The sequence below is a fragment of the Delphinapterus leucas genome, chromosome 20, assembly GCF_059928025.1.
Source record: "Delphinapterus leucas isolate spDelLeu-1000000601 "Yukka" chromosome 20, BTC_Dleu_Yukka2, whole genome shotgun sequence".
NCBI classification, from domain to species: Eukaryota; Metazoa; Chordata; class Mammalia; order Artiodactyla; family Monodontidae; genus Delphinapterus; species Delphinapterus leucas.
Genome location: NC_143148.1, coordinates 58,294,298 through 58,364,013, shown reverse-complemented (window position 1 = coordinate 58,364,013; position 69,716 = coordinate 58,294,298). Strand labels below are relative to the sequence as shown.

The 69,716-nt window shown below is 51.4% G+C and overlaps 3 protein-coding genes across 8 annotated transcripts; 1 reads left to right on the top strand and 2 right to left on the bottom strand.

Moving 5' to 3' along the window:
• Nucleotides 1–18,708: 18,708 nt before the first annotated feature.
• FOXL1 (forkhead box L1) lies at nucleotides 18,709–20,232 on the bottom strand. The gene has a single exon (XM_022582976.3). The coding sequence runs from the start codon at nucleotides 19,744–19,746 to the stop codon at nucleotides 18,709–18,711; it is 1,038 nt and encodes a 345-aa protein (XP_022438684.1). The 5' UTR covers nucleotides 19,747–20,232.
• Nucleotides 20,233–27,833: 7,601 nt separating this feature from the next.
• FOXC2 (forkhead box C2) lies at nucleotides 27,834–31,523 on the bottom strand. Its single transcript, XM_022582821.3, has one exon. It carries the CDS (start codon nucleotides 30,636–30,638, stop codon nucleotides 29,130–29,132), a length of 1,509 nt encoding a protein of 502 aa, XP_022438529.1. The 5' UTR covers nucleotides 30,639–31,523; the 3' UTR covers nucleotides 27,834–29,129.
• Nucleotides 31,524–37,417: 5,894 nt separating this feature from the next.
• MTHFSD (methenyltetrahydrofolate synthetase domain containing) lies at nucleotides 37,418–60,679 on the top strand. Of its 6 annotated transcripts, none has more exons than XM_022582983.3 (8): nucleotides 37,418–37,537; nucleotides 40,773–40,862; nucleotides 41,411–41,524; nucleotides 43,710–43,823; nucleotides 46,541–46,631; nucleotides 49,695–49,807; nucleotides 50,019–50,144; nucleotides 55,902–60,679. In XM_022582983.3, exons 2-8 carry the CDS (start codon nucleotides 40,800–40,802, stop codon nucleotides 56,376–56,378), a joined length of 1,098 nt encoding a protein of 365 aa, XP_022438691.2. In that variant the 5' UTR covers nucleotides 37,418–37,537; nucleotides 40,773–40,799; the 3' UTR covers nucleotides 56,379–60,679. The 6 variants fall into 6 exon arrangements, with proteins under 6 accessions (XP_022438691.2, XP_022438687.2, XP_022438688.2 ...); XM_022582979.3 differs by lacking the exon at nucleotides 41,411–41,524 and adding an exon at nucleotides 41,557–41,670 and having other exon boundaries at nucleotides 37,426–37,537; nucleotides 40,759–40,862; XM_022582980.3 differs by having other exon boundaries at nucleotides 37,432–37,537; nucleotides 40,759–40,862; nucleotides 41,450–41,524.
• Nucleotides 60,680–69,716: the final 9,037 nt, after the last annotated feature.

Sequence of the window (69,716 nt, the reverse complement as noted above, 5' to 3'; positions counted from 1 at the left end):
CCCAACGCAGCCAAAAATAAATTAATTAAATATATATATATCAAGACTGGAAACTACCTAAGAGACCACCTTGTGATGCAAACTCAAAGGTCTACAAGGGCCAGGAAGATAATAAGGGTCACTGACATGGGCCAGGTGTAAGGCAACAGACACTAGGCTGCTGAGATTGCTACCAAGGATAAGATCTGTGAGATACAGTGTGTTTTAAAATATGTTTCTTTGAACCAAAGAAAACGGCCAAGCTCTCATGCCCCCAGCCATCGGCTGCAAGTCTGAGGCCTCTGTATGCAATCCTTCACTCCCCAGTCGGGAGCTCAGGGCCCCAGAGACACCCCTGGCACAGCTGAGTTGGTGGAAAGAGAGTGAGCTTCTTTCAAACACTGTGAAACAGGCAGCAGGCTGCGGTGCAGGGGCCCGGGCTGGGAAGTTAAAAGGTCCTGTTTCCATCCGAAAGAACTAAGACTCCTGGAGGAGGTCGCTTAACCTTGCTTAGTGCCTCCATTTCTTTATCAAATGGATGGTTCTTGAGTATCACCTGCTTGGCTATAGAAACTCCATCTTACATCTTTGCCATTCCACCGGGGTGCCCAGCTCATTGTAGGTGCTCAGCAAACATTGCTTGGTCAAATTAATCAATCAGTCAATCAGTCATTCTGGACCATATCAAAGGGACGTGATGAGAAAAAGAGGTAAATATGAAAATACTCGGTAAGGTTATCAAAATGCAAGGTGCTAGCTGGAAGTCTATCACAGGAAGCCAGCTGTTAGCAACAGTGGTGCTGAGGACGCTTGGATTTAGATACCTGGTCTAGGACTAGAACTTCTCCCTCTGAAGCAATTCAGGTTGGCCATCGCAAAGCGATTAGACCAGTCCCTAATCTGTTTGCAGACATCCTGTTTGTCCAATATGTGCTTTTAAATGTAATTTTACCAGATGTATTTCATTAGGACTCTTTTGGTTGAAAGTGACAAAAACACAACACACTCTGGCTTAAGTAAATTGGCTTAAGAGTTTTTCGGTTCCTCTAATCAAATATCTGGGGCAGAGGGAGCCTCAGGGACTCAAAGGCTGTTCTCCCCTTCCACCCCCGACATTTTCTCTTGTTTATTCCAAGAAAAAAGAAGCCACCAAACTGACATTCTCCTCCTTGATATAGTCGAATGGTGTGGGAGAGAACTGAAAAGGGGGAAACCTTCTCACTGGGTGACTTCCGGGTCAGCTCCATCCACCCACCAAAGGTGGGAACCACATCTGCAGGCACCTCCAGGCTCCCATCTTTCTCAGAGAAAGAGCACGTGCTTCTCCGCTCCAGTGAGGAAAAACCCCTGTGGTAGACTCTGATTGGCCCAACAGGAGTCACATGTCCGAAGCTGGGCCCAATCACTGTGGCCCAGAGGTGGAGTCTGATGCAGACGTAACTACTGGAGCAATCCTGGGCCGCCAGCCCCAATTATTTCTGGTCCTTCAGACAAGGATTTGTGGGGGTTTTTTTAGCCTCTACCCAACCACCTGCTTTTCTTCCTGTTATAGTTCCAGAAGGACGGTGAGTGAATGGGGGCATCAAGAAGAGAGGGTAAAGACTGTTGAAGAAGGGGGAGAGGAGAAGAGAGAAGAAACGGTGTCTGGAGGGGTGCGAAATAGACGATTAAATTATGCGTAATAATTATCGTTTACAAGGCATCACTTTCCTCATCTCTTTGTTCCTCCACCAGAACCCTGGGAGGTGAGGCCGGGGTTCGGGGCAGGGATTGCGTCCCACTACACGGGGGAGACAGCCTGCAGGGAGGTGAAGTGGCTGCCTGCATTTACTGGTTAGATCACGAAGAAGGGAAGGAAAAGGACCCAGAGTTTCTCGCTGCGTCCCCCAGATCTCCCTCTGCTCCTGCACTGCTTGCCAAACGTCAGCCAGCACCGGGAGTGTGAGGCTTTACCAAAGCACAGAGCACTGTTCCACGATGTCATTAACGTTTTCCTTTAAGTCGACCCTCGCCTTTTACTGTAAAAGTAAACTTTGAAGTATGGCTGACGATGGACAGTCCGTATCTCTTGATGTGTAGATTGTAAACAAATCAGGTACAAGAAAAGCAAAGTAATGCTGTTCAGCGCTAGCTAGATATTGTTACCTGGCCACGGCTCCACCCCCAGGCCTTCATCTGCCTTCCTTACGTGAGAAGATTGGCAGGTGTTAGAGGGAAGAAAGACCACGGCCCCACCGACTGAGACGCTCCTTGATGCCATCAAATGGCGCGGAGGAGAATGGAAAGGGGGAAAGCTTTCTCACTGGGTGACTCATGACGTGTTAACACTCAAAATCAAATTTGGAAAAGCATGCTTATTATGGTTGTGTGTTCATTTTCAGGATATCTCTGCTTTCTCCTGCGCCCTTATTCCTTCCGGGTCTTAGTACATAATGGAACAGGGTCCTGCCACTACAGCATTTGATGTCTTGTAACTGTGGCACCGAATAAGTAAAACAAAAGTGTACATGTGTGTGTGTGTTTGTGTGTGTTTGTGTGTGTGTGTGTGTGTGTGAGAGAGAGAGAGAGAGAGAGAGAGAGAGAGAGAGAGAGATGGGGGGAGTAATATTCAGAGAATGGAGTTAAATATAGGGCCAAAGGGGATATTTCAAGGTACAAAAAAGGAAATATTAAGCCTATCAAAATGTAAAATACTGTTCTACTGGAATTGACTCTGAAGTTTTTCAAAAACATAAACTTTAAGAAATTGCATTTTTAGGGGAAGAGAAACTTGTTAAATACAAGAATGTAACCAGAAAAATCCAAAATGTGGGAAATGCCACATGATAAATGACCTATTTCTTCAACAAATAAACTGCCAACAGAAAAAAAGAAGAGAGAAACCAAAGGACTAAAAGCCACCAAATGCATTGTATGGCTTCATTTAGATCCTGATTCAAAGAACCCAATTTTTATAACTTATGAGAAAATAGGGGGAAATTAATCAGGATTTTTATGACATTTAGGAATTTATTGCCAATTTGTGATCAGGGTATTGTGGACTTTTAAATTAAGAGTCTTTCCTTATGTTCTAGAGATATGGACAGAACTGTAGAAGAATGAAATGATAGAAAATCCAGGATTCATCTCAAAGTCAAGGTTGATACTGAGTTGATAAGGGCTGAAGCTTGGTGAGTAATACATGAGGACATTCTCTATTCTTGTATATGTTTTAAAGGTTCCATTATAAAAAGTTTAAAATAAATCAGGCTTTATAAACATGTAAGTAAGTCCCTCCTAAGTTATATTCTCCTAAAATGTGTGGAGCCCAGTCCTCAAAAACATCTTCCAGGCTGCCCTTCTCTGGGCTGATAGAATCAAGGTGCTAAAGTAAAAGGATCCATCATTCTTGTCCCTCACCCAGCCAATGGCATGACTCCTGGACACAGAGGCGGTGGGACCCTGGTCCTGGCTTTAGGGGAGGGGGTCCTGACCAGTCTTCAAAGGAGGCAGGTTTTGCCCATTTCACAGCCCACTGAGAATTCACAGTTCTCTAATTGTGAACCAAACATGAACCTTTTTTCAGCTAGGGAGCTCATTTATGCTTGGCAAACGGCAACATCTCATTTCAAAGCCAGGAAGGGAGGACTTTAAAAGATTTAAAACCCAACTCCAAAAGCTCCTTGGACATCAAATAGCTTTTTTGAAACAAGGTTTTGATGAGTTAAGAGCAAATGAATCAGAAACATATGGATTAAATTCCCCTTAAAATCCACATGGGTTTAAAAAATGAAGGGGAATGGAGCTTGGCAAATATCTTTTTCAGTTTTATCAAACCCCAAGCATTTTGAAAACAGTGTGAGATGGTTGGCAAATCCAAAATGCAGCTGAATTCATCCAATGCTAACAGCACATCTTGGGAAAGGATCTGCTGAACAAGTTGGGGACGCCACGCCAGGGTGGCTGTTAGCTTCTCCTCCATCCAACGAGGACAGACCTCCCCTCCACACACCGGAAGGCTGTGAGCTGAAGCTCCGGCTAACGGTGCCATAAAGGGGTTCTGGTCTTTGTAGCCGCCGTTCTTCTTGATAACTGCCTTAAAGGAAATTAAGGGAAATTGCAAAAGACAGCATTTGCATTCTGTTCAGGTCCCCACCCCCAATCAGAGACTCCCTCCAAACCCACCCTGTAGCCATCTATGGGGAACCCAAAGGGCGCTCAGCAAAAGAAAGTAATGTAGTCACAGCTCTGTGTCCGAGATGGGGCCCCTCCCTCAGGCTCTGGACAGAAACCAAGCACGTGTTCTTTAAGTCCCTCTAGAGCGAGGCCTGTGGTCAGGCATGTACTCAGGGGTCCCCCTCTGCACTCAAATGTGGACACCCCAAGCGGGTGACAATGGAGCAGCCCTCAGCCAGCCCTGGAGGCACCTCCTTTTTGTTACAGGTGAGGAAACTGAGTGCTGAGGGCACAGGGCCCCCTGGGGTCACGTGTCAGGATACACAGCAGCAATGCAGGGGGGTGGGCGCCAAGCATCCCGATTCCCAGGCCACACACAGGCCGCATCTCAGATCACGTGTTGCACAACCAGAAAGCATTCTAGAGCACGACTAATGATGAGAATCCTTGTGGATGGAGTCCTGAGAGGGGTGCAAAAATGCATCGGTGGCCCCCATGTTCCTAGAATAAGCACCAGTTCTCGGCATGCACGTCAGTGCTATCTACGGGGTGGCGCCTAATCCATCACATTTACGGAGGACCCGCTAAAGAGGTGGATGGGAAGAGCGGTGCGAGAATGGACTCAGGGCCGGCCTGCATCCCACGTAGAGCCGTGCAATGCTGAGTTAGCTACCGAACCCCTCCGTGGCCCAGCTGGCTCGTCTATAAAACGAGGGTGCTCATAGCTCGCATCTGAGCGTGTGGTTGGAGGGACTGCATGAGTGTCTACACGAAGGCTGTCAGCGTTGGTCTAGCCCAGGGGACGCGTGCAGTCAGTGCCCACTGTTGTGGTTGTTACACTGAGCCAGTCCCTGCAGAAAAATGACCTCACCCCGCTCCATCCTCACCACCGCCCTGATGTCATTATCCCATTTGAGGGATGAGAAATCTGAGGCTCCAAGAGCCTGAATAACTTGCTAACAAGGAGCAAAGCCAGATTTCCAGTCCGGATAGGCCTGGTTCCCAGGCCATCTGGAACCCAGAAGGCGCCTCTCCTCCAAGATGCACGGGCTGGATGTTCAGCCTTAGCTCGGCCCCTCGGCCAGCTCTGAGCAGTGGACAAGCTGCGTGACCAGTCACCACTGGCCTGTCTGAATCCAAAGCCTCCCACTCCTGTTAGCCAAGGAGAGGCCGCCCCCGCCCTGACCTCCAGCGCAGAGGCCAAGCCCTGCTCTGTGTCCTCCCAGCTGGGTAACCGTGAGCAAGTTCGTTTACTGAGCCTCAATCTCCTCATCTGTAAAATGGGCCTGTTGTTGGTACTTACATCACGAGGCTGGAAAAAATAAATGACAGAGGCCTCTGCTGCTCTCGCTTGGCAGAGTTCCCAGCACTTGCTAGCTGCCCGACAATTACGGAGGCTCCGGACTGTGTCGTCACCCACCCTCCAGCCTCCACCTCCACCTCCAGAAGGACAAGATGTCTCCATAACAGAGTCCTTCAAAGGCAGTTTCCCTTCTACAACCCAGCATCATGCCTCCCAGAACCTGTCTGGTGTCAAGGCACAGAAACACAAAGAAATGCCGGGGCTGCGGTTGTCTGCGTGTCTCCACTGACGTTTTGGGGTTGGCCTTCATGGTCGTTTCGCTCGTGAACGTGCAGACGGCTGCATCTCATCACCTTCAAGATCCAGTACCGAACGAATCGCTACAATTCTAAGATGCCACCAAAGACGGGATCCTACAGGTGGCCCAGCGTGATGGGTAATGTGCTCAACCGTGGTTTTCCCATCTACAAAATGGAGCCACTAACACCTGCTTCGATGGGACAGTACCAGGAACACAGGAAGTGCTCAATAAGTGGTCTTCCCACCATGGGAGACTCTATTCCAATCCCCAGTCCAGTTTCACGCCAAGAGCCAAGAAAACCGTAAATCAAACCATAACCCATAGGCGCAGGGGCTGTGTCCATCCCCTGCGCTTTCTTAAGATGAAAAAAAGGCTTGCTTCGCTATGTCAGGATCACAGACCTCTTACGCTTTTAAAACCCAAAGAGGAGACTCAGGGCCTTTGAAGCCAACGTAAATACAACTGTTTAACAGCTTATTTTAACTATCCAATGGGAACCCAGTTGCTTAAATGGATTCACGTTGCCAGCAATCTCTTTTTGCGACATGGTATTTGTTAGAAATCAGGATTTTACTTAACTAAATGTCCTGCGGTCGCTCCGCTTTGTTTCTTAACAGGGCTGTCTTTATGTGAGTTTTCTTTGGCTTCCCAATAGAAGAGTAACAGATTCCTTTTGAAGTTTTTTATTGATGAATGAGCCGCTATAAATAACCCTCCGTGGCAGCCGCCCGATCTCTGAAGTTTACTCTGGAATAATAGTAGCAGAGGGAATGAAGGGCAGTTCACGGCAGCGTGTCATGAAATACTTTAATGGGCTTCATACTGTTTAACTTAATCTTTACAGATGTAAAAACAGAAATACAATTATTTTAACAACTATTATTACATATTGCTTTGCTAATGAAAACAAAGTCCTGGGAAGCACTCGGAGACACCGAAGGGATCCTCAGGAAGCTGTGCTGGGTGCTGGCGGGGATCCCCGCAATCTGGGGACAGACGGGGAGTCAGTGATGGAGATTCTTGATCCCCCCAAAGTCTCTTTGTGCCTTCCCCCTTGGCCACACGCAGCCACGCACACGCAAATACACACACGCACGTCCTAATCGTGTGGTCGTACAGAGTGCAGCTTCTTGGAGCTGATTTCAGGCTCGGCTCTACGGTATGAATTATGGGGCCCGTGGAGAATTTCTGTTGCTGGGAAAGACAACCGCTTGCTCTTAATGGAGCTCGAAGGGCTCTTCCTGTTTCTCACAGTCCCCAGCTGCCACTCCACCTCCTTGATCCTAGCCCTCCCCGCCCCCAGCCACACAACTCCAACTTCCAAGGAGCATCCTCTCGCCAGAGGGGACTGGGATACGCCTCACTCGCCAACCCATAAATCCAGAGGTCACGCCTGCAGCTTGAACGTTCTCCCTGCCCCTCTGGGAAGTCGCGGAGATTAAATATGGAACCCCTGGGTCTGGTGCACAGTGCTGTAAAGACCGCCCCCCTCTTTGATTCTTCGGGGAGGTCTTTGCCTACAGAGGCGCGTCCAGAGTCGAGACAGGCATTTTTCTCATGAGCTGCAGCCTAAGCCCCCCTGCCCTCCAGACTGGGAGCCGGGCGCCCCCATGGGACCCTCCACTATGTAACTCTGTGCCCTGGGGAATTCACTTCCCCTCCCTGCTCCTCGGTGGGGTCCTCGCCAGGAAAACCAGGAGATTGCCTGAATTCTGAACCCTTTGGGAAATGACAGGATTGGGCCGAGAGAAGTCAAAAAGATTTATTTTGAAAGCTCAGCTGGAGACTGTGGGTTGTATCCGTGGTGAGCAACAGACTTGCCCGCTACTCAGTGGCCCCTCTGGACTCTTGAAGCCTCCACCCCATAGTTGGGGTGGGGAGTGGGCAGACCCTTGAGAACAAAATAGAGGGCAGCTCACTCCCATGGGGACAAAGCCAGGCTGGGGCCCCGGATGCCTGCCTAGCTCTACGCATGTTTACCCGTCTGATAAGCCCCACCACCCGCCCGTCCTGGGCTGAGTGAGTAGAGGAGTAGAGAACAGTCTGTATGGAAAGAAGCATCGGGAGCCGGACAAGTGCCTTCACATTATTGTCCTACAAATATTCACTGTCTGTTACACACCAAGCGCTGGGTCACAGCAAGCTGAGGGACGCCCACTCTGGCAGGAGAGTCAGGCGTGGAAAAGGTGCAGTTCCGTTGACAGACATTTTTTGGACGCCTGCTAAGTAGCAGGCACTGGGCTGGACAGATAGGAAAAAAGGGGCAAAACAGAAAATGATGTAACCTTTGCCCTCATGGAGCACGTCGCATCGTGGGGAGGGACAGATGCGAAACTCATCACTGGGCAAATAATGACCTAATTGCAGTTGGGATAAGTAATCTGAAGAGCTGCAGAATTCTGTAAAAGTGTGTGAAAGGGCAACCAAAGAGAATCTGAAGCTGTGCCGTCCAGCGGGGCTGCGGCTAAGTACGTACGCATCGCTCTTGAGTTCCAGAAATGCGGCTCATCTCAATTAAGATGTGCCATTAGCGCAGGATACACACCGGATTTCCAAGACTTGGTGCCAAAAAGATGTAAAGCATGTCGATAATTTTTTATATTAAGTTCACACCGAAATGATAATGTCTTAGAGAGGTGGGGTTAAATAAAATAGATTCCCTAAAATGAACTTTACCTGTTTCCATTTTTCTTTTTTAAGGTGGCTACTAAAATTGTTAAGTTATTCTTTTTTTGGCTCACTGGCCTAGAAGATCCAAATATACATCCCTGATCAAGAAGCATTCTATGGCCCTTTAGCTTGAAAATCCCAGAGAGATGGGAAGGAGATGGAAATGTGTCTACGCCACTAGCTCTGTCCTTTGGGTGTGGAGATCTCACAAAGGGAATAGACAGGGTTTCTCAAACCTCAGGGCTATAGAGTCGGATAATCCTCCGTTGTGAGGGGCTGTTCTGTGCTTTGTAGGCTGTCCAGCAGCACCCCTCAACACCCTAGATGCCATTAGCACCCCTCCCCTGGTTATGACCACCCAGACTGTCTCCAGACATTGCCAACTGCCCCAGGGGGTAAGATTGCCCCCAGTTGAGAACCAGCCTACTAGACCAATGCTGGACCAGATGAGGTCAATAGTTATTCCACATTAGAATCACCAGGTGGTCATGCAACCCACCCAGGCCAGACACCCTAGCATCTCTGGGAGTGGAGTCTGGGAAGCACATTTTGTTAAGCTCCCTGAATGGTTCTGATGTGCAGACCTGACTGAGAACCTCATACAGGATGCTGCTTGACAGGCGGCGTTTTCCCTGCCTGCGTCCTTCACTTTAAGAGGTGAGGAGGTGTTTGCCCTGTAGGCCCACTACTTTCACACCCGGTCAGCTGATGCTGAAGGGCAGCTACGAGCTCTAAAGACAGGTATGCTCGGGTCTGTTACTTTGCCAAGGATTCGCTTTGCGGCCTGGGGAGCGCACTAGTAAAATGCCACTGGTGAACTGGACACAGTAATCCCCAGCTCCCAGGTTCATTTCAAAATGAAAGAGATTGTGCACGTAAAGCCCTCAGGACAGAGCTTGACAGCTGCTTCAGAGCCGGAGAGCCTGAATCCAAACCCAGCTCTGCCGTGTATGGGTTACGAGACCTTGGGAAGTGACTAAGCCCTCTAAACCTGCTACCTCACCTGTTAAGGAGGGAAAACTACCGTCCCTAACTCGCAGGGCCTGGGGAAAAGTGAGTGAGTAATCGTACGTGCCAAGTATTATCCTTAGACCGGCCCCCAGCAGAGACTGAGCACTCAGCAAATACTAAAATGATGACTAGCCCCTCATAGGTCTTAGCACTTTTTGGGTAGCTTAAGTTTTTACTGCAAACTCTCGTTCAGTTACACAGAAAGAATTTGCAAGTAGCTCACAGGATCTTTGCAAAGTGGATTCCAAGCTGAGCTCCCAGGAGTGCATCCCTGCCAGTACTGCAGGGCTGGCCACCACGGAAGCGACCACCTCCAGTAGGATCCAAGGGCTTCAAATCCTGGGCGGCTCCCATGGCTCCAGGTCCCAGGACCACTCCCGTGGTCCGCAGCATCAAAGCAGGTACACTATGCCCTCCTCCCTACCCACCTGGCCCCCAAGGTCACACCTGTATGTCTGGTGGTGGGCCCCATCCTAGCACACAGAGACGAGTGGGGGTCCTTTCTTTTCTTCTTATATTTGAAAGACCGGCTTGAAAGAATGGGAATCTCTCGGGAAATGGAGAGTGCTGAAAAGATTTTGAGTAACCATAAATGTCAACAGCACATCGGCTGGTGCCTGTCAATTTGCTTTGCTAGTTTTCCCCACCTGAATATAAGCCCCTCGAGGACAGGACCAGGGTCTGGTCCACTTGTATGTGGCTAAGGTGTGTCGCACACCTGGCACTTAATGACTATCTGGTGGATGGAGAGTGACAAGCTGTTCTGATGACAGAGGCTCTTGGAACAAGTTCCTGATCATGGGAAAGCAAACTCTTTTACTCCTTTGTGCATATCCTTAAATGCATGTGCTTCCTTTACCCCAGGCTGAACGTGGGTGGAGATTTGTGAAACGCTAGCTTGTGCAGCGAAGATGTTGTGAAAGAGAGCCGGAGCTTTAGGAACAAATGGTCTGAATGTTTGACTCGGGTTCTCCCTGACTGTGTGTTATGCACTCACCCAGACTTGATGCCTCCTCCAACACGTTGGGAGACTCAAGGCAGCCTCACAGGGTTGCTGAAATGATCCAAAGCGGTGATGTGCTCAGTACCTTCTCCCCAGACGGTGTGCGAGGAGGCAGGGAGGCCGTGAGCCCTGATGAATGTCAGCAGCTGGGCTGCCTCATTCAACCCGAAACCCACTTCTCTGTTTCTTCTTGCCCAGAGGTTTTTCTGAATAATCCAGGCACTTGACCTTAAGCCTTCCCTTACTGATACCAAAACCACTGCTTCCCGACGCCAGCTGTACACTAGGATTATTGCGGGGGGTGGGGGAGGTCATCCTAAAACACCATCTGGGGCCGTGACCCGGCCGTCAGCATTTTTTTAAAGACCCCCTGGGGATTCCGGTGCTTAGCGCAGGTAGAGATCCACTCGTCCAAACAGACAGCAAAAGTCGAGTTCTCACTCAGCTCTACCCGTAACTGCTGGAAGCATGAAAACCAATAAAAGAATGGATCTTAGGTGCTGGCGTGGCTCCCCCGTGATGGGGAGGGAGGGGACAGCAAGGGTGCAGACTGGGTCTGTGGACCAGTGGTCATGTGGTGGAAGTCCCTGTCCCCATCCTTGGTCCCGACCTCATGGCAGGGGGTCAGAAAGAACCTCAGTGCTGGCCACGTGCTCCAGGACTAACTCTGAGCCTGACTAGCCAGGTGCCTTAGGACAAGACACCTGTCTCTCTGAGAGAGTGTGTGTGTGTGTACGTGTCTGTGCCCTTGTGTGTGTAAACAGAGATCATGGTGATGCCATAGGTGGTTAAATTTAAATGAGAAAAGGGCTATAAAATTTTTTGCACAAAATAAGTCTCTTTCACCTCCCTGTGCATTTCTTTGCACCTTCCCATGAATCTATAATTATTTCAAAATAAAAGGTGTTAATAAATAAATAAACAGATCTATTTTCACCTCATCTTTGTGTGGCCAGGCTGTCAGCAATTAAAGGATTGTGCCGTAAGAGGCCTTACAGCACCTCCCCGGCACTCTGCGTGTGCGAAAAAGCTCTATGGTGATGGTGGCAGCAGTGATGAAGTAGAGAACAATTTGTATATATACATACCGATCTAATATCAATGGTATATCTGTGGTTGATACAGATATATATATAGTCTAGGGGGGAAGTACCAACCATAATCTCTGGTGGTGGGATTATTACCGGTGGTCATGGGATCACACATTGGTTCTCTTTTTAGTACTCTTCTAAATATTCCACACTTCTTGCGTGAACACAAGAGGCAGCTCTACCCGAAGAAATAGAAATAGAAAACGGATGCTTTCGTTCACGGAGAGAAGCCGAGAGTCTATTTTGACCAAGTGGAAATTGAGTACAAATGTGGATAAATAAGAAGAAAGAGTAAGAGGTGAACAACCTGCTTTGCACGATTCCTTCACGCCCAGAGACCCGCCTGATGACGTTGGTACCTCGCTACGGTGGCTCGCAACCCTGGCTGCAGAGCAGACTCCCCTGAGGAGCTTATAGAAGCATGCCACCTGGTCCCACCAGAGGCCAACGGAATGGGAGCCCTTGGGAACAGGACACAAGCACCGGGAGGTCATCCTACAACAGAGGGGTGGGCACACGGCCCCCTGGGTTTGTTCTCACCCCGTGTGGAAGGCCAGTGAACCCCCGGAACAGACAGCAGAGACAAGAAATGAAACGCACTGGAAATAGATGTATTTCTCCTTAATCCCGTCTTCCTTATGTCACTGAGTGGCCCTTATTCAGATGCTGAGCTGTCCCTAGCCTGACAGTTTCTCCCATGCCCACCCCACCCCTGTCCTAGAGCCCCATGCCCAAGGAAGGGAAGGAGAAGCCACTCGCAGGGTGCTCCGGGCACCCGCAAGAGCCCAACGTGAATTATTCATCACCCCCACCTCACATCATGCTCTCAAGATGGAGCCTGCAGAGCCGACGCAAAGTCCAAAAATGTGGGAAAGTTTATTTATTTCTCTAAAACATTCCTGATTTGTAATGTGCTTTCTAAAAATGTTCTAGCTGACCCAGCCCCTGCTATATTTAGCCACAGCATTTAAAGAAATGTTCCTTACACTTTATAAGGCGGGCTATGAATTTAGGAAAAGCTGCTCCCCAGTCTGGTCCCTTTGTCCCCGGGAGAGGGGTGGAGCCTCTCCTTGATCAACAGGCGTGGTCTTGGTGCTGGGGTGGGGGGAGGGCAGAAATGAAGAGTTTTATTCATTCCCAAGGCCTCTGAGTTCACTACGGCTGGACGGCCAGCCCCGGGAAGCTCCTTGTAAGCTCCTGGGCAAGGCGAAGAAACACCAAAGGACTCGCCCTCCTGGGCTCGTGAAAATCGCTCTCCTGTGGTTTCCTAGGATCCCCTGCTGCGTGTGGCGGCTTATTTTGCTTTTGGTTTTGTGTTCAAACGATTGGATCGTCTCAAGAGATATAACACTGCAAGGAAGAGATGAAAATGGCTGCCAGCCTGCCCGGGAGGAAGAGCTGAAGAAGTTTGCCCAGGAGGAGTTACGGGATGCGAGCCGCGTTGTGGGCTCACAAATGGGCTTGTAAAACAAGAGTGTTTAGATTAGAGGCTACGTCTATATACAGAGACAAGACCTCCCGTTGACCGAATGCCTCCCACATGCCAGATATTTTATGTGTATATATTAACTAATTTAATTCTGACAGCTGCCCGATGCAGAAGGCATCATGATTAGTCCCATTTTGCAGACGAGAACTGGGTCAGGTGCTGTCCTAGGAATTTACACCCATCATTAAATTTACTCCTTTCAGCAGCTTGATGAGGCAGTTACTAACGTTGCCCCCATTTGTACGGGTGAGAGAGTTAAGGCACAGAAGGGTTAAGTCATTTGCTGATGTCACACAGCAAGTCAGAGCAGAGCTGGGTTATTATTCTCTGTCTGGCGGGCTCACTCTTGACAAGGCTAACATACCCCTCCCCACCTTCACCTGAGCTTCAAATTACTGAATGGTAATGAGTCAATAAGACATTAATGAGAGGGGTTTTCCTCACTAGTAGGTGTGTCTAGAGAGACCTGTGGGACAGTAGAAGGTGACCACTACCTGGGAAAGAACTGTGGTCCCAGGATGCTGGGGAGACAGGACACGTGTCATATTCACCTTGCACAGTATGAGGACCTGAGTCAGGCTTTAAACTTGGTGTTGTCCAAGGTGACATGGTCTCGTGGACAGCAGGGCATCTTCCCCACTCTTCCCAGAGGGCCTGACCTCCGGCCGAGACACTTCCTTTGTGTCCCTTCCCTGGACTCCGGCTGGAGGACGCCCTCACCAGCGTGTGGGACACACATTCTGGAAGAGTAACACAGCATCAATTGCGCTCCTCGCACTAGCCAGGAAGGAGTCACTTTGTTTTAAATGCTCAGCAAATGGACACAAACTATGTACAGTCATCGCAGCCCCCAGCAACTCAGCAAGTGCTTTCCAGGCTCAGAGGTGAGAAGGCGGAGACTGTACGGCCAGGGCCAGGGCCCTCAAGAGCTAAATCCAGACTCTGCCCACCCAAGAGGCTCTCAGGCTAGGGTCTAGAACCACCTTCTCCCGGAAGCTTGCCAGACGGGAGAATCCAATCTCTGAGAATGCCAGATGCAGCCGCCGGTATTGTCCCAGACATCCTGGTCTTGGCCCTTGGACATCAACAGTGTGGTCCGGGCAGCTGCCACCAACTGGCCCCAGAGGCAGAACCCTCCACTGTGCTGGCCTTGCTCTGTTTGCCTCGGTCCCAGCCTGGTGCATTCTCTACCCCTCTCTGCCCCAGCAGGCTGAGCCCTGTGGACTGTATCACCTGGGCTCCCTGTAGGCTGGACTACTGTAGGCTGGACTCCTGGTGGGGTTTAGCCGATCAGAGGCATCAACGTGAGGCTGGAAGGCAGAAGAGGAGAGAAGTCGGGTCATTCTCCTCGGCTCCTGCCCGCACCAGCACTGCGGTCACATCTACATTCACTCCACCTACTCCCCTGTAAGTAGTCCCTCCAACCAGGTCTTTTCCAGTGGTTCATCTAAGTAGGTTTCTGTTTCCTGCTGGAACCCTGGTTCACGCCAATGGGAAGAGGAGGTTGGGACTGAATCTTTGCCCCAGTGCCTACCCTTTGCCCCCCCCCATCACTGCCAGGGTGAATAAAGACACCTGAGTTGATAATGTCCCCCCAATCCCCAGTACTTAGGATAGGCCCTCCCACCTCCCTCTCTCCAGCCACCTTCCAGGGGAAGAAGTGAATTTTCCACTTGGTCTCATCTGCCCACCACAGTGTACACCCTGGGTTTGAATCCACATCTGGCCTATGAGCCACTTGTGTGGTTTTTCCAGGGCAGTTGGCAACTGGACGCCACTGGAAGAGACAGACCCTCCCAGTTGGGCCCAGGCCCCACCACTCCCTGTGGACCCCTCTAGGTCACTGTACAATCTATGGGATCTGTCTGACCCTGCAGAACCCCGAGTCTGGGGCGTCTGGATAAAGACAAGTGTAGACGAGAACTTGACACTTGGCTATTCAGGCATAAAAACTGCTTGAAATGTAGATAAAAAGAATTTTACTTTTCCAACAAACTCATGTTCTTCAATTTTAATAATAAACTTGGTTTATTATCATGGGTTTTTTTTTGTTTTTTTTTTTGCAGTACGCGGGCCTCTCACTGTTGTGGCCTCTCCCATTGGGGAGCACAGGCTCCGGACGCGCAGGCTCAGTGGCCATGGCTCACGGGCCCAGCCGCTCCGCGGCATGTGGGATCTTCCCGGACCGGGGCACGAACCCGTGTCCCCTGCATCGGCAGGCGGACTCTCAACCACTGCGCCACCAGGGAAGCCTATCATGTGTATTTTTGACTCGATGGAACAACCCCTGCATCATGGAAGCAAGACCCCAGCCACCATGAAGATGGAAAGTACACCGAGTCGTGGCTCTCACGTGGGTGCAGCCTGGGCGGATGGGCTCTGGCCTTCAGCTGCAACAATAACATCACATGTGGCTAATTCATTAACCCACACATGCATAGATGCTGACCACTCTTCACGAAATGGTAGAGACCACGGGGTGGGCCTCTTTCCAGAGAGATGCGGCTGTATTGGAAAATGGCAAAACACATCCTGTTCCAATTCTGGAAAACCTTATGGGGCATGTAAGACCCAGGAGGCCATCAGCCTCCACAAGAGGCAGGTAACATCCACGAGCAGACAAAGCAAAAGGCCTTTTTGAAGCCCCTTGCAAAAGTTGGGAAGGTAAAGGTCTCAGGTGGGTATGTCTTCCAAGATTCTTTTGTAAAGCCCTTGTTAGTTTCACTATAATAGTGCAAAAAACTAAATTATTCCTTGTTCAAATTATATAGAAAAACAAAATCTTTCCCAAAGTACCAATACTTGTGTAAATCTAAAGGAATTCAGCACTTGATCTGAGTTTATCTGTCCCAGCTATGCAATGAAGGTGAATTTCTGACCATTTGTGTGTGTAGAACATACATACACACATGCATGTATGTATATACACACACATACATGTATACATATATGTACACATACACATTTATCACTGCACATACACCTGCCATATCCCCTATTATGATCAGTGCACTCATAAGTGTGTGTGTGTGTATGTGTGTGTATGTGTGTGTGTATGTGTGTGTATATGTGTGTGTGTGTATGTGTGTGTGTGTGTGTGTGTGTGAGATCAAGGCTTAAACCAGCGATCATCTACAGGAACCAGAATCTGTTCCCTTTGTTTAGAGGAGGACACTGAGGCATACTTCAGATTGCCAAAGAACAGAACGATTTGGTTGCTTTTAGTTTACTTGAAATCTAGGTGATTTTGTTTTTATTAAGAGTAGAAACCTTTCCTTGCTCTCACTGATCCGTAATTTGGAGCACATGACTAAACTGGAACATCAGAACAGCTGCTTGGATTGCTAAGTGCCACAGCCCCTCTCTCTCTCCAGTAGGAAGGAAAACACATGGAATTGTATAGAATCCATAGAAATGACCCCACTGTCCGTTTCTCTTTGCTTTCCTAAACCAGATGAATGTGGGGATTAGGTAACAGAACTCCTCTTTATGTATGTATAAACACCCTTACAAAGTAATACATACTCCTGCCTTTTTGTTCTTTGCCATAAAAATAACGTTCATGGAACTTTTTGGAACTGTAACTCTAAGATAAATGACAGTATTTTTTAAAATGACAGTATTCGATTATTTGTTTCTCCAGAAAACAGGCATCATAACTTAACAAAACACACAAGATCTCAAATCAAACATAAGAAGAAAACGTTAAAAACACACCCTCCACAGCAGAACCTTCATCTTGTTGCTGACATCCAGGCAGCACCCACCAGTCCTGGGGTTTTCGGCTCCTACCCTCCAGTCCATGCTTGTGTACCCTCCCTCGGAAGCCAGAGCCTCCGAGATATAATCCCAGGCTCCCCTTTCTTATTACACTGTTTGTTTATCCCCCCCACCCCAGTAATCCACTGAACCAGTCACTGAGAGGTTAATGAAAAAACAACTTTATTCACAGAGGCTGAGATTTCGGGATAACAAAATATCGAATGACGGCCCTTCCACCACATTTTAAGTTAATCACAGTGATCCTGGATCTCAACAATAGGATCTCATCAAAGTTCTTAACGTCAAGGACCCTGAAGCTCGCCCGCCAAAGTGTTCCCACCAGCCCGGGCAGAAAGCGGTCATGGATGCACGTGTGGGTCGGTAGCACACGCCTTCAGGATGAATTCTCAGTAAGTCGGCTCTGTGCCTACTAGTTATTAAATTATTCTGCCTGTCCAAAATATCCAACATATTAACCAACAGGCTCTCCTGATGTAAAGTTTGTGTTCATTTTTATATGTCCTGGAAACTGCTCTAAAAAATTCAGAGACTGTCTCCACCTCCCTCCAAGAACTCATGGCTTATTGTGCTTTTCCCACATCAGATAAAATTAAAGTAACTTGGAGGTTCAGGAAATCAAGTTTCAGAACCACCAAAACAACCCAAAGAGAGACACCATAAGAGGTTAGATGCATTTCCCAAAAGTTTCAAGCTGTACCGGGCTGTGAAAAATCTCAATTTTCATAACCAGATCTTTGTCTCAGCCCCCTGCCTTCCCGCCCACCCCTCACACCAGACTTCCAGTCACCTCCATAGGTGTTTATTTAGCTGCAGGCTCTGGGCCTGCCTGGTTGGGGCTTAGAGGGAGGAGCCAGTTGCAGTCGGCTGGGAAGCCTCCCACCAAGCCTCCTGTTCCTTGGGGTCCAGAGAGCCGCCTCCACAGACACCAGTGGGCTCCCTTACTCTTGCTGGCACTAACCCATCTCTCCCTCTACTTGCTTTCCATGTGTTTGTTTCACCCAACTCTTTTGATTAAAAGTAGTCCTTCACTACACAATTCTGGAAAATGTAGCAACAGTCAAGGCTAGATCTTGAAAAAAAACATGGAAGTGGAAAATCTTCCGCTGTCTTAGACATCTTCGCTCCCCCTCACACACTTCCGGTGTCTCCAGAAATCTTTCGACCCCTTAAACAAAAAAGCAAAGAGATAGGAGGATGGCTATTGCTGGTAACATGCGTTGGAGAACACGTGTATTGATTAACAAGCTATCATAATGCAACAAAATGCTAAATGATATAGAGTGCACTTTCTTAATAGAAGTTGTTAATACAGATGTTTTCAGAGGGCAATCCTTACAGTAAAAAGAATCAAGCATTTTAGCCAAAGAATATAGCATGTTCCTTTTACTATCTAGAAAGGAAAAGAGAAAAATTCTCCCTGGACTTCAGGGACAAACCCAGCTGTGAACACCCATCACCCCGACGAGCTCAAAGCCAAGGCCCAGGCCACAGTGACAACCGAGCTGGTGATGGTCAGACCGTGGCTCTCAGATAGGAAGGACCACACTGCGGCCATGTATCTGCCCTCGGGTTGTCTGGGCCCTCCCGTTCCCCAGACACGCAGGGCCTGTCTGGGTAGCCAGTGGGACTGACCTAAGGTCAAGGCATTTTCCTGCTCCCACAGTAGGAGGTCTGAGATGCCCAAGTCCCAGCATGGGCAATGTCTTTTAAATCTCCGAAGCTGCTCCGGGTTCTGGGAAGGTCCGCCTTGCACGAGGCAGGGGAGTGTGCCCATCCCTGCGCAGAGGTTGCTAATACTTCCCAGGAGTCGGCAGAGGAAATCATTTTTAAAAAAACACGCGACTTCTTCCTCCAGCGGTGGGAGTCCTGGTTGCTCACAAGAAGCTCAGACCAGGGCAGGGGAAAGATCAGGCACTGTTTGCTTTACTGGAAATGAAGCACCGTGTCGGGGAGCTGCAGAGGGAAATAGGAGAGGAAAGGGATCCCGAGCTGGTAAAAGCCGCCCTGGACGTGCGGGTCGAGCATCAGGGAAGCGTTGAAAGGTGGACGGAGGCCGGAGGAGGTGGCCAGAAGCGAGGCGCCCAGACAGCCGCCGGGCCCCTGCTTGGCGCCCCCCAGGAGCTCGCCCCCTCCAGCCGGCTTTTGCCCCTGCCGTCCCGCCAGGATGCTGTCTATGCTGAAGCTCTTGGACTTGTCCGAGCTCTTCGGAGAACTGCGGGAGGCGGGGCGCGGAGGGGACCGCGAGCCATCCACCGTGCGCGCGGGCTGGCTGGCGGCCACGGCCGCTGCGCCCTGGAGCGCGTCGCCTGCGTCCCCAGAGGGCGACGCGGGCCTGGGCCAGTGGAGGGACGCCGGAGGAGAGGAGCCTTCCCGGAGGGGCGAGGGGCGCGCAGGCGCTCCCTCGTGGATGGGGGTCGCGGGGCGGGGGCGCGCTCCCCCTCTCCCCACCTCCGGCTGCGCTTCTGCGCCGCGCTCCTGCAGCTCGGCGCGGGCCCGCTTGGCCTCCGGGGCTCCGGGACCCGGCTTGGGCTTCCTCTTCCGGCGCCGGTAGTTGCCATTCTCGAACATATCCAGGCAGCGAGGGTCCAGCGTCCAGTAGCTGCCCTTGCCGGGCCGTCCTTTCTCGCGGGGCACCTTGACGAAGCAGTCGTTGAGCGAGAGGTTGTGGCGGATGCTGTTCTGCCAGCCCTGTCGGTTATCCTGGTAGAAAGGGAAGCGGTCCATGATGAACTGGTAGATGCCGTTGAGCGTGACCCTCTGCTCAGGCGCATCCTGGATCGCCATGGCTATGAGCGCGATGTAGCTGTAGGGCGGCTTCTGGGGGGGCTCCACCCGGCCCGAGGCCGCCAGAGCGGCCGCGGGGGCGAAGGCCAGAGGCAGCCCGGGTCTCTCGGGGCCGTACAGATAGAGCATGGGAGAGGCGGCCAGAGCAGGCAGCCGGGGACTGAAGAGGTGGCTCATGGCGAGTGGGAGCCCGCGCTGCGCTCCGGCGTCGCAGGCGACCCAGGCGGCTTAGGGACTGTGCCCCGCGCCGCAAGGGCCCTCCAGGGGAGCCTGCCCTGCGCCTGCCTCCCGCTCTGCCGCTCTCCCCGGCGGCTCGGGGCTCTGTCCCTTCTTCATGGCTTTAAAAATGTTAAATAATTGTTGTAAGTTTGCTATTATATGTTGACTTAGCGCTGGAAAATAAATTGTCTATGATAAACAGTCGCTGTGTTCTCAGCCCACCCACATTAATTAAAATTTCATTGCTGAAAAACTCCAAGCTTTTCCCTCCACGTGTCTTTTTGATACCAGCCAATCGGTTTCGGGGTTATTCCTTCATTTGTTTATAGAATTAGTCTGTTGATAAGTCCGCCCACCCAAGTTGAATCAAGCTGTGTTTATTTGGAAAAATTTCCGGGCACCCAATATATAAACGCACTGATCTGATGTTTGAAATATCACGTCCACCCCTTGACGCTGTAAGCACACACAGTCAGTGAGGCAGGATGTGGATCGCGGTGGCTCAGAGCGGGGGTCTGCCAGGCCAGGAAGGAGAGGTGGGGGTGGGAGGGGCGCAGGGGTGAGTTTTACCTCTGGCCTGGGGGAGCCCCGAAATCCCATGGCCTCCCACAAAAGATCTTTTCTTCTCCCAGGCTTAGTAGGAAATGTAGAGATGACACAGTCTCATAAAATGCCTTCTGAGGTCTTTTAAGAGCTCTTAGATATTTTGGCGGGGGAGAGGAGATAGATGGGAGTCTGATTAGAAGAGGATGCAGCCCTCCTTGGAGAGATCCTTGGGATGCCCCAGAGGAGCTGGGGGCAGGGGGGTGGGTGGAGGCATACTCCCTGGGGGCCTAGCCCGAAAGGGGCAAACCTCGGGGCTCCCTGGGGACCTGGGGAAGAGGACTCCAGGAGCCCAGTTTCTCCCGAAGCCAGTGGCACAGGGCACTGAGAGTTGGAGAGGGCGTGCAGTGCCGGGTCCATAGGTTAGTTGGGGAGGTTTCAAAATAAACCCTTTTGAAGAGCTGAGGGGGAGAGACTAAGGTCTTTCTGATGGGCCTGAGATTGCGAGGAGGAGCACCATAAAAGGGGAACTTGGCAGCTGGTGCAGGAGAGCTGGTATTTGTGAATGCGGGTCTCTTGCTTTATATTCTGTGCTTTCCTGTTTATAACAAGGAGGGGGTTATAACAACTTTACAAGTGCACGCAGCTGGCCCGTGATTACATTAAGCGTTTGGGAAGCCTGCTCGCTCTCCCGCCGCTCCCCTCCCCACTCACCCTGGGGTGTAAGCACTCCCCACCCGGTCTCATTTTACATTTAGCCACGTCCCGGTTTGAATCAAAAACCGTGAATGATGCTGACTTAGAAGGAGGTGTCTCCCCCTACTCCACCGCCTTGGAGGGGTGGCACGTAACGTGACTAGTTCCTGTTTTACGATCTTTGCTGAAAATATTTTAAAAGAAAGAAAGAAAAAGCTTGGGATAACTGAATTAACGTTTCTTGAGTCAACCGTGTGGATGCCAAAGAGAAGGCAGAGGAGTGAGGACGGCAGGTGAGGGTTGTAACGGCCCTCGAGGCTCCCTGGCAATTGGGAAGACACGCACTAAACCTGCGTTAATGAGGGAGGGGCCTGTCTGCTGCTGCTGTCACAGAGAGGCGACCCTATGCTGGGGACCGGCTGCCAGTGCTCAGGTCACCCCTGAACACGGAAAAGCAGGGAGAATCCCACTCTAAAATGCGGAATCCAGAAAGTAACTCATGTGTTTGGGGGTTCCGAATAGACTACAGGGGACCCGGTACGTTTGAAATACCAAAAAGGAAGTCAAGGTCAGGGTCGAAAAACCGGTTTGGGGGCAGGCGGGGCTTGAGGGACAGCCAGGTCAGGCCCTGGGACACATCCGGGCCTCCGTCCCCAGCGCTGCAATTCTAACTTATGCCCAGTGTCCCGCCTGGCCTGGTCCCGGCTTTGGTCTTGAGGATGGCCCTCTAGCCAAGAGGGGGCGGGGCGCTGCCTTCTCTCTGGATCCCTGGCTTTCCTCGGAGGCCCCGTTTCAACCCTGGGATGGAAAAACAACCTCAATGTCGGCGCTTTTGCAACGCACGGGTACCACAGTCGCCGGAGTCACCCAACCCCTCCAGACCAGAGCGCCCCCTGCAAGCTCAAGTTTGGATCCAGCCTCGGTGCCGGCTCGAACAGACCCAGAGCCAGACCCAGAGCAAGAGACAAACCGGTGTTACTGCGCGGAGCCCCCACCTCCGCTCCCGGAGCCCTTCCTGGAGTTTCCCAGGCACCCAAAGTCCAGCACGTACATCCTTGCCTTTCCGGAAAGGCGCGCCACCGCAGCGCTCCTTCTAAACTCTAAGGCAAATCGGAGCTTGAATTCGTACAATAATAAACACCGCCCAATTTGGGCATGGGCGGGACGCAGGCGGAGACACGCGCAGCTGGTGGGCAGGGCACTGATAGTAAAGAAAAAACAACCCCAGTTCTAGTCGCGGTCTGGAGAGGCGAGCCCCACGTGCTTGCAGCAGTTAGCAACCTCTCTGAGAGGTTTCAGCCGCAGAACTCCGGCAGGGCGCCCTAACCCGGCTCCGGCAGGGGGAAGAATCCTGGGCTCCCAGGTGAAGTGTGTAACTTGAGCTTAGGAGGGGACGCTGCAGGAAGGAGCCCCCGCGCTGGGGCTTATTTCCGGGGAGCGCAGGGAACAAGCACCGAGTGTCCGAGTGTGGATGCGCCCTCGTGCGGAAGCTCTGTCGGGTGAGGACCTATCGGAGGCTCGGTGGGGGGACCAGCTGAGCCTAGGAGACAGCCGGGCAGACTGGGTGACTCAGAGAGCCAGATGGAGACGCCGAAAGTTCCCTGCAGGTTCATAGGTCTTCAAATCCCAGAAAAGCACATTCATCTCTGAAGTCAGTGGGAGTGCGTCTTCCAGATTGCAGGAAAGCCCTGAAATCATGCTTCCGGAAGGACCGTGGCAGTTCCAGCTCTGGGGCCCAAGCACAAATTGGGTTCAGTGTGGGATGAGGGCAGAAAGTACCATTCCCAGCTCCCTGGCAGAAAGCCTGCTCCTTGGGCGGGCCAGGCACTAGCCTGGACCAAAGAGGCCTCACAATAAAAGTCTTCGGAGGAGAGACAGGAGTTCCTCCCATGCCCCGCTCCCATCTACCCTTCTTCTGCTTCACCGGTAAATAAAGAGCAGACATTCAAGTTAACGATGATCTGCGCCATATTCCCAAATACCTGCCTCACTTTTCTAAGTGTGAAGGTGGTTAACGAATTGTATATATATTTGAATGAACGAATGATTCTACCATACGTTTGAGAAGAGTGAGGGTGGAAGGATGCAAGGTCACCTTAGTGACAAAATGTGGGCAAGGATGATGATAATAAGGGTAACACGAATAACTAACTATGTCTCGAACACTACTGTGTGCTGGCACTGTTCTAAGTGCTTTCCTTGTATTGTTACTCCGTCCTCACCCTAAGAAACAGAAACATTTATCGTTCCCATTCTGCAGATCAGGCAACTGAGGCCAGGAAGTTAACTCACCTCAGGTCTCCTAGGAGGAAGTGTTCCAAACACAGGAAAACAATCGCATTATAATAGCTACTGTGTGTGGTTCTTGAGAACCCTGGCAGCATCTATGGAAGATGCGAGGATGGATTCACCCATTTTACAGATGGTGAAACTGAGGCCGGGCACGGAACACCGGGAAACAACGGAGGTAGTAAACGGAACAGGGATTGGAACCCACACGGTTTCCTCCAAAGGGAGATTCTCTGAGGTCTGACACCCTCAGGTGAGCACAGAAGCTGAGTGATGTGTGTCTGGAGTAATCAAAGGGTAAGGGGGCCCTCTGGAGAGAAGGGATGAGTGCCCCACCCCCAGAGCTGGGAGATTTGGGGCATTGTAAGTAGGAGACCCAGAGTCCTCACATCCTGCCAAAACCCAGGACACCCTCTCCTTCCCTACCCTCCTCTTCCACTTTGAAAGAATCTTAGAGCAGTGTCTTCTGCTTCTCTCAGGGGAAGTGAGCCATAAAGGTAATGGTTGGCCAGATGCTGATTGAAGCCCAGAGAAAAGGGGCAGTTAGGGCCCGGGCACCACCCTGCCCAAGCATATCAGCATTTAGCCTGATATATGCAGTTAATTGAGACCAAAGAATCCTTTCTCTTCTGTTATCCAGGTAAATCCTAATAGCTAACAGCCCTTACTATGGACTGGATGTTATCGAAGCACTTTCCCCACGGGCGTTGGGTCCATTAATCCTCACGATAACCCTATTTGATGATCCTGTTATTTTTTCAGTTGAGAAATGGGCTCAGAGAGCTTGAGGTAGCATGCCCCAGGTCACGGGGACCCTCAGTTGGCCTGTGCGCGGTAGGGCCCGAGTTGGTGCATGTGGATTTGGCTTAGAGAGAAAATCTCCATCGGGGAACCCATCTGGAAAAATAACATGAGGGCAGAGAGAGCGCCCAGAGGGGCTGCTGGGAAGGTAAGGTCCAGGATCAAGGGCCACCGAGCCTCCGTGAGGTCAGAACGGCCTCCCTGGCCTCCATGACCTCCCAGCCTGGGTGGGCGTATGGAGTGAGCACAAAGCCCTCCCCGGGCTCCCCAACTCCATTCCCTTAAAGGGACCATCAATGCCAGCAAGTCCATCGAGCTGTCAACCCACCCCCTTCCCCCGTTCCAGCCTTCACACACTCACAGCCCCAGCATAAAGTCCCCACGGACCTGACCCAGGAAGAAACGCAGCGCCAGAGAGGCACCTTCAAGAATCCAACTCTACCCAAGCTATGTCTGTCTGCTTCTGCTGCAGAACAGAAATGCTGCAAAAGCCAGAGAGGGAAAGGCTTGCATAAGTGGAGGCGGTGGCGTCTTCCCAGGTGCAGCAGCGGGTGCCCAGCCTTCCCAACTCCCTGAAACTTTCCACCCCCTTCCCTACATGCCTATGTCAAAAAGCAAACATTTCAAATGCCTTGGTGAGCTGAGGCCAGGCAAGAAAGAGGCAGGCAGGCAATGCTTCTCAAAGTTTGGGAAAGCATTTCAAGTGTGTGGTGCCAGCAGGCACTCGGGGGTGGCTCTGACCAGGGGGTCCCGCTGACCTGGAGTCTGTCCCCCACTCCCCAGCCACCCCTGGCCTCGCTGCACCCAAAGGCGTCCCTACTCTCTACTCATCCACTCCCACCACGCCCTGACCGACCGGCACGAGCACGTGGTCCCGAGGACGCAGGCACACATCCCCTGAGACGCCCGCCCCGTACGGGCTCCCAGACCCCAGTGCATTCTACTTATTCGTCACGGGAGTCTCTTCTCGGTGTCACTCTCTCCACTCACCTCAGGTTTATGGTTATCAATAAATTTCCATTGGCCAACCTGGCCCAACACCCCGTCCAGATTTCTGGATTGGGGCTGGGGCTGAGGATGGAAGAGGCGGGTACTCGGCCACCGGGGACCTGGGAGCTCTGCTCTGTGCTTTGAGTGAAGCTCACAAGCCTCTCCCAGGCCCAGAGGTGATCCCACCGCCCGCCCCCACCCCCAGGCAGTCTTGGGGTAAAGGGCAGGAGATGGACCTGGGAAGACTTATGAGCCAAGTGCTGAAGTTCCCAGGACCCTGCATGTTCTTCTCCCACTAACTTCTGATATTCACTTCTTGCGAGTAGAGCAGGGTAGTGGGGATAAGCGAGGGCCCATCGCAGGAGCCGGGGATGCAGGAAAAAATATGCCCGCTGCCCTGAAATGCCCTTGCACTCACCTGCTCATTTTAGATGAGAAGGCCAAGGCGAGGGAGGGAAGGACTTTGTTCACACAGTGAGATGTGGTCCTCTAACCCCTAGCCCACTGCTCCAGCAACTCGAGGATGCGTGGCGCTACCGATTTTGGCGTCCTCGAGGACAAGCCACTTGAACCAGAGCAGTGAGGGCTGCCGGGCCACAGACCCAAGACTGGCCGTGGGAGAAGCCCAACCTTCAGCCTCTCTCCCTGAAAGCAGTGAGCCTGGGTGTCTCTCCGAGTCTTACAAGAAGCATGGCTACTCCAGCTGCGGCCTCTCCAGGGCTAAGAACGACGTGCAGGATGCTCAAAGGCCACTGGGTCTCTTTGGCGGCCTTTATCTGTCGAAACTGCACCCTGGTTAGAGACACAGTCCACCCAGCCGAGGCCAGTCGGGGACGCAGGGTTATCTCTGTGGGAAACGGTCTCTGTTGTGGTGTTCGGGTCACTTCCATTTTATTTGCTGTATCTTTGAGACCTGCCCGGCTGTATCTTACTGGGTCAGGAAGAAACGTGGTTATCAGACGCAGCTTCACGCAAACTGCGTTCGGTGGCCCACAGAGCCGCCTTAGCAAGGAGTCCCGGCAGACCTGCAATCCGGCCCTTCCAGCCCCGACCTCCTTTCCCCTTTTCCTGAAAGGCCCTGGGCCTCCCTAGGAGAGCGGCGGAGGAAGGAGCGGCGAGCGGATGGAGACGTGGAGCCGGGACGCCCCGCGCAGTCTCTGCGCGTCGGGCGCAGACGCGTAGGGTGGCGCGGAGACCAGCAAGGCAGCCGGCGGCGCCTGGGCTCCGCGCTCAGTCCCGGCGTCCGGTCTTTGCCACTTCGCTGAGCAACGGACGCCCCAGGCCACTGAGCCCCGAAGCCTCTAGGGCTGCTGCAGGCCGGGGCTGAGCCTGGCTCCGAGCGCAGGGCCTCCCCCCCCAACCCCACCCCACACGCGGCCGGCCTCCAGGCGCTTCCCGCACTCCAGGGCCTGACTCGCCTCCATTCTGCCGCCTCCACAGGCCTGGATAACTCCTCCAACAGTCCCCAGGTGGCCACGTTCCCAGGGGAATGGAAGGGCCCCTCGCCGTGGCCTCCGTGAGCCACCCGCTCAGATGAGCGGCCCACGCACAGCGGGGACTTCTTTAAGAGGCTTTCCCAAAGGTAGGAGACCCCAGCGCGGTGTCAAGGGCAGATCAGATCTCTGACTCCGTGGTTCCATTTCTCTCTCCACTGTTTTCCATGTGTCTCTGAGACCTCCTCTGAGTTCTAAATCTTAAGGTGAGGGCAGGCTTTCAGGGAGAACTCTGAAATACCTGGGGAAGCAGAAAGCCAGCTAGAACACTCTCCTCGAGGGGAGCAAAGTGAAACCCCAGTGCCCGAGTCCTCAGTGAGCGATCTGCAGCCTCATTCTGCAGCTCAGAGAATGGTCTCAGGGGTCTCTCCCTCCCTCTCTCTGGTGCATCCCACTCAACTGAGTACCAAGGACCCGGGGGCTCACCACTCCTATGGTCATGAAAAGGAATAAAATGCAACCTTTAAGTCTTAGCCAGGTGCCACCTCTGGGGCCACAGATTGAAAGAATCTGTGTTGCACATATGGGGGAAATTATTATGCTCAAACTCCCCCCGATTCGATTTCAGCATAACATAGAGACAAGATGCCATGTTAAAAACAACGTAACGCCCAGGTTACATACAAGGCTACCGCATCCAGCAAGATCACCTTCTGGAAAAGCATCATCTCCTTAAGTGTTAAGTTCAGAGGAGCTGCACTCTAGGCAAGGTACAGACTGCCTTCTCACCTGCTGGGCTGGGAAACTAATTCCCAACTTGGACCTCTGGACCCCAAAGTCACACACAGAGACCAAGAGGGGAGTTGCGTGTTTTGGTCAGTGAAACAGATAGTAAAGCCATCCCTCCTCCCACGCGCAGCCGCACCTCACAAAGGCTGCATGGCTATTTAAAATTTTAAGGACAAGGTATCAAAATTGAAAAGAAAAATAATCTATTATTTAAAGTCCTGGAAAAGTTGACAAATTTAAAACTCTAAAAGCATTGTAAATTACTTTTGAAGTGCGACGAGGCTTTAAAATTTTTCACTGCAGTAGGGTAAACATTTAGAAATCAAATCCAGAAATGAAGAGGTCAAAGATTCACCTCTGATCTGGTCACCGCCAGGGATGGTCATTAAATGGTACAGAATCAATCCCCTTTGGATTTCCGCCATCCGGGTTCAAATTCTTTTCTGGAGAACTATTAAAGTGGGGAAGGAAGTCCGTATTTTAGGAAACTGAGGAAAAGCAGGACTCCCCCTGGTTTGTTGTCAGCTAATGGAAAATGTTTATCCTCCTCTCCCTCACCTCCTAAATTGGAGATGGCTGGACACTGGGATGGAATGGCACTGTTTGTTTTGACTATTGGCATGTTTTTCTGCGTTTAACAAAATGCATTACAGCAAATGTCATTACGGCTCACAGCCCTTCAGGCAGCAACGTCCAAGCAGGACTGTTTCTTGATTGCCTCAGTCAGGGTGGGATTCTGAATTAATCGAAAGCCTTTTGTGACACTGGCGGGACAACAGGGGAGTTCCCCCAGTCTTCTGTGATCATCTGTAGATGTCTACACATTTACCCACCTGTGTAACAAAAATAATCAAAACAGGTGGGTTTGTGAACACACCTGGTTTTTAAAAATTCGAGAATACAAACACACTGTCCGGACTTTGGGCAGAAAAACAACATGGGTTTATTTTAAGGCAAGTACAACAATTAAGACCACATAAGACAAACACAGGTCAAGTTAAATTTTTAGTGTTTTTTTTTTTCTTTTAGGAATGCTGGGGGAGGAATCTACTATACAACACCATCACACTTTGTAAATAAAAAGTATCAGATACTTGACTTCTTTATCCGCCAACAACAACAAAAAATAAATTATTTTCTTGTTTTGTAAAAGACCTACAACTGGGAAAAGAATTATATCTCATAATTGTACAGGGGGGGGAACCCCGCATAGGTTTCTTGAATTTTCACTTTGGCAGTTAGAAATGGTCGGGCAAGATGAGAAATTATCCAGTGAACTCAACTTTAAATATTATATTAATGGCTCTGAAAAACAACAAAAAAATAGCCTGATTACAAATCCACACATTTGTACAGCACGGTTAGAGAAATTTAAAATTACACACAGCACATACATAATCTATAGAGACCCCCATAGACCTATGGGGGTCTCTACAGAGAATCATTACTGGATCGCTATGGGATTTGGTCCATAAGTTATAATTTTTGAAACCCCGAGTGGAGCAGTGAGCACAGCCATCCTGGAAGGGGAGGGGGATTTAAAAATCATTATTCATTTCGTTGGGCCGCGTCCCTGTACTGGGGCCTCTTGGGATCTCAGAAACGGGGCGGCGAATTAAAGTTACCTGCAGCTTCGCAGAGGGCTGAGGCTGGCGCGCGCGCTCTGTGCTCCCGGGTCTGCGGAAAAAGCGGTGGGCAAGTTTGGGTTCTTTTTGCGTCTCCGCAGCCTGAACTGTTTGAGAGGGTCGCGTCTGGGAGGCGAAGCCAGAGCGGGCCAGGGCAGAGGAGGGCCGGGGCAGGTCAGTATTTCGTGCAGTCATAGGAATATGGAGCTGCGTGGCGGTAGAGAGAAGGCGTAGATCTGTAGGGCAGCTGACAGCTCGCGTTGCTGCTCACCTGGGGTTCCCCGAGGGTCGAGTTCTCAATCCCCAGCCGGTGGGAGTTGAACATCTCCCTGACGTTAGGGAAAGTCTGCTGCTGGGCTGCGAACGTGTGGCCGGAGAGGTGGTTGAGGTCCCCGCTGTGGTTCAGATACCAGGACGCCGCCTGGGCCGCGGCGGCCCCGGGCTGCGGCGCCGGTTGGGGCTGGGGAGCCGGTGGGGGCGGCGGCGCCTGCGGATGGTGGTGGCCGTGATGCTGGTGGTGATGGCCGGCGGCGGCGAGCGCGCCCTCCTGGCCGGCGGCGAGGTTGAGGGCGCTCAGGGGCGACGTGGGGCCGCTCGGGTGGTCCGAGAGGGCCTCGTCCAGCGCGGGCGGGACGCACATGTGCGCCGGCCGCTCGGCCCCGGTGTACAGGCTCATGGCGCGCATGCTGCACTGGTAGCCCCCGGCGCCCGCAGCCTCCAGGCCCTGCGCGCACGGCTGGCCGTAGGCGGCCGCGGGCGGCGCGGCGGCGTAGGGCAGAGCCAGCGGCGGCACCACCAGGCCCGCGCGCCCGGCCGCGGGGCTCAGCTCGCCGCCCGGCGGCGACGTTCGCAGCGTCATGATATTCTCCACGCTGAAGCCGGGCAGCCCGTTGGGCGCGCCTGCGTGGTGCTCCGGCAGCGAGCCGTCGGGGGAGCCGGCGGGCGTAGAGGCCGCGCTGCGTGGGCTGCCCTGCAGCGCACTCTCGGGGCTCAGCGTCTCCACCTTGGTGATGACCGGCAGCGCCGGCGACGCCGCCTCGCTCTTGATCACCACCTTCTTCTCGGCCTCCTTGGGGGCGTCCGCTAGTGGGGGGGCGGCCGGGGCGCCCTTGGACGCCGCCGGGGGCGGCTCCTTGAGGTGGGCCCGCTCCTCCTTCTCCTTGGGCACGTCCTTCTTCTTGAAGCGCCGCCGGCGCCGCAGGAAGCTGCCGTTCTCGAACATGTTGTAGGAGTCCGGGTCCAGGGTCCAGTAGCTGCCCTTGCCAGGCTTCTTGTCGTCGCGGGGGACCTTGACGAAGCACTCGTTGAGCGAGAGGTTGTGGCGGATGCTGTTCTGCCAGCCCTGCTTGTTCTCCCGGTAGAAGGGAAAGCGATCCATGATGAACTGGTAGATGCCGTTCAGGGTGATCTTCTTCTCGGGCGCGTTCTGGATCGCCATGGTTATGAGCGCGATGTAGCTGTAGGGCGGCTTCACGAGGTCCTTGGGCGCCGCGGGCTGGTGGTGGTGGTAGGGCGCGTAGGAGCGGCCCATGCCCGCGCCGTACTGCTCCGGGTGCCCCGAGTAGACACCCATGGGGCTGGCCATGCCTCCGTAGCTGCCCGCCGCCCGGTAGTAATTCTGCTCGCTCAAGTAGGGCACCACTCCCAGGGCGTTGGGGTCGGACACAGAGTAGCGCGCCTGCATGCTGCGTCCGAGACGGCTAGCCACCGCCTGCGCGCACGGACCGCGAGGAAGGCCCTACGAGAGCGAGCGCGAGCGAGAGAGCGAGAGAGGGAGGAAGGGAGCCGGCGGGGGGAGCCCCGGGCGCCTAGAAGCCTCAGGGGTGAGCTGGAGGAGGCGCCGGGAAGGGGCGCCCGCCTTTGGGCCGGGAAGGGCGCTCTCTTTCAGCGGACCGGGCGGAGCAGCATCCTGGAGGGCGCGCCCGGGCGAACGCAGCGCCGGCCCCCGCTCGCTCGCACGCTCGCTCTCGGGACTCGGCGGGTGGCAGCCCGGGCGGGCGGCCGGGGACGGAGCGGAGACGCCGCGCGCGCGGTGGACCAAGGCTGGCCCCTCGGTCCGCGTCAGGAAGGGGAAGGCGGCTCTCCAAGCCCCCCCAGCAAATCGGCAGCCCTGAGGGTCGGAGAGCCGGGGTCCAGAGTGCTACCCTGCCGAGCCCGGAAAAAGAGGCGAAGTCCCTTTTAGGGAATGGGAAAAGTTTCAAAAGTCTTCTTGCTGAAAGCGAGTTTTTACTTTCCTCCAGCCACGCCCCCTCAGGGAACTTTGGACCAATAACCCGGCCGCTGTGGGGACTTGGCACCAATCGGGACGAGGAGCGCCGGAATCCGTCGGCTCTAAGACCCAGCCGCGCAAAACCAGACTTCTGCAGCTCAGTCTTAACTTGAAAAGATTTTTTAAAAAGTTGTATCTTATTAAAATTTATTTTATTATCACATTTTGGTTAATGGGCCCACGTGCCCAGAGCAAAAGAAATAAACAAAAAAACCCCGACGCTCCTTCGCAGATAAAAGTCAGTTTGAGATATAAAATCGAATTGCTTAATGTAGTCCAGTATCTCTCCAAAGACCTTGTAAGTAGCAAAGAACCTGGGACTATTTTTCTTATTAATGAGTGATGAGGCAAATAATTAGATTTCCTAATTATCGGGGTCCAGGTGTAATGGCTTCCAAGTAAACGTGCTGGACTGGAATGGAGGAGCCTCCGCTGTATGTTGTCATTATTTAAGCAAATAATTAATAATCAACGGGAAGTTTCCAGGTTCAGGGCAGTCAAGAATAACCTATAAAGGTTTTAGAGGCAAATTATAGAAACCGAGTGCCCCTCACCCCAACCTGAGGAGGCAGGCCGAGGCGTCTATAGGGGAAAGGCGAAGTGGGGAAAGTAGCGACATCTTGACAATATAATCCTCTAAATTCGCCGTGGTTTCAGTAAATCATCCACAACATCGGGAGCCGTTTTGTGGGGTTTGGGGAAGAGAGTGAAATAATTCTGTTCATTTCCCCCTTTCCCCTCCCGCGTAGACGCTTGCAGCCCACCAACTCCAGCTTCGCAGCGTGTCTCCCTTTTCCCAGAGATAAATTCCCTTTGACAGGCTGACTCCCGCGCTCCCCGAAGATGGGAACAATGCACCAGCCACCCGGCCCCGGGAAAGCCGGGTTCCTCTGCGCGCGAGGAGAAACCCGAGCCGCACCCCGCGCCCTGCACTCTGAGCCCTGCGCTCCGCGCTCTGCGCTCCGCTGGGGCTTCGCTCGGGACGCGCGTCCGTAGAGCGGGTTCCCGACCGGCGCCCCGCCGGCTGGAACCCACAACCCTGGGCGCAGCTCTTGCTTCCAGTTCCTGGAGAAGCCCCTTGGGATTCTCCAAGTTAACTTTCTGTATTTCAGTCTTTTCTGTTTGGCTGTTGTTTGATAAGGTGGTTTGGGCACTGGGGCTCCGCGAGAGGATGCGGTAAGCGATTGCAAATGGTTAAAGACACCTCCGGAGATGGTATTATTCGGGATATCGACCTGGAGCGACTCGGAGATCCTCGCCCTTCAAAGCTTTCTCCTTCTCTCTAGGAGTCCCAGAAAGTTTGTTTATTTGTGGACTGAGTATTTATTTCTTCAACACCTCGAATAATCAGGTCTCCCTCCGCTCGCTTCCCCGAAGGGGCAGGACATCTATAAGACGGGCTAAATGCTGGTCAGAATTCTTCTGGAAGTTGTCGGTCTGGTTGGGAAGGGAAGAAGACTTCGGATAAAACTTTTGTATTTCGGGATTCCTTTTCCCCTCCTCACTCTCCCATCAGTTGTTTATTAGATTCCCAGGAAAAGGGTTTGAGAGAATCTACGGTCAGTCTTATCTTTGGGGGAGGTGAGTAGAACGCATTGGGGATACTTCATTCATTTTCAATAACAGAACAAAAGAAAAACATTTATATGCATTATCTTTGAATGGTATTATCTCCTGATAAATTCAAAATCAAAGGGAAAGTGCAAAATAGTTTCCTATTACCTCGAATATTCTGCTTCTGAAACATTCGCTATATTTTTTTTATGGGTGCTCTGGGTTCTTTCTCTAACTTGATTTTTGGGGGGGGCAACGAAGTAAAATAAACTGCCCAGTCCTCAGCTCACAGGTGAATGGTTTGAGCGTTCCCCGCAACCCTCCAACTCCCACTACAACTTTATTATTTTTTCATACCTCTAGTATTTTCACATCCGTTAAAAAAAAACCAAAAAAACCTCTAGCAAAAAGTGTCTTTCTCCTGGAGTACGTGACAGGCAGCCCGAGTTCTCACAATTTTACTGGAAATGCAAACTATTGATCAAGAAACACTCCTCAGTCTGTAGACTTCCTGGAGGAATATTATTTACTCTGCTTTTACGAGGTGCTTTAAGAAAAAAAGCCTTATCACAGCACAGGGCAAAAACCAAAATAGCTAAGGACCACGGAAAATAAATCCCAAAATGTCAGTTTCTGCCTGAGTTTATATTTACAAGGGTGTCCAGGTTTAAACCAATGACATCTGAAAAGAACTAGGCTGAATGGCCTAAATTATCCCCCCCCCCAAAAAAAGAGTGGGATGGGAGGGGAAAAAATCCTTATAATCAAGACAGAAAAGGTGAGCGAGACATTTTCCTTTGCTCCTGGAATTAGGTTTCTTCTCCGCTCGGTAGGACTCCGGGAGAGATGTTTGTTCAGGTTATTAAAACAACACCTTCCACACACCTGGACTTTGCAAAAACCATGTTTCCGATCTTTTCTTTTTCCTGCCAAGGTATTTTGGATTGGGGGCTGCTGATTTCTTCCTTTCTTGACCTTGCTGTCAGTGAGCCGAAAGCCAAATCGGGCCCCGGAGAGCCCTGTGCATTAGTAGAATAATAAGCGACGATAAACGCAGAAGATATTCAAGTCACTCCCCCACCCCCGGCCCCGCGCCCCACCGCACAGAGTCCTTGCCTGGGCGCCGCGGGCTCGTGCACCTGGAGGCGGCTCGGGCGGACCTGTGGTGTTGGCGCCACCTTGAGGCCTATCAGGGAACTACTCTTGAAATAGTGGGGCGGGGTGGGGGGGAAAACTCAACCGTTCTGGTTACAATGGAGGTGCTGACACCTTATGGATACACCTTAGCATTGCATGGCAGGAATAAAGTTCAAAATCTCTGAGAGAGAAAGGTAAATAAACTGTGCGCGGCGAGTCGATCAAGAAAATACAAAACATTTTCCATAGCTTTGCGATGTGTCAAGAACATGATGTGTTGGAAAACAGAAGTGTCTTTGAAACTGCTTGGGGAGCAAGAAATCCCCTTTAGGGAGACTCGCTGAGGTTTTAAGCAAATAAAACCTGCGCCTCTTAGGTGTCTACAAGTCTGGCTATATTCTTGCCAGAGTTGTTAACAAATTGCTCTCCTCGTGTCTTCCCAGGACAGCTGTCTTTCTGCCCGATGTGTGGCGTGAGTTTCAGGGAACTCATCAAAAATGTTTGGGCTGCATGTGTGTGCCTGACATTGGCTTTAACAACCCTTAACTTTAACCAAAGTTAAGGGAGACTTACAACACCTCTGCAGCCGCTTCTGCTTTTGAGGAACAACAGATTAGACAAGTGGAAGGATTTTTGTGTCTCTCCTCACTATTTTCAATACATTTCTCTCCTGGGCTCATGAGGTTTTAGGGAAAGGGACCAGAAATGAGAGCAGTCTCAGTCTTCCAAAAGCTACTTGGGATCTGATGAACCCTTGAGTTCATCAGAGCCAATGCTGCTTCTTAGAAATCCATTGCAATCCAGCTCCTAGAAATTTTTTCCAGGACAAAAAGTGTGTCCCTGATGAAAACTGTCCAAACCACCGTTCACAAATGGTAGCACCATAAACAACAAAATAACAGGGGTAAGGACTGTTCTTGGTTAAAAGATTAAAGAAACTGAACAGCTAAATGCAATATTTAATCCTAGATGGAGGAATTTTTTTAAAAACACTAATAGAGGAGAATACCTGGGGAAGTTTGAATATCACGTGTGTATTAGGTAATAATCTTTTATCAAGGTTAAAATTCTTGAGTGTGATAATTATATGTGGTCAAGTAAGAACATGTCTTGTTTTTAAAAGATGCATGTCAAAATATTTAGAGCTGATATTCATCATCTCTGCCACTTTTAAAAGATTCAACCAAGGGGGAGGGTGTGGACAGAGAGGAGAAGGAAAGAGAAAGTTGTCTAAAATGTACTAAAATGAGGACAATTGCTGAACCCATGGTATGTGGGTATTCATTGTTTATTGGTCTTGCAATTTCTAAGTTTGAAATTTTTCAAAATTAAAAAAAAAAGATTGGGAGAAAACCACCTTTGTTAGTCTGGAAATTTAAAAAGGGATGTGACACAGAGCAAACATCTTTCCATGGAAGGAAATTAGGGTTTCCGTATTGCAAACACTAATGTAGGGGCCTAATTTGGCCCCCAATGTCCCCTCTCCTTGTGTTCTGGAAGTTTCTGGAAAACAATCTTGAACAACCATGGAGTTTATCACATTAACTTGTGGTGGTTTTAAAAAAATATCAACCAAACGCTGATTGTCTAAGGAGCTTATCTATCTGTATAATTCAAGCGTCACCACAATTAATACCATCAAAATTGTAAGAAATCCAATAGAGTACTGTAGATGTTTCTGAAACAGAATATTAAAGATATACATATGTTTCTTCTTAAAGAGAGTCAATTGCATACCTCTTTCTGCTGCCCGTTTCATGCCAGTTCTATACAGTTGCCCTTATGCACGTTGCTATGCAACTGGTTGGCTTACACAGTGTATCAGTCAGTTGAGGCCGGTGTATGCTGCAGTAACAAACAACCCAAGTCTCACTGACTTCATCTTGAGCCAACCCCAGCTGGGTGTCACTCAGGAGCCTGGGTTTTCAAAGGCTGCCCCTCCTGTCACCTTGGCAGGGGCAGGAGAGGCAGATTCTGCCCTGGGAATTAAGTGTCCAAGTGACACATGGCACTTCCATTCACGACTCATTGGCCTGAACAGATCATGTGGCCCCAACACACCCCTGGGGCAGGGAGTTCAGTCTTCCCTGTGCCCAGGCAGATGGGTGAGCTGACTTTTGTTTAGCAGTCTCATGTCTGCCACACATGTCCTACCTCTCCAGGCAGCTGGTGACTCTGTCTTGTTTCTCTCTGCAGCCCCAGTGCCTTGCAGGGTACCTTGGGGCATAATAGTGCACAAGAAGTGTTTATTGAACGAATGTATGACTTGTCCGAGACTTTCCTCCCTAATAAATAAGGGAAAATATAACGCATGCATACTGTGTGCCAAGATGTTCTGCCTGTGACATCTCATTTAATCCTCTTTTGGGGTAGGTACTGTTAATATCACCATTTTACAGGGGAGGAACCTTAGGTTTAGAGATCTTAAGTAACCACAGATTTTCAGCTACAAGTGAGAGAATCAGGATCTCTTAACCCATTAATTTGCTGCCTCTTTAAGATTAGGGTTAGCGTCTTGGAAATTAGAGTCAACTTAAAACGTTAAAATACAAACTTCTATATAAATAAAAATAGTCTATATGGAAACATACATTTATGTAATTTCATAACTATATATACACAGTCAATAGCGTATGCGCGAAGGCATGACTTCTGAACACATGACTCAATGTCTATGAAATTTTAGCTTCTTATACCACCGCCTTGCAAACCTAATTAACCCGGTAGGGTAAAAGGATTCATTCTCAGAGCCTGCAAGAAGCGACTGCTCTCTGGGAGGTGCAGACAGGGCTTTGATTTTTGGACAGGGCAGGGAGAGAAAGAGGTGAGGAGGCTATATGTTTTTCACCGAATTTGCAGACTGTGGGATGTGTGTTCTGAGCCCCAGAGAATACACCAGACTTGGAATCACCATCCTGCCTGAAAGTGACCACCGGGTCTCACGGTGACGATAAGCAAGGGAGGCCCTAGGGGGCCTGTAAAGGACCGAGTGAAGCAGAGCGGCTCCCCAGGGGGAAGGGAATCTTCTAGCTTCTCGGGAGCCAGCCTTTTTTATTAGAATTATTTATTTGTTTAGCACTTTAGGAGGGGTGTGTGTGTGTGTGTGTGTGTGTGTGTGTGTGTGTGTAGATGATGCAGGGGGAAGTCAGGAAACAAAATAAACTGTGGCATTTAACGTTTGTAGGGTCTCACAGGAGAGGGATCGCGGCATGGAGGAGCAATCCAGGCCGGCTTCCCGGAGTAGGGGGCCTCTGGGGAATAGAAGAGGAGGTAGCTGTGTTTGAATTGGCAGTGGGTTCCGACAGGCCAGGGGTTGTTCACTCGGTAGCTCCCCAGCGCCCGGCAAACGCGCGTCGGAGCAGGGCCTCTGTGCTTGGCCTGCTCAGAGAACAAACCCTCAGGCCCCACGCCCACCTCCCTTCGCAAGGCCCGCGGAGCCGCATGCGCATGCGCGCCGCGGAACGTTCCCACCAGGCCTCCGCGGCTACGCCACCGCCCGCACCCCCACCCAGGCCAGTGCGCAGGCGCTTGGAGGGCGCGCGCAGGTGTCGTCACTTGGTGCCGGACTCCGCTGGCTGAGGTGTCGCGCACTGACGGCGTCGCCGCCATGGAGCCGAGGGCGGGTGAGGGGCCGCCGGAGGGACCACCTGAGAGACGGGCGTGGACGCGGAGGGGTCCCCGGGGATTGGGCAGACGGGACGTGGAGGGGCGGGCGGGGTCTCAGAGGGGTCGGAGCCGGTTGCGGGGTCGAACCTGCGGCGGGTTGGGACCCGGATACCCGACACTGTCAGTGGAGCAGGTGGGAAGAGGAAGGGAGGCCATCTTCTGGGTACGTGGTACTGTCTGTGCGTCCCCGTGAGATGTGTCTCCCGTATCACGTCCTCTTTACAGCAGGAGAAACGGAGGCTCACAGCTGCTGGCAGGGGCACGACTGGAAGCCAGTTTAACCTAAACGCTGGGGTGCTGCATCACAGACCTCTTAACGGATGGTTTCCGAGACCTAGGCTGTCCCAGGCCCTGCCCTAGGCCTCGGGGAGGCTCGCCCCAGAGCCCCTGAGCTTTGGTTATTCATTGCAGAATTGCCTGGCAAAGGTGTTACTAAGGCCGTTGGAGCCCCAGGGTCTGTTAAAGCCCGGTTCGACAACCGTGAATAAATCCCCTCCTCCCTGACTGTCCGGGTAGCACGGAAACAGCACAGTAAACAGGTGCCCACAGTTCAGTGGGATGGTGACAAAGGCCTTCGGAGATGCCAGGAGTGACCTCAGGGCTAGAGATAGAAGGAACGAGACCCAGGCTGACCTGTTGGGCAGTTACGGAACAGGGTTCATGCATTTCTCACATTAATATATGTCGCCTTTTATTGTTCTAATTATTTCCCATGTTTTGGTAACTTCCCAAGGGCAAGAACCTGCCCTTTTATTCTCTCCCTCCCCTTGCAATTAGCCCACTGCTTTCTAAATGGGAGTCACTGGGATGTTTGTGATTTATTGACTGTGGAGCAAGGGCCCCAATGCCTCCATCTCTTGTGTCCCACACAGCACTGTGCACAGTGTTGGGGATATTATTGGATGTCTGGGTTGTTGGTGAAAGTGATAAATATAGTAGCCTTTTAATAGTTGTGTCGATGTAATGGTTTCTGTTTGAAAAAACAAGCAGTGAGCGTGCTCTGGGTTCCTCAACGGGGGAGGGTCCTAAAGGAGGGACGTCTGTCTGTGACCGAGCACTCAGAATACTTTCTGGGGGAGGTGGCGTCTCAGCTAGGCCTGAAGGGACAGGAAGCGGAGAACCTGGGAGGGGAGGGGAGGAGAGGAGGTACAAAGGCCTGAAAAAGACAGGGGGACAGGCGTGTGGGGCTAGGGGCCGACATGGTTGGGCCACTTTTTGAATTCGATGTGAGAGTGACAGGAGATGAGGCTGAAGTGGCCGGCAGAGCTCTGCAACTCATTCCACACCCTGTGCCAGGGATCCTCGGGGCACTGGAACAGCGTGGAGGGGAGACTTCCTGGAGGTGGTGCCGAAGCTGGGCCTTGGAGAGTGAGGGTTTGCCTGAGGGACAGGGAGTAGAACAGACTTTCCAGCAGAGACCAGCAAATGCAGAGCTCCCGGCAGGAAAGAACAAGCCAAGTGCTGGAAACTGCCCGCATGGCCCTGCCCAGGCCCACAGTAGCGTAGTCTTGGCCTGCGTCCGTGAAAATGCGTGTACGCTCGAATCTGCATTCTTGATTTCTGCAGTGGTTCAGAAGCACAGCTAGGGTCAAGAGGCACCAGCAGTGTTTGCAGGAAGTCCAGGAGGCTCTGGGGCCTGGCTGTGAAGGGCCTGGTATGGCTGCTGTTCCAGGGGAACCTGTGTCTAGCCTGTAGGCATAAGCAGCGGAAACCTTTGGCTCTGGCCCTGAACACCTTAAAACTACACGTAGGGGTTTAACAAATGGCTATAAAATGGGCAAGGGCTGTAAGGCATACATCAGTAACAAGGTTGGAAACCACCTGTTGCCCATCAGTCTTGAGTAAAATTTGACCTGCCCCCATCGTGGAAAACTGTGCAACTGCAGAAAAGGGTGAGGGTGCTTTTGTATACCATATGGACCAGTCTGCAGGATACTAAGTAAATAGCAGAGTTGAAAGCAGTATGTGTAGCTGCGTGTATATAGCACACCCTCTTAGGGAAAGAGGATGAGGGCAAGAATGGAGTGTCTCCAGGGAGAAGTCTGAGATGCCTGGGGAAGAATTCACTAGAACAAATAGGTGCACTGATTGCCTTGGGGGAAGGGACCTGGTACTCAGCAGACCGTGAGGAGAGAGGCTCTTCATCATAGATGCCTTTGTATGTTTTAAAGCTCCATTTACAAAAGAATTAAGCTTTTACAATGTAATTTATTCACAAGACTCAAAGCCACACAATTCCTAAATGTTTATGGCTAGAAGCCAGCTGCCAGCCACATCCCACCCCCCAGGGTGGTGGCTCCCAGCTCTCTGGGCAGCTCCCTTGTGTCACTTTTGAGCAGCCTCCACTCCAGCAGGGGAGACTGAGGACTTGAGAGGTTGAACCTGCCCGTTTCCTGCCTGGGTGATGAGAGGTGCCCCGTCACACCAAAGTGATTTGAAACAGACTTCTGTATGAGTGCAGGGATATCCTTTCGGACAAAGAAAAACAAAAATTCAGTGACTATTTTAAAGTTGTTTATATGAATGTGCTGATTTTATTTTTTCCTGCTTAACTGGAAACTGCTTTTCATGGTTCTCCGTTCCAGGAGGGGCACGTGGTTGGTGCGGATTTTCTTAGGACTTTCCCAGTCACGTCATTAAGGAATATTTGTTGCCTAAAAATCCATTACCAAAGTGAGGTCTAGAATAAAGATTCCCGCAATAAAGGGGGTTGTAGTTGGTAATCCAGAATAGTAGCTGGGCTACGAGTCACTTAGGTCTAAGAGAAGCGAACAGGACTTACAGGAGTGAAGTAACCACAGCTGTCTCAAGAGCGATAGACTGAGATCACAGAGACTTAACTGAGCAGAACTGGTATCTCCGCGTGAGGGGTTAGGAATGCTTGGGTCCATGGCTTGGCTTGCGTTTGTTCTCCCGCCGCTACAGGTTCATAGAACTAGCTTAATTAAACCCTTGGTTTACGTTGAATTTACACTGTGTTTGGACTGTGGCAGTTTATTGAGGTGTAAAAACTTATCACTGACCCTAGTTTTTCGACGTAGGGATCAGAAGCCCTAGGTTCTGTCTGGCGGGGCAGAGCTGGGGGTGCAGCGGGAGCGGGCGAGCGCTGGGCCCTGGGACTGCTGCGCTGTGGGCTTCCTGTCTGTGCGTTTATCGGTCACACCCTTTACTGCCATAGGTGTTTCCAAACAGGACATTCGTGAGCAGATTTGGGACTACATGGAGGCGCAAAATTTAGCTGATTTTCCCCGGCCTGTTCATCACAGGATTCCCAACTTCAAGGTACTGAAGCTTTCCTGGAGCGTTCACAATGAAAGCAGGATACCCCTAAATGAGTAACAGTGGTAATACAGTTACCTTCCTGCTTCACGGTGGATTTGAACTCGGTGAACAGTGAGTGGTGTGAAATCTGAACCAGCTGGCCGGGGTGTTTTTATGCTTTGAGATGTCCTTCACTCTCGAGCACCTCTTGCCTTTCTGTGCAGGGTTGGTGGGTGGGTCGCATCTTGCCATGAGGAGGTGCTAAGGCTGCTGTTCCCCGTTTGGCACAGAGTGAAATATTTCTCCTGGCTGGAAGCATTCGCTTGTTGTGGTGCCTTTTCACACAGTTGGCTCCTAAGGAGTGATGTGCTCTGAGAGGGAGCCCCAGCCAGCGAGGCTGGCTTCTCAGCCCTTTCTACCTGGCTGCTTCCTTAGACATTTCTCGGGTGACCCCAGATCTGGTCTCAGAATCGGCCCCCGCGCCTGTCTCGGGGAGATGCTGGAGCATCAGGCTGAGGGTGGCCCAGGGTGGTGGCCTCTTAGTAACGTGCACTTGCATTTAAAAACAGGGTGCTTCTCGGGCCGCTGAGCATTTCCCACGTTTGCAGGCGTTCAAAATGGCCAGAACCATTAAAGTCAACCCTGATGCACCCCAGAAAAATGCCCGCTTCTTCGTCCTCAACGTAAGTGCACCTCTGTCTATCTGCCTAACCAGGGCTCTTATCTGGCTTGCCAAAACATCAAAGATCTCGCGGTTTTTGCCAGAACGCAGGAGGTTAAAGTGGACCCTGATAAACCGCTGGAAGGCGTCCGGCTGCTGGCGCTGCAGGTAATCCCATTCCCTGAGCCTGAGCCCTGGCTACTGAGCGGCCCACCTTCCCCAGGGGGCTGGCAAATGTGCACAGTCCCACATTTGGAAAGATGGTGCTTCTGACTCCCTCCAGTGCAGAATGTGTCCTTGGAGTTGTTTTTTCCAGGACGGTCCAGAACTCTTCCCTTGTCTGTCGGTCTAGAAGTCCTGAACATCTCTGAATTAAAAGAGAAAAGACTTTGAAACCATGACTTTGAGGCATCCCAATTCTAATGTACCTCTCCAGAAGCGAACAATTACAATATATTTCATCTGCTACATTTGTAATACTATAATTCTTCGAAACTTGATAACCCATGAGTAAGAGATCTGATAAAAGAGTCCCCAAAATATATGAATTAGAACAGTGTTTCTTAACGTAGATATAATAGGCCCCTTTTCAAGAAGAAATATAGTATAAGAAATAAGTATAAACATAAAACTTGATATAAATTATAAGGCTCAGGATCTTATGTGACTGTAAAACCAAAGTAAACATGTAAATTACATATAAACAAAACTATAAAAGCAGTAAAATTCAGATAACATCACTCATTGAAAGTAATGGATGATGTTTTGCCGAAACAAAACACGGTTCACAGTGAGTGTAGTGCTGCGTGTGGCAGGGCGGGGTCTGTGGGATTCTGCTGTGCGCCACCAGGCCTTGGGCGCTGACTCAGTTTCCCTACAACTCCTGAGACTCCTCGATCTGCGGGCGCCTTTCATCCTGTGTGGGAAAGTGCATACCTCGGCAGGCAGGGATGGCGTGATGCCTACGGCCGCAGATCACACCTGCAGGCACAGCTTCCCAGGCTTGACCCCAGACCTTCATTCGGTTCTAGAACCTGTTCATAGTAAACGCCCTGATGGATCTTTGAGATCCCTGGGCCTGAGCACACTGGCTGTAAGTCAGCACCCCTGAGGAGCTTTGGAGACTCTTGCCAGTGTCCGCTTCTGAGTCAGGCTCGAGTGGAACTGTGCACTGCTGAGTCTCAGAGCCCCCCGGGCACTCTGGCATACAGCCGGGGGGTGATCAGGGTAGTGTGCAGTGTACCAGGATCTGGGGACTACAAATAAAGCCACCCACCCCTGTCACACTCAAAAGGAGAGTAGCACGTACTCGCTGCCTCTGCTGAAATACTCTTCTCGGGGTTGAAAACCTTTTTTTTAATAAGCCAAACTGTGTTTTTATAGGTCTTTTGTTGGTCTCAGGCTGTCATCTCCTGCACAAAAAGTAAAACAGGTGATTTTTTACATGAAGGAGTTTATAAATGTTATGATTGCCTCATGGCCCACCCTGAATAATCTGCAGCGGTGTCCTTGGGCCTTGTTGCTCCAACTTCCTTGCATATCAGGATTACCGGCTGCGCTTGTTAAAGCAGGTTGCTGGGCCCCACAGGGCTTCTGATCACTTCTGACAGGTGTCCAGGGGCTGCTGACGCTGCTGGCCAGGGGCCCCCACTTTGAAGACCCCTGCCCTGGGGCTCGCAGTAGGTATTTGAGAACTAAATAGAAGAAGACGGTTATCAACACAGGTCAATATAAAATACTAATTGTAATGAGCACTGATCTCTCAGACTGTGATTTATTGAGCAGCAAACTAGATATAAGTGCTTGACGGGGTAATGTTTTCAATGTGGCTGTGTAATGCCAGCTTCAAGATGAAACATCCCTGTACCTGGATAGTGCTTAATGCTGGGAGCAGAAGGCCCAGGAAGGTCGTCAGGATTTGCATTGTCATTTTCACCTGTAAGCATTGTGAATGGCAAGTAGAGTTGAGTCAGCGAGTTTTACAAACCCCCTGCCCCTTTATTCTGAGGCGGGGTAGTGCAGCTGCTCTAAGTAAAATGGGCCCCCTGTATTATTCACTTGGGTTTGCAAAACAACTCATCTCCTTGGCACACACCCCAAAATGAAGGTAATAGTAACTTGCTTCTGTTCCTGAAATGTTAAAAGTATACACAAGAAAGTTCCCATCTTAAATTTTGTAATTTATTGATTGTCTTTTCTTTTAAAAGAGCAAAAAAACATTGTTGGTTCCAACACCACGACTGAGAACGGGGTTGTTTAATAAGATCACACCACCCCCCGGGGCAACTAAAGACATCTTGAGAAAATGTGCCACCTCTCAGGTAAGTGTGAAAAGCAACCGTAGTGGCTTCTGGTGAGGTAGAACAGTGTGAACGCGCCAGAGCTGAAATCTGTGTTTAACAAAGCCAAATGAAGAGTGAGGTTAAGTATTCAGCAATCGCGTCATTACAGGAGCCAAGCAGAAAAACTGCCTGTAACTCGGTTTTTCTCTTGCAGTAAGCTGAGAAATAGTAAATTCCCCCGTTAATTAAGAAAAGGGAAAGCCAGTTTTCCAGTACTCTGACGCCCTCTGGTGTTAACTTTGGATGCTGTTCAGATGCCACCAGAGCAAATGGGGACACAGGGTAGAATTTCCAAAATATGTTCAATTGGAAATTGCCTCAGCAAGTGCTAAAGTAATAATGGCTTTAGTGATTTAGCAGTATGATTTTCTTCACTACCTCGCGATGCCATAAAACCAGTGTGTAAACGTCACATTAGACTGCCTTATAATGGAATTTGTCTAGTATTTTAGAGATGAAGAAATAGAATCTGGTGACTCTTCAGAGTTCTAGAGTTGACCCCAGGTCATTTGCTTCCTAATCCGGTGGGAAGAAGAAATAGGGCATCAAGATATTCCTTTTAAAAAGGGATTTTCCACTCAAGTCTAGTGTATAAAAAGTGAATGCTTTATCGTTATTTATTGATAACCTGTCTTATTGCAAAAATAGAATTTGATGTGGCATACAAAAATATATATAATAAAGTAAGATAATAAAATACATGTAGGAAAAAGAACAAAGGGAAAATAAATGCAGAAAAATAAGAGATAACCCTGGTTCTGGTCAATGTTCAAAGTGCCCACCCCGTGATCCTTTGCAGTTGGCGGTTGTGGCCACAGATCTGAGCCCATACTTCCGCGAGCTGGCAGGGAATGTGATCTGTTATAATTGGTAGGTTCCGGACAGTAAGAGCAGCCTCTTTCCACGTATTGAGGTCCAGGTCAGACATGGCCGTGGTGCTGGTGTAGTGGTCTGTGTCACCCTTAACAGCATCCCACTCCCCTCCGAAGGGTGACCGACATGGCGCTCGTTGCCAGGAGGCCCTGTGAAGTGCCGGCACTGGCTGGTCCCGGCCAGGGTAAAGCCAGACCAGCTCTCACAACTGAGCTTGCATACAGATTGAACTGTGTTTGGGCTCTGTTATATCATGCGATACCAGATGGAAATCAGAGATCCAGGGCCATGAACCTCAGAAGGACAGAGCGCAGGTAGAAAAAAACCAAAGATTTTTGTTTTCTTTGTGGCAGAGGAAAAATGGCAAAGGAGAGAGAGAGACTCTTAAAGCCACGTGTAACGCAGATGCAAATTTAGTACGATTATTATTTAGGTTGCCAAAGCTTAGTGGTGAAATGCCGCCACCGTGCATATCACTGTAGGAGACTGTGATGTAGCCTTACTTCTTGGCAGATAAGACTCTGAGTTTGTCCCTCAGCCCCCTGCCACTGCCACACCCCAGCCACCTGTGTGTGCCATCGTGGTCTTTGTATTTACTCTTTGACTCAGGTGTGTTCTGGTAACCACCCCAGGGGGCAGACAGAAAGGTGTGTTAACTGCCTCATAAGTCCCTCTGCCCATCCGGTGACTCTTGGTTGAATCGAACAGGATCTTGGAGAGTCAGGGTGACTCCTGGTTGCTCACGCTGTGTCTGGTCAGACTGAGCAGGTGAGGCTGAGCCCCCGAGAGAAGAGGGGGCCTGACAGGTCACAACACAGAAAACCCCAGGCAGGTGCGTGCTCCCCAGGGCTGCCAGGCACCAAGCGCACTGAAACAGGCTTGAGGACATGGGCCGTGGGCAAGAGACCTGCCTGCGTGGCCGCTGTGAGCTTAACGAAAGACACGCTTTCCTGCAGTGGGGGCACTGCGGGCCGATGACTGCGGTTTGATGGTTGGGAGGCCCCAATCATGGTACCGATCCTATAGGGACTTGTCATGTGCTTGTTGACAGGGCACCGTACCACATCCAGCGACCACTGCTGCCGGGTACTGGGCCGTGCAGCATCCTCCTCTGGTTTCCGAAATCCCCCTGTCACTCATTATCAGAATCATGGCCACAGGAGCCTCCCTGTGCTTTGCACACAGGCCTCCATTAGTCAGCATAAGTGGGTGTGCTTTGGGTGCTTTTTGGTTGAATAATTAATATGTTAGGAGTGATCAGCTGTTCACGCAGAGCGAGGCCTCCAGTGTTTCACAGTGAACTAATATGTCACACACGCTTAATGGCCATGTCTTACATGCTAGACGCTTTACCTGCGCTCTGTCATTTCATTCCAACATGTCAGACGAGGCAGGGCTGGTATCCCTGTCTTACAGAGGAAGAGACTGAAGCTCAGAGAGTTTCCTCCTGTTGAGGCCACAGAGGAGAGGGATCTGGACCCAGTTCCTTGTGACTCCCGAGCCTGTATTCTAATCACTGGGCTCTCCTGCCTCTTGGAGGAAAATGATTTGTTGAATATTATGAAATGAATATCCTAGTCATTGTGCTATCAGTTCCTCCTGATGTCTTTCCTGGGGAAGAATTGTGGGGAATTGTCTTAAAATGGTTCTGATCCATGGTTTTCCTGAGCTGCTGCTTCCATGATGCTGCGTGTTTGCTGTGGGATGGTGCACGTGCTTGCTTCCCTCGGGAGGCTGTTCAGACCCTGAGTGCCTCTCCCCGTGGGTTATGAGACGGGTGGCCTCTCCGCCAGGGAGCTTTCAGGCCGCGTGTCTGTCCGCAGGGCGTGAGGAACTACAGCACTCCCGTGGGCTTGGATTCCAGGGTCCTTGTGGACTTAGTGGTGGTGGGGTCCGTGGCTGTTTCTGAAAAAGGTAAGATTAAGAACAGAAACTCTCGGATGTGACCACTTGCCCTGCAGCCTGCTGTTCCCCCAGAGCTCCGGTCGCCTTTCAGACGTTGATGGTGAGTGATTTCAGCTTTCTGGGCGCGTGCCTGGCCTGCATAACCACTGCATCTATCACTCATTTTGAAGAATTAACTCGGCCCCTCCCACTCTCAGCCCCACTCAACACCTTTACAGCATTTTCACTTTTCATAACAGGAAAAATACAGTGAGATAATCTCTCTGCAGGTGGTGAAAGGTTTCCCCTCTGTTCTGAGGTTACTGGAGCGCGTCGGTAAATAGTTGTCTCTGGAGAGCCTCCAGGAAGTGGAGAGACGTTGGGTTCCGAAGCTCTTTTTTGTTGTGAAGCAGCAGCCTCCTGGGCAGTGCGGGGTGTCCTGAGCCTGCCTCTGAGGCCTGGAGCTTCACCCCGCAAGCCTGTGAGCAGGGACAGGGTGGGTCACTATGCCAGCCTCTGCCCTGGGCTGAGCCGCCCTCAGGACTCGTCTCTGGGGTTCCCTAGGGCCTCTTGCTCTCTGCCCTGCCCCAGGCCCAGCTGGGTGCTGTTGGAAGCGAGCTGCTGACCCTGCGGCAGGATGAGCACACTGCAGAGCTGCGCTTGTGTGCGGTGATTGGGGCCCCCACCCTCACTAGGAAAGCCTTCTCTCTCCTCCCTTCCCGCCAGGAGGATGTCCTGAGGTGCTCATCCTCAGATCTCCCTTTGGAAGTTAGTCGGCCAAAGCCAAGTTCTTCCTTCAGTAGAGGTTCCGAATAAACGGTTGGCGAGCAGTGCTCCAAATCGTTCGTTCTGAACCCTGAGCGTCGTGTTTTAAATGCTGGCCTTTAATAGCATCGCCTTAAACTTACTCTTTTCCCAGCTCCTGCTCTGAGCTACTGTGTGCGGTGCTTAGGAGTGACATGTTACAGGTCTTTATTCCTCGTTTTCCTTGTACTCACAGTTACAGATAGATGCTTTACCTGTGTCCTCAGGGACGGGTACACGTGAGCACACGTGTGCCCACTGTGTGCCACATGCCAGGCCGGCACTGAGTGGACTCTGCGGTGGGTCCTCGGTGGGTGGGCGGAGCAGACATGAGAGCTGAGCTACAATACGACGTGCTCAGTGCTGGAAACAGAAGCCGGGGTGGACGTAGGCGGGCTCAGAGGAGGGACTCGCCAGCTTGGAGCAGGGTGACCTCAGAAGAGGCCTCAGGGTTGGCTCCTGCGTGCCAGGTGTGTTCGAGGCAGGCGGGGCAGGACGGGGAGAGGGAGTGCCGTGGTCACGTAGCACGGCCCTCTAGTGTCTGGGGCTGTCCTTCCAGAGACCGGAGGCCAGATGCCGGGAACTGGGCTGTACTCTTTCGGCAATGGGAAGTTTGCAAAGATTTCTTCTTTTAAAAGGACGTCAGGAGTTTTCTTTTTAAATTCAGGATGTATGAAAAAGAAAACAATGTTTTGTAACTGTCACTGTTTAGATAACCCCCTAATTAAAACAACAAAATCACCATGCATGTGTTTAAAAAAGGTGGATAGCACAGAAAGCGTGGCCTGGCCACTTTCCGTCTGCCTCTCCCCTGATGCCCACAGAAGTGTCAGCTTGTGTGGTGTGAGACACGGGCATCTCGAGTGTTGTGTGTGTGGGCTGCACGTTCATCCTGGTTCTGTTTCCGCGCTGACAGTGCGCTGTGCCCTGCTGCTGCTGCGTCTGTGTCTCCAAGGGCTCTGCCCGTCAGCACAGAGCTCAGCCTCCTCCTGTTCATCGGCCCTGGCTGATAGGCGTCTAAGTTGCCTCCAGTGTTGGTTTCGGTCTTTCCCTTGCAAATAGCGCCAGAATGAGGTGTCGTCTTATCGTATGCTCTAGGGGTACCTTTGAGGACCATCTGTGGGGTGATTCCTAGGAGAGGAATTGCCAGACCAAAGGGTTTTTAAGTCCTGATGGATGTTGCCAAATTACCCGCCAGAAAGTGTGCCCACCTCACATCCCCGCCCCTTCTGCGTGCCTCTCTCCCTCTTCTGTTAGTAACTAGAATTATCCCACCAGAAAGTGTGCCCACCTCACATCCCCGCCCCCTCTGCGTGCCTCTCTCCCTCTTCTGTTAGTAACTAGAATTATCCCACCAGAAAGTGTGCCCACCTCACATCCCCGCCCCCTCTGCGTGCCTCTCTCCCTCTTCTGTTAGTAACTAGAATTATCCCACCTCGGTTTTTGCATCTGGTAGTGAACAGTGGTGTTTGAGCTGCCTCTTCATTTGCATCTGATTTGGGTGAGCTTGAACGTTTCTCCTGTGTTCCCTGTGCGTCCGCCCGTCTGTCTCTGGGCTCTTTGTACCCTTTGCTGTTCTGCTGTTGAATTCTGTGCACGGTTGAAGGCTCTTCACTGTAAAAGTAGCTCAGTCAGGTCTGAATCTTACAGGACGCGTGAGTGATGGCGCTTACACGCTTGCTGACGATGGTGACGCTACAGAGAAGTCAGAGCTCCCGGCTGGCCTGGGCGTCCTGCCGAGCAGAGTAGCTGGACTCGGCGGGGAGCTAGCAGCGTGCTAACGTCCCCTGCCTGCTGTCCTGCGTTCTTTTCTCCTGCTTAGCTTGTCCTGCAGCCTCAGAGGATGAATCCTCTCTTGTGCCGCATTTGTGAATTTGCAAACTAGCGCTAGCGCTGTTTAAACCGCCTCCTGCCAAGCTGTGGGGCTGCGCTGGGTGCGTCCGTAGTGCTTTTACAAGGCAAGGCTGTGCTGTCTCACAGCCACGTCCCTGGTTTAGACTTCGTGCTTTCGCTCCATGATGAAAAAGATTTGCCTTTAGTAGGAATTTGTCCTTAGTGTTTTTAAAAACTACTGTTTCACTACTTGTAGACGTAAAGCTCCCATAAATGCAAGCGCAGTTTCCTTGGTAAAGGAGAGGTCTGTGTTGAAAAGGCTCCAAGCTCACTTCACTGTGTGTGAACCGCTGCGTGTGGCTCTTCCTCTGTAACTCCTCTGTCCACGATGAGAAACGTAATCCTGCGTGGTTCCCCAGACCCCACAGAGACATTGATTCTCTGCGTTGTTCTTAGGCTGGAGAATTGGGAAGGGAGAAGGCTATGCCGACCTTGAATACGCCATGATGGTGTCGATGGGAGCGGTCAGCCAGGGGACGCCAGTGGTCACCATCGTCCACGACTGCCAGGTGCTTCCTGGGAACAGGCCAGCAGGGTCTCCACCTTCACTCCATGCCGTGTCGGGCATGGCGTCGCTCAGCCAGGCTGGATTCGCTTGGTGCGGCAGCTCGGCCTTGCCCACGATGGGTTTGGGGGACATCATACTTCCACCCAGCGGTGCAGCCAACACAGCTGGGGCCGTATCCCTGTCAGCTCCTTCACCCGCTTCTGTTTGACCAGGTTGTCGACATACCTGAAACACTCCTTGAGGATCACGACCTCACCGTGGACTATATTCTCACTCCGACTCGAGCCATCACCACGGGGTGTGAGCGCCCCAAGCCAACAGGAATCGTGTGGCCCAAGGTGGGTCACCGTGGTGTGCAGCGAGGCCCGTGGCTTATAGGCACCTCCTCTTTCCCTGCGTTCTCTGTCTGGCATGGCAGCTGTCCCCAGGCCTGCATGGCTGTGCGTTAGAGTCCCCCATGAGTTTCTGAACATTTCTGCTTCTGAATCACAGTCTCCAAGCGTGGGCTGGAGAATCTACTTTGCAAACCTGCTGGTTCTGACGAGCAGGCAGGGTTCAAGGTCTCTACACGACACCAGCTCTAGGCAGCGGGAAGTGACCAACTCAACTAGGAGAGCTGATGCCATGAGTCTGTTTGCACGCTGGCTTTCACTTCTAAGAGCTGCCTTCTGCCGTCCCAGCTCTGCATGGTCCTGATCATCAGTCTGCCTTTTGCAAACCCAGATTTTCTTACTGCCGTCTGCATCTCCATGCAGAGCCGAATTGGCTAGGAGGCAGTACCCGAAGCCTTCATAAGCTGATGCCGTGGTGACTTGCATCTCCAGAACAGGCAGTGGCATGGATCGCAGAGGGGTCTGCAATTGGAGTTTGACCCCAGAAGCCAACCTGTGGGTTTTGATGCCATCTGCTGGTAAATAGCCAGAATTACTGAGAAAACCGGAGAAGTTGTGCTCTGTTTGCACTGAAACTCCTGGTCAGCTTAGCATGTTTGTCCCTGTTTCACATTCCTTAAACCTGAGTCATCCAGAGCTGGAAGGCCTCCTTCCAGGGGGCGTGGGAGTCAGCAGCATCCACCTCCGAGGATGAGCCCTGTGCTCTCACCGCACCCTGAGGGCTTCCCCACAGATGCCTGTGCTCCTGCCAGGAGAGCCCCTGAGGAGAGCAGAGGGGAGCACATGAGACCCTGAGATGGGGTGTGGGACCGTCCACGTGCACCCTGAGCACCGGGGAGAAGGCGCAGCATCCTTCATGACTATGAAAGAGTCCCTCGGGACAGTTAGAACTTGGGCTTCCCCAGAATTCAGGCCCACAGCCTCCCTTTGAATGGCGACTGGCATACAGGCTGTGGGAGCGAGGTGGCTGTGCTCAGAGGTGAGCACGCGGTCTGGGGAGGATACATCACAGGGGCGGCCACAGGGAGGCTGCAGGTGCCCTGGGGCCAGCACTTCATAGCTGAGGGCCAGCTGCAGCGCAGGCTGGGAGGATTCTGGGGGCCTCTCCGGGGAGAGAGAGTTGGTTGCCTTGGAGAATAGCTGTGGTTACAGTCTGCAGATTTTAATAAGAAAAATACAAAGAAAGCAACAAATTAGGTTATCAGTTGTGTTAGATGAGTATAATCCCTCTGAGATGAAAGGAAACCAAATTCAACCACAGCTTCCTGAGACATCTCAGCCTGCTCATCGGGATGTCGGCTTATTCATCCTCTTCCCGAAGGATGCTAATCGTTAGTGAGGCCTTGGCAAGAATCCCTAGCTTGTAAAAGGCCATTTCTTACTTTGGGTCCTGTGTTCTCAGTTCTGCAATGCAGAGCGATGGGTCCTGTGAAGGCAAGGACTCTCTCCAGCCCCTGGGGTTTCTGTCTTGGCCTTGCTCTGTGTGCAGCCAGAGCGCGTTTTCATTGACTTTGGGGACAAAGTCCCTAATCCCACTGAAGATTTTTGTTTGTTTGTTTTTGCGGTACGCGGGCCTCTCACTGTTGTGGCCTCTCCCGTCGCGGAGCACAGGCTCCGGACGCGCAGGCTCCGGACGCGCAGGCTCAGTGGCCATGGCTCACGGGGCCCAGCCGCTCCGCGGCGTGTGGGATCTTCCCGGACCGGGGCACGAACCCGCGTCCCCTGCATCGGCAGGCAGACTCTCAACCACTGCGCCACCAGGGAAGCCCTGCACTGAAGATTTGAGGAGGTGGTGGGGGCAGTTCAGTGCTGGGTTATAGTGCTGTTTCAGGTTGGCTCTTTGTTTGGCACATACTGGTAAATCCTTCTGTGATGCTCTACCCAGAGACTCGTCATGTAGGGATCAGACTCGAGGAATTTGCCTCTTGTCTTTATCATTGGAATATCTGGAATCCCCTTTTTCTTCTAAACACTGTAGCCCTCCCAGATGCAGTGTTTTGAAATAGGTACCAAATGTGATGTTTTTTTTTTTTAACTCATTCTTAATACCCAAAGACTGTACAGCATTTGATTTTCCAGCCTTTGCTCCAGCTTCTCAAGAAATGTGAGTACTGCCCCAGCCAATAGACTGATCTGATATGGACTCTGTTTCCAGCTCCAGTCACTTCGGACAGTGGGTCTCCTCGACCCACCTTCTAAGTCTTGCAAGAGACTAACGTGATTTTTATGGAAGTTGTAGTTCTCATTAGAAATACTTCTAGTGTTTCTGTTTAACTTTGCCAGCAGCTGCTCCAGCACGTCCTGGCGTTCTAGAATGAGATCATCCCTCCCAAGCACCTTATCTTCTGGTCAAGCGAAGTGAGAACCAGAAAGAAAAGCAATTTATCCCAGAGTGTAACCCCGGCGTGTGGCGGAGGGAGGTTAGAGCCAAGTGTCTTCTTCTTGGGTTGGCAGCAGATGCCTCGAGAGTCAGATTTCTGATTGTATTGGACTTAGCGAGCATTTCTAGGGGACAGGTTTAATTTAATCTCTAAAGGGAACATATAGTTATAAATGACTGCCATCTGCATGCTTCAGCAAAAAGGGATCGTAGCGTACAGAAAAAATCAATTTTGCTTTACACTTGCTTTTTAAATGGTATGATTCGTTACAGAAGGGCATACATTTTTTTGCTTGATTAACAAGCAAAATCTTTCATTTCACATGGCAAATAGACAAAACCTAACAAATGTTCCTAATTGCCAGCCAGGAAAAATAGCCGCAGTGTGGGTCCCGTGTGGGTGTCCAGCCCGTCCACTCGGCTCTCAGAAGCCTGTCGGCTGTAGGGCCACCATCAACCTACACCATCCCATGAGGAGCACATAGGTGGCAAATGGCTGGGAAAGTGGCAGAGGCCCCCTCACGGTCAGGGAGGTGTGTCCTTTAGAGCTCACGGGGTGGGAGTGGCGTGGAGAGGGAGCTGACACTGGGCTTTGTTGTTCCAAAGAACATACCGCTCTCAGGACGAGCAGTTTTACGTGAAAGCCTCGCATTTCTGTGTTTCTGTTTCCAAAGATCCCTTGGTGTTTGCCAGCGTGGCGGTGCTGTGGACTCAGTTCACAGTGTGTGCTGGAAGGCTTTCCTTATCCTGCAGCTGACTGCAGTTTGTATGTGCGCCAGCTTGGGATCAGGTAGCTCCCGGGGACGTGCACAGAAGGATGCGTGTTTGCTTCACACACGTTTTAGGGTGGATGTCTGCTGCCTGAGCGTGGAGCCTCACCCCGTGGGGTCAGGCTTCATGAGAACACGCACCTCTGCCTGAGGCAGCCCTGTGGGTCCACTGGGCACTTTAGGGGTGCTCATCTGGCCACAGTGGGCCCAGCGGATGCACGGTGTTTCCCAGGAGGTGTGGCCTGGTGGCTCCCGCTGCTGGTGCTTGGACTGGGGTAACGTTTAGTTCTCTCATACAAGGACATAGTCACACTTTTTCTCTGATTGTAATTACAGTTTTAAATTTGATCATTCTTTCTCAATGCTAGATCCAGTAACTTAAGAAATCCCCAAGAATCTAATTATGACCAGTTTAAGTTTGCTCCTAGGTACTTTGAAAGAAGGCAAGAATGTGAACTCCTTCAGAAGGCAGGAGAGGGACGTGGCAGGGAGTTGGGTTGGCCAGGCTCGCGTTGTCTTTGGGATTCTCTGGGAACTGGAGGCTCTGGAGGACTGCTCTGTGACTTTAACCACCTTCAGATGAGCCAGTTCAGGAGACGGCAGAGGGTCAAGTGGATGAAGACTCCCTTTGATCAGGAAGAGTGGCTCCATCTTGTGGGTGTCTCCGAGGCATAGACGTGGTTTTTGTTTCTCTCTTTGTATCTGAACAATGGGAAGCGTGAGAAGGAGGGAGTTTTTCTTTGCGCTAAGAGTGTGCTCTGTTCTGAAGACCCGAGTGGTCGGGTGCCCCCGCAAGGCTCCTGACTTGGCTGTGCCGGGGACAAGGGCAGCATCTGGCTGGGGAGAGCTCTGACCCCCAGGCAAGGCTTTGCTGCGGTGGAGAGCATCACGTGCATAGCACTGGGAGAGAGGACCGGGACGAACTTGGTGAGGGTTAGCAGCCTGTAGGTTTGTGAGAAGATACTTGCCGTGCTTAGGTGTTCGTGTTTCTTTAACTCTTATTCTAATCTATTGCTTCTCAACCTGGGACCTGTGTGCCTCTTGCGGTTTGTAGGTCCGGGAACAGGTGCTGGGAAATTGTACAGAGAATTGTGGTGGAGCCCTTCTTGGGAGGGAACCCCAGCTTCTCTCCAGGGTCCCTGACACCCCGACAAGGATAAGAACCATTGCCCTAAGTTACATAGGATCGAGAGCACTGGGGCTAGTTGAACTATTTTTGGAGAAAAGTTATAGCTGTCCACCTTGTGTGCTGATCTGTGTTCTGATGTACCCACATCTGTGGGAAGCCCGTGTTTGGACCATTGCTTGCCTCTTGGTGACTGATTTTTTTTTTTTTTCCGGCCACGCTGCACAGCTGTGTGGGATCTTAGTTCCCCAACCAGGGATTGAACCCATGCCCTCAGCGGTGAAATCATGGAGTCCTAACCACTGGACTGCCGGGGAATTCCCTTGGTGACTGATCATTTACATGCTTTGTGCCCCAAACAGAAGACAGAAAGCATCTCTAAAGAATGAATTATTGAAAAGAACTAAGCATGGCTTTCTGTTTCATTTCTGCCTTGGGATTCCTTAAGAGACGTGAAGCACTTCTGCCCCAGGCTCAGCCCCCAGTGCCCCTGCCCCACAGGACGGAGCCGTGGGTGTCCTGTTCAGGCTTCACCTCGAGTGTTGGGGCGCTTCTGTCACCGCCATTGCCGTGGGTGCTCAGGAAACACTTGCTGATCAATTTGACCAAAAAGCCAAAAGTGTCTTTTGTGTAAAAGTCTTTCTCTTTGAGATGAAACATTGTGTGTGGGATGCGTTATTTTGTAGCCTGATCACCCTTTGCTAGAAAGTGTTCTCCATGTAGCATTCTGTTTCACATTCGCCTTGTCTGTGCTTTTTCCCGGAGGTCTGGATGGGTTTGGCCCTTAATTAAGGGGTGCGAGGTGAGGGGTGGGGGGAGGCTGAGAAGGAGATCCCCACGGCCCCATTAAAGACCTCATCCCACCCAAAGGCGTAGGTTGGGGAGGAGACGGGTGTGGAAGCAGAAACCGCCCCATTATCCTGGGGTCCCCAGGGCGGTTGCCATCTGTGACCCTGTAACCCTCATACCAGTGATCTTAGCTCCTCCCCTTCTTTTTCTTTTAAGACTTTTTTTTTGATGTGAACTTAAAGTCTTCATTGCATTTGTTGCGGTATTGCTTCTCTTTTATGTTTTGGTTTTTTGGCGGTGAGGCATGTCACATCCACACCCCCTGCCTTGGAAGGCCAAGTCCCAACCACTGGGCCGCCGGGGAAGCCCCTAGCTCTTCGCCTTCTGCGCAGGAAGCCGTGGCTGGCTGCCCTCTGGGCCCCCAGGAAGATGGAGAAAAGCCGTCTGGTTCCTGCAGCGGCCACGGCCTGTCTGGCAGACGCAGAGTGGCAGACGGAGATGGCTGGCCTGAGTGGACGGAGGCTTCCACGAGCATGTGGGGCAGAGGCCCCTGAGTGACTGCTTTCTCCTCCCTTGTCACCAAGTCATGGTCCCTTTTGGACACCTCAAGAATAGCTGGAACTGCCTTGCTTTTTCAGATCAGCTGTGAGATGATGGGGAAAATGCCAGTCCTCAGAAGCCTGCACTGCCGAGAGGAGCAGGCCGGGAAGGACGTCACCCTTCGGGACAAACACCGGAGCCTGCCGGGTGCCCGGGCCGCCCTGAGCACCGTCAGAAGCCCGCGGGAGCTGCCCTCGCTGGAATCGGGCTCCTTGCAGGGGGACGATGTGCCTTCCAGCACTGTTTACGTTGGGAACCTCCCCCGGGACGCCCGGGTGAGTGAGCTGAAGCGAGCCCTCAGCGCACGGGGCGCGGCGCCCTCACGGCTCACTTGGCAGGGGCCGCAGCGCAGGGCCTTCCTCCACTACCGGGACCCGGCCAAGGCCTGGCAGGCCATCTTCCGCTTGCAGGGCTTCTGTCTGGGCACCAACACAGCGAGGGTGGCGCTGGCCAGGCATCAGGGGGCCAGTGGCCCGGCGGGCGGCCGCGCTGGAGAGCCGCACCCTGACCCGTGACAACATCCCGCTCCAGCCCCCGGCGAGCTTCAGAGCCCGGCACAGCGGGATGTGGTGGAGCTTTGCTGCACGAGCTGCTTTGAGTTCAGTCCTCTCCAGGCAGTCAGAGCTTCAGTTGCTGCCTGGTATCTCCTGAGGAGCAGGGAAGTCAGCCGTAATATACTTCCCATCCTCTGAAGGCAGAAAGGCCCGTGCTCAGGCTTTGGCTTATCCTGGTCCTTCAGCCTGCTGGATGTCTCAGCCCTGCTAGTGTCTTGGTTTAGGGGACTGAGTGGGCAATAAACAAGTTGGAGTAAATGCTGACTGCAATTTAGGGGAGTCTGTGTTTTGAACTTGAGAGGTGTGGGGGATTAAGAGAAGGTGGACAGAGGACCAGCTGCAGAGGCATGGCGGCTCAGAACCAGAAGACATCCTTGTGTTCCTGGCTCCTTGGCCTGGCACTGCTAGAAGGGAAAAGATGCGCTCAGCTCGCAGAAGCCAGGTGCTTCAGTCCCCTGGGTACAGACTGCTTGTCACACCTCAGTCCTGGTGTCGGAGATGGAGGCCAATCTGACGTGGACCCTCGGCTGTGTGGTCTCACCTCTGTCCCCTCCTTACCTTTCCAGCCACGCTCCTCCCCCGGGGTGAACACCCTCTGCTCTCGGCCAGCTGCCCCTGAACAGCAGGGAGCTCTGTGTCTAGGAAATCCTGGCTGTCAATGAGTTGTCCCAGCCTACGTCACAGACGAGGCCAGACAGATGCTCACACACTCATTTGTCCACTGTCGTTATGTTTTCCGTATGTTTTCTTTCCCTCCATTTCTCTGTTCCTGAAAATCAAGCGGGATTTTGGCTGAACTGTGCTTTCTAAACGGAAGTGCTTTTGCAGTGATCCTGGGTGAAAAGCCAAGATAAGCATTTAGGTGGAGATTTCATTTTTTTTTTCAAATGTATCTGCACGGGACATTTTAATTTTTCCACCAGAGGGTCTTACTGAGCATGTTTTAAACCCATTATCATGCCTCAAGGGGCAGGCCTTGCCTGCACTTTGAAGATAAGGTTCTCAAGGCTCTCAGTCTCCCTTTGAAAAAGCATTTTCTCATTGGTTTTACAGTGAAAATGCGGTGGAGACTTTGGAAAGAGAATTGATCCTTAGATTTGCTCGGTTAAATGCAGACTCCACATTGACATGAGCAAAACCAGGGGGTAGAATGTCTTAACGCAGGGCAGTCCAGGCCGTAGGACCTCTGGGCTCACTCTTTCTCTGCCCAACCCCTGTCCCTTGGCTGGTTTCGTTTTGTCACTTGTGTTCAGCTTGGCCATCCCAGGCTGACTGACCGCCCAGTCCAGAGTAGCGACCTGATATCTGAGCTCCTTGCTCCGTTCCGGTTGCTTTTCCCGTTTTTTCCAGAATGCCTCCTGTCTTTGGCATGTTCTTGTTCAGTTTTGGTTGATGTTTCTGTCGTTAACTTGCTGCCGTTGGAGTAGTGCTACAGGAGGGCAGGAAGTGAGTCTGTCCCTGCCTTTACTCCTCACTGTGCCCCAGCCCCAGCCGTGAGAACCACCTGCGGATACACAGCAACTCAGGAGAAGTGCAAATGTGAAGGGCTCCGTCAGAGCCAAGGGGGAGGCTGGGTCCGGGCCTCAGCTCTGGGGTCCGGTGTCTGGTGAGTCTGGCGCCAGCACCTTAGACTGTTGAGTTGTGCACATCAGGGATGATCCCTCCGGGTTGAGCCAGAGTGCTGGGTTTTCTGTCACTTTCAGCCGGGCTAATCCAGATGTATTGATATACAGATAATCTGAATGCATTCATCATTTTTTTTATATTTGTGGACAGTAGGTTAGTATGAGGGAAACTAGGACCAAGGGCCTGAAATATAAGCCCTCCAGATGTGTCACCTGCGCGCCTCCCCTCCAGTCGCCTCGGGCAGCCCCAGAGCCGTTGTTCTCAGAGCCGCCAGGAGGGGCCTCAGGGACCCTGCTTTTCGTTCTCAAAGTTCGAGTATTTGTCAGCATCATAATTGTATAATTCGCATATTAGAAAATAATGGAAACTGAGCGCTTGGCAAGTTGCTGAGACTGTATGAACCCCTTTTAAGTGGATTTGTCACGATTCATGGGTCGCATCTTGTGTTTTCCTGAGTGGCGCTGCAGTTTTGCTTGCAGATGCGAGGAGATTCCTGCCACCCTCAACTCTGCATGGCGAGCGCTGGCCCTGGGGCTTCACTGTGTCTGCTAACGGTTCCTATGTTGTCGGCAAGTCATGGAGCCTCTCCGGGCATTAGCGTCCCCATCTTTACAAAGAGAGGGTTGAGCATGTTTGTTTCTAAGGCCTGAACGGTTGTAACGTTCTGTTTCTTTTAAGGCTCACTGCTCACCGTCACTTAGATTTTTTTCTGTTTATAAAAGTAAACTTATCCATTCTGGAAATTTGGGGATATCAGAAGTACAGAGTGTCACCCCTCACTCCACCACTTAAGCAGCCTTGACACTGCCTCTTATTTACTTCCAGTCTTTCCTCTGTGCAGTTTTAAAACATAGCTAGGATTAACAGCATGAGCTTCAGAATCACACAGGTTCGGCCGAGAGCATCAGTGTTGCGGCTGCCCGGTACCTCCTGTCTGAACTTCCACGTGCTCACCTGTGAGTGGGCATAGTGATAGGAGCTCCTCTAGATTTGTTGTTTTGAAGGGTGAATAAAGCAGCTTGGATTTACTTCTAAGTCGTACCACACGTAAAAATAAATTCCAGGCTAATTAAATATCTAAACATAAAAATGAAGGAATTTGGAAATAATAAAAGAATGTTTTCTAATGTTGGGTTAGTAAAGGATGGGCAGGGCCCTGAATTTAAGGAGAAACTTATTCCTGGTCCTCTCCTGGAATGTCAGGTTTTGGTGAGTATGGAATCCAAATGAGCCCTCCAGGATGAGCTGTCTGCGGGATGCTTCTCCAAGCGACGGCATTAACCAGTGTTTTTAAGCATCGAAATTTCTATGTGTTCTTTTCTAAAATTTGTCACTATGCATAAATGATTTTATTTAGTATTACTTAAGTCGTTTGGGGAATGTTAAGATAAATAAGCTTTACAACGTGTGTCTCCTACTTCTAAAATCGGCCTCTGGACTGGGTGACTGTTACAAGTGGAAACAGCTGCTCTCAGAAAGTGCAATGGGCTTGTTCGGGGCTCCAGACCCCGGCAGAGGTACAGCGGGTACTTGGACCCTGGCCTCTGCCCCAGGAGCCCTGCCGGCTTCTCTACATTACGGTTGGCCCTCAACACCTGCGGGTTCTGCACCAACCGTGGGTTCACCCAACTGCAAATACTGAGTCCTGGATGTGGAACCCATGGATATGGAGGGCCGACTGTATTACACAATTGGATATAAGGGACTTGAGCATCGGTGGATTTTGGTATCTACGGAGGCTCCTGGAAACAGTCCCCCACAGATACCAAGGGTTGACTGTACTTCCTCTACCAGCAGAGGAGCAGGGATAGCGCTGTTCACACCCCACCCTCCCCAACCCAGCCAGCAGCCCCTAAGCGGCCAGGGCGTGTGGGAGCCAGCCCTCCTAGACTCTCAGGGGAGGGGTTCTGTAGGTCTGCCCTCCCATTGTCCTTCGGCCATCATTTGGCCTTCCTGGTTCCCATCCAGCGACGCACACAGACCTCCCCCAGATGCCGCATGAGGAGAAAGAAACACGATGACACAAGACTGCAAATAGAAAAGGCTGAGAATAAAACTACCCAAGAAAAGAGAACCCGTGTAGCTAAAACCACAAACGAGTTTATGTTTGGTGAAGAGATATTGGAGAGGAGATAAAATGTCGGATGAGAGCAACATTTAAAAAGAAACAGTAATCGGGTCAAGGGATGGCAAATATGGGGCAAATCCAGCTCTCCATCCACACCCACACCCACAGCAGCCATCAACAATCCATCCCAGCACCCTTACTGGCCAAGCCTGAGAAAGCTTTGCACTGGATTTTAAGGAACTGGGGCCAGATGATCGTTATGAGATGAAGCTTTCTGCCTTTTTGCCAAAGGAGCAAAACTGAGGATCCTTCCCTTCACCTCTTGTTTTCCTGGGGAGCGTTGCCACCTCTTACCACCTGCCTCCCCCCACAGGCTCCCAGGAAGCACCTGGCTTGCAGAGGACTCTTCCAAAACTTCAGTTCTGCTTCTCACACCCCCTGCACTCAGCAGAAAGAGCTGAATGGGTATTGCTAACCTCACTTCCCCTGTATCTGGATCTAACCCAACCAATGTTCCAAATACAGTAGATACTGTGGACTCTATAGTCATTTTCAAAATGGGTTTTTTTAGGGGGTGGGGTGGGGTGGGGTGGGGCAGGGCTATCCTGGGGAAGTCTGTCTTCAAGATAAATCTGACACAAAACTCCATACGTAAAAGCAGGAAGAAGAGATTAGTGTGTAGGTGAATTTACAGTCACCTCCCGCAGTATTCTTTAACGGGCGCCGCCTACCTGAGCCCCCAGCTGTTCTGCAGCTGAGGGTGGGGTGCCGAGCTCAGCTGGGTTGGCTTCTGTCTTCGCTCCTGATGGTAATGGCTCAAATTTATTGAGCTGTTTAAAATGCTGTGGAAGTTGTGAAGTGTTAGCCCAAGGTTATTCAACAGCCCCGCTGAGCCGAAGGGGTCTGTGCCGATCCCCGTGGATCTGGGCCCTGGGCAGCTGGGTGAACACTGCTGGCTGGCATGCGGAGGCTGAGGACCTGGCAGTTTTCCCCTCATCTTCTCAGGACGCTTGTCCTCAGAGCCTGGTCCCCACGCTGTGAGGAAGCCCGAGTTGCCTGGGCCGGGGCCTAGCAGAGGAGTGCGTACCACCACCTCACCGTCCTCGTGGGTGTGCCATCTTGAAAGTCGGTCCCCAACCCCAGGTGAGCCGTCTCGGCCGATGCCTCCTGGAGCAGACAAGGGCTGTTTCCGCTGAGCCCTGCCCAGATCTCAGTCAGGAGTGAAACGAATGCTTTCTGCTGCTCTGAGTTTAGAGGGTGATTTGTTTTTCATTAATAATCAGTTGCATAATTTCATTTATAACAATGTTACCATGTGAATTACGTGATGCACTTATAAATACGCCTTACTGCAGATACAGTTTAGAGACACAAATTATATAGATGCGCGAGTGCGTGATTCCATTTATATTATAACAGTGTTACCATGTGAATTACGTGATGCACTTATAAATACGCCTTACTGCAGATACAGTTTAGAGATACAAATTATATAGATGCGCGAGTGCGTGATTTCATTTATATTATAACAGTGTTACCATGTGAATTACGTGATGCACTTATAAATACGCCTTACTGCAGATACAGTTTAGAGATACAAATTATATAGATGCGCGAGTGCGTGATTTCATTTATATTATAACAGTGTTACTATGTGAATTACGTGATGCACTTATAAATACGCCTTACTGCAGATACAGTTTAGAGACACAAATTATATAGATGCGCGAGTGCGTGATTTCATTTATATTATAACAGTGTTACCATGTGAATTACGTGATGCACTTATAAATACGCCTTACTGGAGATACAGTTTAGAGACACAAATTATATAGATGCGCGAGTGCGTGATTTCATTTATATTATAACAGTGTTACCATGTGAATTACGTGATGCACTTATAAATACGCCTTACTGGAGATACAGTTTAGAGATACAAATTATATAGATGCGTGAGTGCGTGATTTCATTTATATTATAACAGTGTTACTATATGAATTATATGATGCATTTATGAATACACATGTATTACTGAAGATACAATTTAGAAATACAAATTATATAGATGCGCGAGTGCGTAATTTCATTTATATTATAACAGTGTTACTATGTGAATTACGTGATGCACTTATAAATACGCCTTACTGGAGATACAGTTTAGAGATACAAATTATATAGATGCGCGAGCGCGTAATTTCATTTATATTATAACAGTGTTACTATGTGAATTACGTGATGCACTTATAAATACACCTTACTGGAGATACAGTTTAGAGATACAAATTATATAGATGCGCGAGTGCGTAATTTCATTTATATTATAACAGTGTTACTATATGAATTATATGATGCATTTATGAATACACATATATTACTGAAGATACAGTTTAGAAATACAAATTATATAGATGCGCGAGTGCGTAATTTCATTTATATTATAACAGTGTTACTATATGAATTATATGATGCATTTATGAATACACATATATTACTGAAGATACAGTTTAGAAATACAAATTATATAGATGCGCGAGTGCGTAATTTCATTTATACTATAACAGCGTTACTATATGAATTATATGATGCATTTATGAATACACATATATTACTGAAGATACAATTTAGAAATACAAATTATATAGATGCGCAAGTGCGTAATTTCATTTATATTATAACAGTGTTACTATATGAATTATATGATGCATTTATGAATACACATATTATTACTGAAGATACAATTTAGAAATACAAATTATATAGATGCGCGAGTGCGTGATTTCATTTATATTATAACAGTGTTACTATATGAATTATATGATGCATTTATAAATACACATATATTACTGAAGATACAATTTAGAAATACAAATTATATAGATGCGCGAGTGTGTGATTTCACCTGACCCTCACAGTCGCTTCTGAGAGAAGCGGGTTACAGACGGGTAACTGGCCCACAGTCCCCCAGCTTTGGTAGTGAAGCCAGGAGTCGGGTTGTAGCTGATTGTAGACTAGGCCAGAGTTATCTGTCTTCTTTCACTGTGGGTCACCTTCACCTTGCCACCTAAGGTAGAAAAAGGCACACAAAACCGGGTCATTTTCTAGAAGAGAGATGCAGGGTGGGATGATACCCCCAGGTGCACACATGCTAGTGGCAGAGACACCCCTGGGGCTGGGTCTGCTCAGTTCAGGAGCCTGCAGGAGAGTCTCCAGGCAGGGGGCGGTGGGTTTTGTCCACTCTCCGTTGCATGTGTCCTGCTGCCTCCAGTTCTGATCTGCACGTCACTAGTAGCTGCCCCTGTTGGAGGCCCTCAGTCTGAGGGTCGCCAGGCCAGCTTTCCGTCTGTTGCCTGAAATAGCCCCGTATCTTACTGCACGTGCGGACGAGGGAGGCAGCTAGGTGAGGCACCGAGTTGTGACGGCTTGTTCCCCGGTGCGTGGCAGAGCCCTCTTGTCCCCCACCACGCCCTGCCCTGTGAGTCCCACTTGCTTTGCCAGGCCTTGTCATCGTCCTAGGTTTTCACTGGAGACTGCCTGGGCGATCTTTCAAACAAGCAGAGACTTCTGAATAGCGGAACCCACACTCCTGTTCCTCCAGTGGGGCAGGATTTCTTCTTGTGAATGGAATTCTTTATTTCCGACGTCCATAAATCACAAAAGTTATAATGGGAGCTGACATGTGACCACGTAATGTGGACATTTTGCACTTTGGATGTTTTGGAAGCAATAAACTCAGACCCTGAAGTGCTGAGTTGTGAGCAAACTAAACATGCCTGCCTGCCTGCCTCGGAGGCTGGATTAACTCACTTAACCCTTAGAAGAATCCCATGAAGCAGGTGTTGTTACGTTCCCATTTTCTAGGTGAGAAAGATGTGGCTCCCAGAGGTTATCTGACTTGTTCAGGTCACACAGCAGAGCTGGCCTTCAGTCCCAGGGCCTCTCCCCACCATCAAGGGAGAAGCCTGTCCGTCATCATCTCTTGACTACCAACAGGCCTCCGAGGTAGCTGGGAGCCAGGGTGGCCCATGGGGACACCAGAGACAATTGATTTAGTGGTGGAGGCAAATGGTGTTGAAGCCACACCCGCCAGGGTTGGCAGTGAATCCAGCTCCGACGGGCCCTTGCTGTGCAACCTCAGGTGGAGTGCTTGCCCTCTCGGTTTCTTCACCTGTAAGCCCTTCATAGATTTTCTAATCACTTAATCCTTTGAGAGGAGTTCTCCTACCATCACCCCCATTTTAAAGATGGGGAAGCTGAGGCATAGTGGGGAGGCACCGGCCCGAGCTCACAGTTGGGAAGCAGTGGAGTTGGGACTCAGACTCGGGCTCTCTGACTCCCAGGGTCTCAATCCCGGGTTCATCGCCTGCTTTTCCAGGGTCGGCAGGTCTCCGTGTGGGCAGGGCAGGGAGACGTCTCCTGGAGCCGACACGCTGTCTCGAGGGGTGGGTTTGAAGCCGTGTTTGCTTTCTTCCTTTCACCTTTCTACAGTTTATTTTATTTTAAATAAGCCCTATCATTCGTGTAATTAGGAAAAGACTAAATTCATTTAGTTTAGCTGTCTCCCAAAAAACGCCAGCTGCACCTTAACAAAGGTCAGAGACCCTGAAACATCAGAATCAGGTTCATCTGTGCACAGCTTCTGTCCACGTTCAGGTGAAATCAGTTTTCTTCAGTGGGTCCCTGCTGTTATCCCAACAAAAACGGCGAGGTGGGCAGCAGGTGGCGCTGCCCCCTCAGAAACAGCCAGGGGCGGAATCCCTGGGACCGTTCAGGTGCTAGGCTGCCGCCTCTCCCGGGGAGGGTCCCCTGCCCCGAGCTCTCTGCCCAGGGAAGGCTTCTGACCATTTGGACAGAGATGGCCCAGCCCTCCCTGCTTCACCCCAAGCTGTGACCACGCAAAGGTGTTACAGCAGGACCCAGAAACACGGTGTGCTGAACTATGGGGCTGGCTTTGGTGGAAATTTCCAAATACAGAAACGTTGTCTCCTTGTCCAGGGGAAATCTGAGGGCCCGGCATGCCCTGTGGTCGTGAACCCTGACACAGCAGGGTTCACGGAGCCCGTGCCTCCTCCCTGGTGTGATGCCGTGGTTTTAATGACATAAGCCTGGGGAGGCTTATCACCACCGTTACTCCTCAGACCACTGTCCAGCTGCAGCGTTTCTCCCTGGGCTGCCACCCCACTGACACAGTGAACTGCAGGAAATCAGCCGCAGGGCACAGTCTACACCAGCCCCAGCGCCTCTGTCCACTCTGGACAGGCTCGCCCTTCTCGGCGTCCTCAGGCAGCCCGTGCTGTAGGAGTTGGAGGGGACCTTGGTGACCATGCCCACACGGGGGTCTTGAACAGCACCAGCTTTCTGCCTCCGCTGGGGGCTTGGGCTGCCTTGGCCTTGGTGACATTGCCTCTTTAGGGTGTTGACACGACCGACCCCAGGCATCCTGGTGCTGGAGACAGTGCGCTGGTCTGTTGACCCGTGTCAGCAGGGGTGTGTCAGCCGCTGAGTCTTGTCTGACCCGATGGCAGAGGGCAGTGGGTACTCAGTGTCCCCGAATGAGTGAATCTGTGCCAGATGCTTCCTCTGTCCTGTGTTTCGTGCCAATGGTATTTTACACTTGCAGAGTCAGTTGTCCCTCTTCCCCTGCCTATCCCCAGAGCACAGAGATCAATACGGTTGTTAAGGGCCCATGATTTGTCTCGGTCCCGCAATAAGTCAGTGCGCCATCGTGAGTGGGCGTGGCTTGCCAGCGGGAGATGCTAAACAAGGGCCTCCCTCCTTAAAGCAGCCCAGAACTCTGAGCTCTTGGTACCCAGAAGATTCCAGAGGCAGAGCAGGAGGGCGCAGCCACATATGCTGCCCCAGCTGGCCTCTCTTCCTTGAGTTTCATCTTTTGTTTGAGTTTTTCTCCGTTGGACTGAGGGGCCCAAGGAAGTGAAGGGATCTCTCATGGAGGTCGGTGGTGGGAACCTACGAAAACCAGGTCCACTGTCCCAGAGAGGAGGTAAAAATCAGGGGTCTGAGCTGGGGCTGCTAGGAGGGCCTCCCCCCCGCATCCAGATGCAGGCAGGGGGATCAGAGGGACCCCAGTCCCTTGTGCTGCCCCTGACCATTGCCATCTCCCCGGTGGAGGCAGGAGGCTGGCAGAGGCTGGGTCACGGACCACACTTCAGCTTCCGTCTTTTATCACTAGGCCTCATGGCTGGAGGAAAATGGGTGTCCAGGAGCCATGGGGCACAGTGGTTAGGGACATGGGCTTTGTGGTCAGAAAGTCCTGGGTCTGAGTCCAAATTCCACCTCTTACCAGCAGTGTCTTGATGAAGTCCCCTAACCTCTCTGAGCTCATTTCTGAATCTGGAGTCGAGAGCAGTAAGTTGTAGGACCTGCCTGAGAGGGCTGCCGAGAAGGTGGACAGAGGTGGTGTGGAGAGAGGACGGCCGCGTGGCCAGCGCAAGGCGCCTCCTGCACAAACCCGAGCCCCGTGTCTGCTCGCCTGGGCGCCAAGTGCCCCCCACCTGCTGCTGCTTAGGGCCACGAGCTGGCTGGGCCACTGGGCGGGAGGGGGCAGCAGAGGCCACAGTGAGACTCCTGCACCGGGGTTTTCTCAGGAGCCCAGAGAATGCTGGACGAGGGACTCTAAACTTGGCGCCCATCAGGACCACCTGGACATCTGTGAGCCTGTGGATTCCCGGGTCCCACCTCCAGAGATTCTAATCCAGCGACTCTCAGCACCTGCCCCCGCCCCCACCTGCAGTGTGAGCAGACACCCCTAGTATTTCTGATGAGGGCATTTCCTGGGCCGCGCTCTGAACCACCCTCAGAAGTGAAGCCCTTGAGCGCAGGGTTAGGAGATCCTGGGGAGGGTCCACATCGGAACCGAACTCCTGACTCAGCCCCACGTTAGAATTCCATCTTTGGAGCCAAGTGGGATGTCTTCCTTCTCCCTGGGAACGGAGGGAAAGTCCAGGTGCGTCATACTGGGAGATGGGGCGTCCAGTGGCTCCCAAGCTGGTTGCCCGAGTCCCTGAGCAGGAGGCCTTGTAGAATATGGGTTCTTGCAACTCGTTTGACACCCATCCCACACTCCAGGGGAGGAGGATAAGAAATGCGCACCTCAGCCATTCCTGGCTGGGCATCCTGGAGCTAGGCTGTCCTCTTGCTCCTGGCAGGTGTCACCTCGCTGACCACTGAGGTGAGGAGAACCGAGGCTCCGAGGTAACATGTCTCACCCAGGTCAAGTGGTGCTGGAGCTGGGACTCTAGCTCCATCTTTGCACTGCTTCCAGGAGAGCTGCAGGCGGGGAGCCAGGCCTTCAGTACCCCCCCACTCCCCTCCCTGTCCCTAGCCCTCCAGCCCCAAAGGGCAAAGAAAACGGCAGGACCAGGCAGGCACTTTCCCTTCGGAAGCACGCACCCTGAGTGCCGACTGGTCGCCAGGCCTGCAGCTCGCGTCTGCCAGGGGCTGGGGAGCCGGGACACTGCGCCAAGGCGCCGCTGCTGCTGCTGCCGCTTGGGGCTGCGATGGCCTGCAGCCGAGGTTCAGCTGTGTCCCAGCCGTGGGCCCTGCGCAGAGAACTGCCACGGGAGGTGTAATCCATGAACAGAAGCCCTATCGTGAACATCCTGGCCGCTGCCCCACCTCCTGGCCTATTGTTTTGGGGAGTATTCATACCCTTGGGGTATTTTGACTGCGTTGTTCCAGGACAAACCCCCTAAAGATGTGTGCAGAACTTTTGAATTAATTCTCTCGAAAATGTCCCTAAGCTAGAATGATACCCCTTTATGCACCCAGGGCGTGTGATTTTGCACCGGACTCAGAAGCGCCTTTGCATTTTAAGCTGGTAACTTGCACAAGCCGTGCACGCTTTTGTGTTGGCACGGGTGGTGGGAGCTTCATCCCCGTGGTCCCTGTGCGAGCCAGGCCGAAATGGGCCTTGGGGAAGACTCGAGTGAACGTGGTCTTGCGCAGGGGCAGCGGGCGGCTTCGTGAAATCTTGGTCCTGGGCGTGGAGGCAATTATGCCTGTAGAATCTGGCCCTTTCGGGTGTGCCTGGAGCCACACTCTCCCCGCGGGGAAGGCTGGACTTTGCTCTCATCCCCAGGCTCCAGGTCAGGCCCCAGGCAGGCCAGGCCCATCCCTGATCCCTGGGCTGGTTTTCCTGCACAGGCCCCTCTGGGTGCCTCCCACCTGGCCTGGCCCGGACGTGAGCATGCCGGGAGATCTTGCTGAAATGAAGGCGCTCCGGGGGATATGAACAGGAGACCGGGGTTCGCCGCCGCCGCCCATCCCCCACTCTGGTCCGGCGGCGCCAAAGCCACGTGCTACCAGGGCGCACCAAGGGGCCAAGGGAGTGGGTGCGGGGGCTGGAGACGCTGCCCGAGAAGACAGGGAGCGCGCCGACTGGGCTGGCATTGGGTTTCTCCTAATCAGCCCCACTTCCCCGGAGCCTCCATCCTAATTGGGGCGCAGGCTCCGATGGAGGAAGCAGGGGGCCCCACTCCTGCCTGCCTGCCTCCCTGCCAAGATTGTCTGGAGCCCCGCACGACGTTCCTGCACTGGAGGCCTGGGGGCTTTTCTCTGGCCCCGTTCTGGGCACCAACGGGAGGCACGGGGTGCGGAGAGGTGGCCTCTGCCCCGGAAGACAGTGCCTCCTCCGCCCTCCATGAAGCTGCACCCCGCCCGCTGCCCGGGAGACCCGGGCCCGCCGCTTCGGCCGCCCAAGACCCCGAGGGACGGAGTCGCCGGCTTTTTCCTGTGCCCTTTATCTCGGTTTTATAGACAGCTATTAGTTTGGGGCATTAATTGCCTGGGCGAGTTTATTGATAATTTTGATGTAACAGAGCACCGGAGAAATTGCCCTCACGTCCAGAATGTCAAATTTGAGAAGAAGCAGGTTCAGAGGCTCACGACCCCACGATGCGGAGAAACTGCGGTGGGTCTTGAACGGCTGCACCGACAATGTGACTTTATTGTGTTTGTTTTCCTAGGTAGCTGGGAATTGGAATAGAAAGAGGGTCAGTAGGGGAGACAGACTTTTTAAAATGGATTTTTCCCCTAATGATTTAGGGGGAAATGTAAGCAGATTGGAAACATGCCTATCACCTTGCTCTCCCACCAACAGCCTTTTTCCTGCTCAAATTTTACTCGCTTCTCCATTGGGGAAAACCAAGTGCAGGGCACAAAAAAAAAAAAAAAAAAAAAAATCCTACCAAAAAAAAAACACCTTAAATGGTGTTCCATGATTTATAACAGCTAGAATATGGGAACAGTAAAGTCTGAAACTCAAAGTACAATTCTCATTGGTCTTGGAGTGGCCAAAACAAAAGTGTAAAATATTTTACGTATATACATATATATATATATATATATATATATATATACGTATATATATGTTTTTTCCCTGGGGGAGGGACAACTATAGTTTTTCTTTAAACGTTTGCTTATTTCTTTAAAACAAGAAACGACATTTAGAGGGGGAGAGGGCTCTTCTTAAAAAACAGAAGCCAAGAAAAAGAGTTACTCTCGTCCAGTTTTCACTTCAGTGTGAAATGAAGAGTGAAAAGAGAAGGATTAGCCAAAAAATAAAAAAGAAGAAAAAAGGATTAAGAATC

Bases quoted from the DNA above. Each gene is read 5' to 3' on its own strand.
- FOXL1 (XM_022582976.3), bottom strand. From the start codon at position 19,746: ATGAGCCACCTCTTCAGTCCCCGGCTGCCTGCTCTGGCCGCCTCTCCC.
- FOXC2 (XM_022582821.3), bottom strand. From the start codon at position 30,638: ATGCAGGCGCGCTACTCTGTGTCCGACCCCAACGCCCTGGGAGTGGTG.
- MTHFSD (XM_022582979.3), top strand. The intron at 41,671-43,709 runs GTAATCCCATTC...TTCTTTTAAAAG, and splicing joins TCCGGCTGCTGGCGCTGCAG to AGCAAAAAAACATTGTTGGT. The intron at 43,824-46,540 runs GTAAGTGTGAAA...GTCTGTCCGCAG, and splicing joins GAAAATGTGCCACCTCTCAG to GGCGTGAGGAACTACAGCAC.